Source organism: Passer montanus, unplaced genomic scaffold (genome assembly GCF_014805655.1).
Source record: "Passer montanus isolate IOZ18808 unplaced genomic scaffold, ASM1480565v1 scaffold2, whole genome shotgun sequence".
Classification (NCBI taxonomy): Eukaryota; Metazoa; Chordata; class Aves; order Passeriformes; family Passeridae; genus Passer; species Passer montanus.
Window position 1 is genome coordinate 9,847,276 of NW_024366591.1, and position 63,883 is coordinate 9,911,158.

The 63,883-nt window shown below is 39.1% G+C and overlaps 1 protein-coding gene across 1 annotated transcript; it reads right to left on the bottom strand.

Moving 5' to 3' along the window:
• Positions 1–4,869: 4,869 nt before the first annotated feature.
• NID1 (nidogen 1) lies at positions 4,870–58,266 on the bottom strand. Its single transcript, XM_039706830.1, has 21 exons — positions 58,155–58,266; positions 46,534–46,868; positions 39,663–39,962; positions 38,339–38,568; positions 37,269–37,696; positions 36,267–36,416; positions 34,772–35,023; positions 33,456–33,656; positions 31,389–31,634; positions 30,319–30,462; positions 29,097–29,225; positions 26,156–26,299; positions 25,271–25,393; positions 18,514–18,738; positions 17,726–17,898; positions 15,617–15,743; positions 11,595–11,766; positions 10,675–10,832; positions 9,547–9,670; positions 8,216–8,328; positions 4,870–6,738 (listed from the first exon to the last, which is right to left on the bottom strand). The coding sequence occupies exons 1-21, from the start codon at positions 58,264–58,266 to the stop codon at positions 6,617–6,619; spliced, it is 4,008 nt and encodes a 1,335-aa protein (XP_039562764.1). The 3' UTR covers positions 4,870–6,616.
• Positions 58,267–63,883: the final 5,617 nt, after the last annotated feature.

Below are 63,883 nucleotides of genomic sequence, written 5' to 3' on the forward strand. Positions count from 1 at the left end.
TATCACAGGCAGCTAGGGTAAAGGACATGAAGAACACAGACATCTGTCATTACTGAAAGTTTTCCTGCTGTGACAGAGCACAGACACATCTGTCTGGAAGAGATACATCATGACCCAAATGTTTTTGGCCCAGGACCAAATACACTTTATTTAATAGATAAAAGAGGCCATATCAGACGTCATCCTCTGACTTGTTAGTTGGGTGTAACAGTACAGAATCTAGCAGACATCCTAGCAATCCTAGTCAGGATTAGGCTGAAACACATATAAAGCAAACCAAATGGGTTCTTCAGATTAAGGTCAGATAAAAATGCCAGTGTGGCCAGCCAGTACAGAAATCTATCTACAGAAATTATATAAGCACAGAAATTTATTGCAGTATATCAGCCTTTTACTGTTTTTAAGAAATCAGTGCCATGGTTGCAATGTCACTTGGGAAGCAGAAGTCTAAAATCATCCTCTGCCTAGAAGAGGATGAAATGTGTGGTTTGCCATCTCCCATATGCGTATGTTTGAAATTACAACAGACTACTGAAAATAAATTATTAATTACAGTGAAATGCCTTAAAAATACTGAGATACATTTTCTCAAATTTAAATCACTAATAAGACAGCCTGTAATACAATGCAAGGGCATAAATCTCATGCTTACAAATGCATCAACGGGGACCTCTGGATTCAAGTTGCTGAATAGGTTTACCAGCTTCTTAGCACACTAGTACTTTGCTGCTGTTTGGTCTTAAATGAGATCCCTGTAACACACTTGCTGTACAGTTAATGTGCACAGATAGTCATAGCTAGAGTACCTAGTCCTGAAAAAGGTGATGCAGGTGAGTATTAGTTGGAAGTACCAACTTGAGAGAGCAGCTGCACCATGAAATGCCAGCAGTGGCTCACCAGGGCTGTGTCATATCCGGGGCTGTGTCAGAAATGAAGGAAGTTATGCTCAGCAGCCTGCTCTCCCTCTGGTTTGGAGGGAGCTGGACTATTATTGTCTTCTGGCTTATCTGGTTAGGTGTCTTATCCGCATAAAGCAGGGAACAGAGATGTGAAAAACACCTCCTGCTCTTGGGTTTTGTCCTCAAACAGAACAGGGTCCGCAATAAACAGTGTCTGAAGTGCCTGGGATAGTATGGTTCTAGCGGGAAAGGAAGAGACTGGAAAGGTTTCTGAAATCCAGTGTAACACAGTTACTCTGTATCTCAGTCTCCCACCCAGCAGTTCCATGCTGAACTGACTGAAGACCTCAAATACACAGTACAACCACCACCTTGCTAATTGCTCACCCCACTTCCCAGATTTCACACACTTCTGCATCCACTGCCATAAAACCTTCACTTGCCTTCCACAATATTTTCCCTTTCACAATAACCCTGGGTAGTTCCTGGGAAGATTTCCCCAATGTTGCTGTGCAAGTTACTGGGTGAGATCCAGAGGCACCACGTGCCATGGCCCACTGACATCTGTACAGCCAACCATTGCCTCATGCCAAAGGCCCTGCACTACACAGCTCCTCTGTGTGCTTCCTGTGTGTTCCAGACACCCCACGGAGTAGGAAACACTGCCTGCTTGGAGTGAGCAATGCCACCACAAACCAAATGGATTCTGGTGAATACTGAAGACTCAGAAGCCAAAGGCTGAAACACAGCATATCCTGGTTATTTGTGGGAATGGCAGTTTGTCCCCATTCATCAGCTCCCGAATCCTTCTGGTCAAAAACTCCATTAAGTTACTGCAGTCCCAATCTGCTTTGCCACAAAACAGCAGGGAAGCTCACTCACTGCACTCCACTGCCAGCTGAGCCTTTTTTGTGTCAAGCAAAACTCCAGACTCATCAATATGTACATTTGTAGGATGCAATATACTGACCTTCCACCAATTTGACTGTTGTGCTGCCTTAAACTCATAAATAAAATAAAGGACAGACTTCAATTACACTAGCATTTAAACAAAGAAAGTGATTCAGTCAGTACATGAACATTCTCCTGCCACATCCACAGCTGGGGACTCAGGTTCTGGAGGTAATATTTGATTCTTACAGACAGGCCAAGCAGAGGTCTTCTCACAACTGTATTCCCTATAGCCATAGGTGTTTCACATCCTGCTGGCTTTTTGTTGTTGTTGGTTTGGTTTTCTTGTGTGGATTTTTTTTGTTGTTGTTGTTGTTGTTCTTTTCTTTCTTCCACAGCAAATTCTTCAAGGAATATGTTGTGAAATACTACACAAAAGCCCCCAGTTTGCATTTAGCCATAGGTTAAACTGATGCGTTGTGACACTGCCATGGAGGGGCCATTATCCCCTAGTAATCATCTGTCGTTCTTAATCATATACTGACAAGTTAAAAATCTAATATGTTGTGACAAAACTGTGCAAGTGGATAACTGCAGAGTAAGCTGTTTGTCAGCCTGGAACAACACACTGGTCAGGATGCTGAGCTTCAGAAAGCCACACTGAATTTTCACCGTGAGGAAAGTTATTTGCAAGTTAAAAAGTGAGTAAAGTTGGGGTTTTCCAACTCCCTTCAGATGGAAAGGTAGCCAAACTATCTAATTAAGCCATAAGGAACCCACCTCCACTTTCAGTAGTTTCACTATTTTGCTACTATTACAAGATTGGCAAACATCATTAATAATCTTACCAGTAAGTATTTTCATGTGTGCTGGAAGATCTGAACAGATGCATTTAAGAAAACATTTAACTTACCTCTGGAATAGCTCTAGGAAGTATTTTTTCTTTTTTTTTTTTTAAACATTGAAGCAATTGTTCTTCATTCCTGGAAAACCTGGGACTCTACAGATTTTTGTAGCAAAAAAACCATGAACTGCAGTTACAGTCTTCAATTGGAGACTGATATGACTACCAGTCCCAACCTATTATAATAATAATAAAAATATAACATCATTTATTATAATAATAATAAAATATAACATCATAGTTTCCAGTATCTCTTTTAACCTCAAACATAATGTAAAAATATATCTGAAACTTGCTCCTGAGGCGAGTCTAGAACAGTTGAACAAGTAACAGTTAGAAAAAGGACAGTAGGTGAATTAGACCCTGGTCAGCAGGAGAAAACCCTGTCTTATAGGAAGATAGCATTACCTCTCTAAGGTTAGAAGAAGGAAACATTCACAAAAATTCACATTTTCAGCATCCAAAATACTTGTGAACTTTAAATGGAAAAACACGATAGACACAGAAAGAATATCCTCAAGCGGATAATGCTAAATATGTCATCAAAAGTTGACATTCTTGGCCAGACTGTGATTAAAAAAAGGAACTCAACACCACTGATCATTTTTAGAGGCCAAAGATTCAGCAAGATTCAATGAGAAAGCAGACAGATACAGGAACAGAGAAGGCTGGAGTGCCAGCACACAGAGACCACCCAAGCACCAACAGTGTAGCTGGCTATTCAAGGCCAGCCAGTTAACAAAAGGTGTGAAGAACACTTGAGGGAACTTCAGCAGAGGCTCATCCTCAAACAGCTCTATTGGGGGTTCTCTGCAAAGGCACCCTTTTTCTCTGCTTTAAAGCTGGGGCTCTCACCCTGGTCCTTGCCTGAGCTGTGCCACAGCCAGGCACCCCATTGATTCAGGTCCTGGCCAACTTCCCAGTGTGGCTGTGGGCTGGCCTCAGCACTGTGCACTTGGCTGGCAATCACTGATCCTGGTCACTATGCCCAAACCTGATTATGATCTGTGATCCTGACTCAGTTTCCCAGCTTGACATCAGACCTACTCTTTCCACAGCAGATTTCCTTCGTGTTCTGGCCCCTGGCTGAACTCAGCTACCCTCACGGGCACTGTTTGCCTCACTTGGGGTCCATGGCTGGAAAAGCCACAGCTTCTACTGGCCTCCCTTCTCTGAGGGAACAGCTTTGCCCTTGCTGCACACTGGCATTGAGCTACAACAGTTGAAGTTAGCAACAAGCATTAGCTGAGAAACAAAACAGCATGCTAGAGCTTTTTAAAAGTTCATCATTTCTAGGGAATGGAATGCTGAAGTTGTGCAAACTTAGAAGTTTTGCAAACTGCCACATCTATACCACCGACATGGATCTGCTGAAGCTTCTCTTCATTTAGTGCTACCTACTCCCAGACATGATACCTGATTTCCTTAGGCTAAAATCTCAGTCCACAGTAATACTGTTTCCCTCTTTCTGCTACAGACTACTCAGAAGCTCACACATCAATACTGCAAGTTCTGCTGAGGTATATTTTCCTTGACATCTTTGTCATTGCTGATTGATTTGCACAGAATTAGCTGACTAGTGTTTAGTCAGTTAATAACCATCATAACGCATGAAGAGAACATTGTGTTGATTCAAATTAAAAAAAAAAAACAACCATAAATCAGTTCATACAATCCAATTCCATGTGCAGTCCCCAGAACAGATCACCAACAATCTCCTGCTATAACTCCAAATGCCACCCTTTTTATCTTAGTAGTATTCTCCTCACAAAACACCCTGTCACCTAGAAACCCAGTACCATTTGAGCATAGGGATAAATTCCACCCCTTTTTATTCTTGTCCTTGTTCTATATTTTCACTGTTAAAAGTCTGAAGTATGGGATAACTGAATTATGCTTACTTGACAAAGGTAAACAAGAATTTATAACCAGCAAAAAGATTCAGCCAAAACAATCTGAACTGAAGGCCATACGTTCTTTAAGCACTCTCCTGTATTTGTTTTGAAGTATCCTACTGCTTCCAGAATGCAAAGCCCCAACAGCAGTTTTTTCCCCCTGTGATGCTGCATCTCAGAAGAGAAGTACCATCACCAGATATGAGTTAGCTAAAACCCAGAACACAAAAAGAAAATATATTTGAGACACCACATATCACTTTCTTCTGTAGGCACGACATTATTTTTTACAGAAAATAAAAACCAACCATTTTTATTGACTGTACTGTAGATATCTGTACAGAGTGTAAACTTTAATATTTCACCAGATATGTGAATACTTCTGGAGAAAGAGTTATCAAGCACCTTCATTTCAACAAATTTTTGATATTTACAGTAAGCCATACCTGATTAGGTGTATGAATAGAATGAATTAAAAGTTATAAAAAGTTATACAAAAAATCTTTAAAATGTTTATATGTTTTGTTATTTTATGATAAATATACAATTAAAGAGGAAGATGTCACACAGTTAAGACTCAGAATTGGCTCTGTTTAAAACTGTCACTGTCGTGTTTGAAGAGGGAGTGAGGAAATGGGGACATTAGCTTACTGCTCTGATCATGACACACAGTGAAATGTGCTCTGGCAGGAGCCTCACAAGCCCTGTTTTGTTCTGCCACAGGTTGGTTTGCAGGCAAGCTTCCTTCCCACCACACAGAGGGGAAACCAAACTTCACTTCCAGATTTATTCTGCTAATTTGACATATAAATGCATATAAGTATGCATTTAGATTTCCCCTCTCCAAACTTACTGATGATGATGAAAACATCAACTTCACTTTGATTTTCAGAACACTATATTTGCTGTTACTGAACACTGGCACAAGGCATCACCATATTTTTTTTCTTTTAAGCACCAGACCAGAGATGAGCTTTCTGAAAATCAGATTTCAATTGCCATGGTTTCTTATGGTCTATAAAAAGGCATGGCATGGTTTGATAAAGAAGAAAGATTGCTAAGATAGAATTCAGAGACCACTTTGAGGCTTATAGGATCAAACATAGAAATACTATTTTAAAACCTCTCAGAAAACAAATGTGACTATCTCTTTAAAACCACTTGTCTCCCAATGAATCAACATCCATTCTTTGATGGCCTATCAGCAATTGTTCAAAATATCTAAATTTTGTTTAGTGGATTTTAGGGAACTACTCAGGAATCCACCTCAAACAGAAGAAAGATAAATCTCTTAAAACCTAACAAAAACTTCAAACATACCCACTAAACAGTGTTGATTATCTATAACAAATCGTGTGCTGTAGAAAAGAGTCACATGAGCCAGGGTGAGAATTATAATTCTTACAACACACGGATAAAGTACTTCTGTAGTACAGAAGCCAAAAGTTGAGATTCAAGTTTTTGAAGTGGAAGGACTGGTAGTGAGATGGAACGTGCTTGGGCAGTAAATATGTGCTGTTACTGGGTATTCCCTCTCATCTGTTCAACCTTGGGACCCCTGATTATTTCTCAGCTAGAGATAAGTCCTGCCACATGGGCTAACCATACCACTTCTGCAGAAAACTGCTGCTCACTCCAAGGTACAATTCAGTCTCAGGATCTGAGTAGTTCCATTCTTGTTACTCTGTTCCGTGTTTTGTTAGTTCAATTTTGCCAAGAGAAACATCCTCCTTGTCTGGGGCAGATGCAACTAAGGCCTCCACATTTACCTTTAAAAGCAAAGAGATAATTTTACAAGGAATAGGGTGAATTTGGATCCAACCTGGGCAGCTCTGTCTTACTTAACTGCTACAAAACCAGCCTCTGTGTGTGTGTGTGTGCGTGCGTGTGTGTCTGCATAGGTGCATTGTGGCTTGCTGTCAGCAGCATGCAGCACTTATCTTTAGGGCCTGATTGTGTTGATAGGAGTGAATTGTTTACAGCACATTTCCAAAAGGTGTCTGCTGCTCTAAAGCTTATTTTAATGCTCAGTTTCTTTCTATACAATCTACTCCAACTGTGTTGTCAGGGCAGCGGCAGGTACGGCCTCCTGGGGTAGCCAAGCAGAGATGAGTACAGCCACCATTATTCACTGTACAGTAGTTATGTCCTGCAAAAAAAACCAGAGATGCAAAACCTTAGATAAAAACAAATGCAAACCCACAATAAAATCTGAAACAGACATGTTCAAGAGGCATTAAGATGTATGACTACACTAGGGAAACAAGCCATAATGAGATTAGGAGGGGAAGAAAACTATGCTTTGGGGAGATAAGAGTCACCGTATCCCTTGTGTCAACTTGACATTCACATGAAAGAAAGAACAAGATATCAGAGTGAAAGAGGCAACATGAATCAAGCAGGCTGTTCCTAAAATACCCTCCATAAACTGGCCACATGGTCACAGATATTAGAATGAAGAGGAGTGAGTAAATAGAGAAGTGCAATGTGGGGACAAAGTCCAAAATCCTACAGAACATCATCCTCAAATACCAAAAGACAGAGGAATGATCCATGAAAACAAACACAAATGAACTGGATGAACTGGGTGGTTGGGAAAGTGTTAACATTAAAGAGTGAAATGAAAGAGAAGCCAGAGCCAGAAGCAATGGATCAGAGAGGAAAGTCATCCATCCAGAAAACCACTTGAAACAGACATAAGACATAGAAAGAAATTACACCAAGATTCTGAAAATTATAGGTATAAGCATATACTCAGAGCACACAATATTGTTAAATTTTACACTCTCTACCAAAATGGATCAGTGAATTAACTAGTAAAAACAATATAACTGATTTCTTAATTATGACATTTGTATGTATTTTTAAGTTCTGAGCCAAAACCTCCACTAAATTGTTTTTTATTGCATATATTGAGTAATTTGAAGAGAATCTATTCTAAGGGGTTTTTTTAGTCTCAAAGTAAAATATCACAACTCCTATAATTCCAGCCGTATTGCAATAAAAAACAGTAAATGCTTCTGTGATTTGCTAAGAACAATATAACTGCACAGTGATACTGCTTCACAAAAACCAAGTTATAGTTCAAGGGTATCAGCTTCCTCTCTTCCTCTTTTCAATAGCATATCTAGAAAACTTCACATTCAACAGAGCAGGAGGGCCAGCTCAGTCCAGCCACACTACCACCTGCTGTTTTCTGAGCATTCCATTTTGAAAAACACTGGATCTTATTAAAGTCATCTGGAAGACCATAATATTTCTGTAGTTTAAATTTAATAACTGAATAAAGCCCTAGTCATGAATAAAGCATTCAATTTAGAAGATGATACATTAGCATTTCTGCCAGGTCAGATGCCCATCTTAATCATACACATCCTTTCACAAAGGGTAGAACAGACCCCTTCTCCCCTTCTATTCCTGGTTTCATGTGGGAACTACACAACTGCTTTAATGGAAAATAAACTAGGGGGCTTTTAATTCCTTACTAAACAGAAATCTAAGCACTAACCCAAATCTTCACTACCCAAATGGGTAGGTTGGCAGCTTATAAATGTGAATTGCTACTAAGTTCATTTATACAGTAAAGTGTTATACAGCTGTAAAAACTCAAGAATCATCTGGATTACCTCCTGGGCACTGAGCAAAGGCTGTGGTGATTCCGTAGAGTCGTGAGCGCTTGTGAGGCTGGAAGTTATCATTTTCTAATGAAATCGTGCGATCCACTGCTACGACAGCATCCCTGCCACACGCAGAAGAAAATAGACAGAAGTGAGATGAAGGTGAAAGTATAGGGAAAAACAAAACAACACAACAAAAAGCCCCCCCTCCCCCCCAAACAACAAAAACCCAACCAACCAGTCAAAAAAACAAAACAACACCAAAAGTGGAGAAAATTTGAAGTTGCTTCTTTTTTATAATTAGGAAGATATACCAGAAGTAAAATCCCCCAAGACATCACCTTTCCTGGACAAACTAGTATGTGATGACCTTCACTCTAGGCAGCTAAGAAATTTATCAGGGAGACACCTTAATATTTTTGAAGGTACTTCCAGTACAGGACAGTGTCCTTCTACAGGAGTGATGCATGTGTTGGTAGTTTTGGCACATTTTTCACATTCTGCCCCTCTGACAAGTATTGTGGTATAGCTGACATTGCAGCAATTAAGCATAACAATTATGGAAAACGATGTGTTTTAGCTGGAGCCTGATCTCCAGAAGGAATACAGCTAGTCACAAGCAATCCTTCCTTCCTTCCTAAGTATAAAAGGGCAGTCAAGTGACAGACCTGTAGCACGCTGTTCCTCAAGCCTGTTCTAGAATAGCACCTCCCAGATGTTAGTTTCTTACTTGCAAATTCTCACACAGTAATAGCTACTACTGCTGCTGCAATTGATAGAGGCATTTGGGTAAGAGTTTGCTGATAGAGCCCATAAAACCATTTACATCAAGTAAAAATATTTATTTTAAAATGCAGGGACTGGATTTTTTTCCCAGAAGTTAAAGCAAACCTCTAAGTCTTATTCATATGGCAACATTTTAGAGCATTTACAATAAAGAAAGTGTCATCAAGACAGTGAACTTTTTTTCCTTATTTTTGATTAAACACTCAAAAATATAGGGCATAGAAAGCTAAGAGTGATGAAATGTCTGCCCTCTACAATGCAGCTGCTGTAAGAGAAACAAGTTACTGCCCACTCCTTTCCCAAGAATGTTCAGTGTTAAAAGCATTTTCTTCAAGGACAAATCACTATGCTAAAAAATGAAGACTCAGTTAACTGGCAGCATCAATAGGTCAACTCTACATAACCACTCCACCCTGCATCAGCTATTGCCAGAAAAGCAACAAAACACGAATGTGTGCGAGGTCAAGCATGAGAAATGTAGTATATACTTCAGCTTCTACCAGGGAGAAAAAAAAGATAAAAGTACTCCATAATTTCCTTAGCAAATAACATACCTTCTCCAGTCTGTATAGTATAAATTCTTCCCATAACTTGTAACACCAAAAGGATACTGAATCCCTTCAACAATCTTTCGTCTACCAAGCTGATTAGGGTTCATGCATTCCAGCCTCTTGGTACCTGGATGTAGTGAAACAATTAAGCCTTTGAATCAGAACAAGAGAGCTCTCATCAGGGATGAAAGACAAGCACAAATATGCAAGCATGAACAGGGTGGAAAGTCCTGGAAATCTTGGAGTGTGCTGCTTAGTCAAAGCCTTCCCCCATGTCACATGTGTGCATGTGCCAAAAACTGAACATGTACTGAATGTACATGAATGACTGTATGAACAAATACTCCAGAGCTAATTCTACTCAGCACACCACTGATGCTAAAGAAACACAGATGTCCCATGCAGCCATGACCAATGCTCACAAGCTGAGATTCCTGCTATGGATTCCAGAATCCTCAGGTTGGTGTGGAAGAGAGAAAGTAACTAGATAGCAGAAGGAGATATATTTCAAGGTTAGAGAAAAGAGAGCTTTATCATTTTAATTTATCCAAAATTTGAAAGGTGACTTGAAGTGTAAAAACACCTCCACAGGAAGACATCCCTGCCAGAATCTACAGGGTGAAAGACAGCAAGATCCCAAAAGATAAAAATTAAATGAGAATTAAAAGCACACTTTCCCCCCACCACCCACTGTCATAAAACTAACAATGAGTTTGTGGCAGAACTTTGATCCTTTGATCTTTTGTGTGCTTTGCTTTTTCAAGACTTGCTTCCACCAAATATAAGCCAGACTTGGCCTCAGGTTACAGGCCTTAAAACAATAGTGCCAGGATGACATTCTGTAAGGCAGATTAGATATATCTGTGGTTTTACCTGGTCTTAAACCAAGAGCTTCTAGAAAGCCCTAAGCACTACCTAAAAAGTTAGCCACATACAAGACACATAGACATAGATCTGTTCCATTTCTAGAAAGTTTTGTCATCAGAATTGAAATCCCTCAGCTTGCACACAGTCTCATGTGAATAGCAATGAATAAATCATTAAAGCCAGAAGCTATGGCTGTGCATAATTTCAGGATTGGACATACTTACACTACTACTATTACAAAGAAATATTTTAGCTCTCCTTTACCTGCATCTACCCAGCACAGCATTGAGGAATAAGGATCAAATGTCAGTCCATTTGGTAACCCAAGATCATCTTTAACAAGAATTCTTCTGTTTGTGCCATCCATATATGAAGTTTCAATTTTAGGAGCTTCTCTGTTCCAGTCAGTCCAGTACAAGTTTCTTAGGAAGAAGAAAAAGGCTAGAGTTATGACAGGGACTTATCTCAAAAATTGTTGTAATTAAGAAAGTGCTAAGAACACAAAAGTAACACACAGCCCCTAAATAATTTAAATAAGTAATAAGAGCCATATTGCACTTTGACATAGAAGTCAAAAAAGTGTAGTAAAAGTGTAGCAAATATGCTTCCATTAAAAACAAAAGGAGCAAGCACAGACATAGGAAGAAATGCTTTCCTTTGTTTAGCTTATGATCAAAATGTCAGCCAAAGACAGTACAACAGTTCTGAGGGACATTCAAAATGTACATCCACATTTCGAGTTCTTCATCTCACTTCCCATCATGTCTGCTCAGGCTAAAGCAAGAGTATTTGCATATATTTGGGACCCATTTGAAATTATTTATGTTTTCAGTGTACCAAGTGAGCAACACACAATAGAATCAGAGCAGTTTATCCTCAGCAGAGATCCCCAGAGAGGGCCATTAAGTCTCTGATGTTTTATTATTAATAGCCATTTTTTAGTGGTAGGATTTTTTTCCTTGGATGTACATTCTGTGCCTGAGAATATGCATGGCCCCTCAATGGCAACTTTGTTGTTTACTCCTTAACACACACAAAATTTACTATAAGATGGAAGTCCATGATGCTTGACCTGAACCCAGAGCCTTACTCCATCACTGGGGCTCTGCATGGAACATAGGTCATTAAATAACCAAATAAATAACAACAAGCTTTGCACATGTTTCTTGACAACACATCCATACCCTCTCACAGGATCCAAAACAATTGCTCTGGGGTTCACCAAACCAGTGTCAAAAAGGATGCGACGCTGCCGCCCATCCAGCCTGGCCACTTCTATTCTATCCAGCTGAGAGTCAGTCCAGAAGATGTTGCGACCTAGATGATCTACAGCTATCCCTTCAGGGCTTCCCAAGTCTGCAGGAGGACAGAGAAAAACATTCCTAGGCATTATATTTATTCCCAATACACTCTGCCAGCCTCAGTGCTGCATAAGGATAACCTTTAAGAGAGATAAGTTTTCTTCAGTGTTCTGACTGTGGTCCAACAAAAGCTACTTTATATCAATTGGAAGAGGAACATGCATTTTACATCAAAGTTTAAATACACGAAACTCTCATAAAGACCTAAAATGAAAATGGCGGAACAAACTCACCACACAAAGAAGTTGTACTTGGAGGAGCAAACATAGAAGAAGTTTATAACAGAGAAAGTAAAGCAGATTATTCTACCATACTTAGAAGGCCATAAAATGGATTTTATAACCCTTAATAATTCTCCTTCTTTAGTACCAGCATACACAGCACCCCTCTGACAACTGAATTTATGCTAAGTGATGCAACAATTAAACAAATCAAACTCTAAAGACTAGTGACAATGACATTAAGTAACTGATGCAATCTAGATCCAGTTCTTCGTTTCTGCAGAGCTATTCTTTTTGGAACACACTTTAGCACAGCATGAGCACAGTTTTTCTTGGACAGTTACTTGTTCCAAAAGCAACAGGAAATAGCAGATAATGACCTTAATGCTCTAGCATCAGTAATTTCTAACTTGGATGCAGGATGCAGAAAAAAAAAAAATAAAGCTTAATTCAGCCACTATGAGAAACTGCTCTGTTTTTTCCAAGGTTCCATTGAAAAAGAGCAGGCAGGCCATGAGGAATTTAAGGAAGCCAAAGACAAGTTAAAAAAAAAGTCTATTTTCATTCAATTTCAGTTCCAAAAGGAAAGAATTGTACACTTGTACACAGTCACTCCCCAAAAGAAGCAAAGTGACCCTTTATACCAGCCAGCTGTTGAAAAAAAGCACCTTTCAGATGCTGATCCACACACCGAATGGAATGTAGCCCATTAGCCTTCTTTTAATTCCTAGGTTTATTCACTGACAGCCATTAAACAAACATTATGTGACACAAGCAACCTTTCTGGAGAAGAAGCACTTGGCCCAGAACATCGGAACATAGGGCTCTCTAGACTTTACTACTGTGATGTTGCTGTAACAGTTGCACAATAGTTCAAGCATCCTCTGCTCTCCCACTCAAGTGGATTGCACTTTATCTGCACACATGACATTTTAAGTTTATATTAATTGCTGAAGAGGTGGAAAGGAACAAACAAGATGTATCTCATTGTTTCTGACTCACAGCTCATGGCTGGAGGGGAGGGGTGATGGGCAAGAAAGTAAATTTTAATCAGGCATTTGTTTACTCCCCCTGAGGGCTCTTGGGCACACTTTGACTCAGTGGCACTGACTTCACATGGATGGCCTTTATTTCTCTAAGTGCTTCTGTGGAGCTAAACCTGTCAGCTGCAAGAAACCAGCTCACATATACTTCAGACCCTCAAATGTTCCTTCTTCTTTCCTTGCTAATGGCAGAGTCTGCTGAGGGTGGCCTCATTTTGAGGTGACAGTGGCAACAGTCCCCAGTGTTTGGGATCAGAAGATTACTGACTAAATGGCAATGGAGGAACTCCCAGACTCTTTTAGGAAACAGAACACAGTAGCAGGCAAAAGATTTGCTGTCACTGATTCCCAGGAGCCCCTGCTCCTTGACTAGTTTCCTTGTTTCAATTTCCTTATGTCAGCTATATGTAGGAGATTTAGAGAAGTCTTAAAGTAAATGTGCCTTCTGTGTGGTTGATAATGAGCCAGAAAAAACTATCCCCCATGGAGGGAGGGGTAAGGGAATATTCAATTTCAAAGCTTCATTTATCACCAGCCTTTCCAGAGGCACAAATATGTTCCTGCTATATTGTCATCAAGCCTGATACAGTCACAGGCTCTGTCCCTGAGGGCAGGTTTGTACAGACTTTAAGCAATTACTGCAGAGGAAAGCTCTGCCTCCTAACCTGCTGCCACAGCTGCAGTGCTGAGAAAGCCTCCACAGCTGCAGGGATGAAGGAGAACTGGATGGGCTCCACAATTTAACAGTGTTTCTGCAAAGCAGCACAACTTGGATCACAAGAGCTTTATAAAAAACTAACGAAAAATGTAGTACATTCCACAAAAATATGCATGAACTGAAGAAAGCAGCTGGAGCTCACAGGAGGAAGAAGCCAAAGATCAAAACAAAACAAAAAAAAATCTCAAGTCTTCTGAGGGGGAGGCATTTTCACATTTAATGAAATCTGAAAGTTTCAGTTTTGGCCTGCATATAGAAGATAAGCATTCGAATGTTGAATATTTTTGATCTGAATCCTTATTGAAAGGTCCATTAACATACAAAAAACTAAAGTGCAACATCTCTCCCAGACTCTTCAGGAAAAGCAACCACATCCTATGCAACCAACAGAACAACAGAATGAGAAAGCTTCATACATACAATATTTTTCATAGCAGACAAAACTCATGAGGTTTCCATGTGGCATTGAAACATCTTTCATTACCTTAAATAATCAATCAAATTTAGCTGAAAGACTTCACAAATAATTTTCCAACATTTTACACATTGCAAGAATTTTAATGCCTACACACACTATCATTAGACAGACATTCATATCCATAGAGAGTTTTTAGCAATAGTAACTTTCCTCTTTTTTAAAAGCTCAGATTCTGAAAAAAATCATTAAAGCAAAAATCTTTTCCCTGCAGAGTTTTTAAGTTGCACAGGCAAGCACAGGATTGCACTGCAGGTTAGAATCCCTTTCATATTAAATACGTTGGGAAGGAAAAAGAAGTCTTACAAAATACCAGCAAGTCGTATAAAAATATGAAACTCCATAACTGCTGGAATGGTTAGGGATGGACTTAAGCTCTCGCTTTTTCCTTCCTAGGACAATGGCCGGACTGAAGTCACCCCCATTCATCTGTTGTCCCTAAGAGCCTGAATGGAGTCTCACAAACTGACTATTCCAAAGCACAAAGTCCAGGCAGTGATTCTCTACACATCCAAAGAAAATTAAACCAGATTTTTTGTAAGTTTTATAAATGGCTGATCATTTTTATAAAACATTTTCATAAGTTTTTGCAACAATGTCTGCCCAGGATTCACAGCAAAGGTGACCTCTTCCAATATCCTGACTTCACAGGTGTTCTAGGATCTTGAGGGCATTAGTATTTAAAATGTGCCTCCAGCTACTTCTGATGATTTGTTTTAATGACACCACCCCCAACCACTCACTTTGTTCTCTAAACCTGTCCTTCCCCTTAGCCCTTTCCACCCAATAACAGGGTTTAACATCCAAGATGCATGCGCTTGCACTTAACCCTTCTAATGAAAACTAACATGGACTGCAGTGAGCAGCGGTCTTGAAGGAAAAAATGTAAGAACAAGATAAAAATGTAAGAACTGGATAAGCACTAACTCCACAATACCCTCTAGTCTAATTCTCAAATCCTTGAACAACTACAAAGAGTAAAAACCAAACAAGGTGGCATTACTCACTTTCCATGTTACAACTAGAGTGGCAGGCATGGGAAAACCACAGCTGAAATGGTTTCTAACAACTTTTCAGCTGTTTGATCCCCAGGCCAAGGAAGAGAGAGCAGGAGTTCTCTTCAGCCTCCATACTCACCAATCCTTTCTCAGCAGAGCAGGCAGCTGACAGATATAGTTCAGAAGAGAAAAAAAATACTACATGTCACAAAATCTCAGCTATCCAGCACCTACCTTGCTTGGCAGAACAAAAATCAAAGACACCCTCCGCTGGTATTCTATGTTAATATCTAAACATAACTCTTAGTCAGCTCAGGCAACACCTAGGAAGTACATATTACTAAATTCAAGTCTAATACCATTCCTAGAGAAAGAGTTTTGTGCTGTTACCTGTTTTGATTATGGTTGTTGGCTCGCCACCATGCAGGCTGGCCCTGCTGATGGAAGGGCCACTGATGTCTGTCCAATAAACGATCTTGTCCACGCAGTCATAGGCAACTCCAATAACAACTTTGTCCTATTGGACAACAGGCAAGTTAGATCAGATTAGGATAAACTACAGTTACTCATCAGCAGCATTAACTTATGTTTTTAAGTCTCAAGCCTGAAGAAACAAAATTCTTGAGGAAAGGTGGGAAATGGGGAGGAGAGGCCAAGAAAATCATTGGGTAACAGCCATTGTCAAATATCTTAAAAAAATGCTTCCAGTTTAAAGTCCCTTTTAACTATCAGACATCATTCACCATTATTTCAAAGATGATACACTGAAAAGTTTGCCTGACTTCTATAGCTTCACCTGTATACCCCCTAAGAAAGTTCATATTGACATTTTACTGTGTCACCCCTTCATGTACCTTTTTCCTCTCATTCTTTCCCTTTAAGGGGGAATAATGACTTTCAGCAAATCTGGCTTGCACTGACATCCAAGTCAAGCAGTATGGCTACACTTCCTATGTAGCACCATTTGACTCTAAAAAGTTCTAGCAAAGTAAGGTTTTAAAACAAAAGTTAGCTTAAACAAGTACTACATAAATCATTGTGGTGGAAAGAATATTCTCAGTAACAAGGAACATTTACATGCAATTTTTCAGGCAGAAAGAAGATAGGACTAGAATGTGAGTTTAAAGTTCAAACTCCCTCTCCCAGGCAAATCAAAAGGACTATCAGGGTAATGCAACAATTGCATATGGATGCCCAAGTTTGTCACTGTTGTTGCTTTTGCAACACAGCTGCTTAGAAAGATGTTCCAAACCATGAATTAAAACAGATGCACTTATTCAACACTGAGCATTAATTCTGTGGGTTGCAAAACAGTATAAACACCTCTGGTACCACTTTGCAAATACACAGCACAGACAATACAAAGTCAACAATGCTAGCAGAGACCAAAAGTTTCCTTTCAATTGAAAGTTTCAGGAAAGAATTGTATCTTCTCTTGGAAGCTCTTTCCTCAAGATACTTATAATTAATTAATTAAAGTTAGATCAAGTAAATAATGAGACTAGGTGACAAGTATTCAGAATCATGTCACCTTCAGCCTTATTATACAATTTTTTTATACTGCATTTTAATTTTTTTAATGTTATTGCAGCAGAACTTTACATAAGGGACAAAACCTTGATTTTGACCTTACATCACAGCAATTTATGGTACTATTTAATGAAGTGAATCTGTGTAATTTAGCCAGTATTTGATTTACTAATTACTCAGCATAATATATAAGAAAAAAAAAAAAGAGGATCAGCATGCTACTTGATATTGCCATCTATTATAAATAAATCAACACTGGAATGAAACCAGAAATCCTAGGCCTTGGGCAAAACAAATGAATGTGATGATACTGCCTGTGAAAAGGGCTCGCATGTGACGCAGGTGGTGGAAAAGAGAGGTTCTCAGCATCAGGAATTCATTTTCTAGGAAAAAAGATTCTCAAGATGGTAGTAAGAAGCATGGGAAAAAGATCTACCACCCACTGGGCTTACACATGAGATAGGAAGCAAAAAAAAAGAAGAAAGAAAAATATATGTGTAGCCAAAAGTGGAGGCAACTGACTGAAGAAAAACAGGCTTAGGAAAAAAAACAAGACTTAGGAAAAAGCTTTGAGGGAGTAGGAACGGAAAAAAGTGCCTCTCCACCTACTGATATTGTAGGTCTCCTAAACTTTTATACCAGAGTCAGAAAGTCAATAGAAGTGTGAATAGACAGTAGTTTATATGAAGGGCTGCTGGAGGCATGTGAGATTAGATTTTTGTCTTATGATCTATTGTGAGGTATTCTTTAAAAGGAAATAATTTTTTTTTTCTATACCTTAGGATTAAGATTTTTTGACAAGTCAGATCAGGAATTTCCAGTATCAAATTGGTGGGATAATGAAATTTTAATGAAGTGTAACAATTGTGTTTTCAACTTCTATTATCGAGGTATGCAAACAAACAGTAGCTTTCATCTTTGTCAGGAAATCTTCTAAAAAACATGGACTTAGTATAATAAATTACTTACTGGAATATGCAAGAGTGCTTTTGCACCATTTTTCTTCATATTGTTTCCCTCTAGTGGAACATGTTCAATTTTACCACTTTGGGCAAAAAGCAAGTGCGTTCCTGGTGGCAGAGGTACTGTGTCTGGTCGAACAGAGGGCCCAATAACAACAGGGGGAGCAGCTGTGCTCAGACCTTGTTAACAGAGAAGGAAACAGATGGGCAAAAAATTAACTTGTACAGCACAACAAGGTTCCTTGTTATTTGCAGAGACACAATTACAGTCAGACTTCTTAGAAGGAAACAGCCCTATAAGCAGACATTAATAACTATAATCAGATGCAGAAAGCTTCTGAAATTTTCCCCTTGGCTGACAGAGAAGGAGCAATTGACATAATAGGTCTTTTCATGTTTGCTCTTTGCTTCAAATGTTTAAAAAAATCTATCTTATTTTGCAGCTGAAGTGAGGAAGACGTAGGAAGGAACATCCTTAATTTCCTGAGGCAAGGCAGCTGTTACAGCTCCCAGAGGGCAGAGACTCTCTGAGCCTCTCACCATTTCAAGGCAAAGAAGAAGCTAGAAAACCTTCTTATTCAGAAGCTTACCACAGCTGTCCAGATGCCCTGGCTGAAGGAAAAGTGTGTGTTGGGGGTCACTGAAGACCACCAGACATACCACCACTGGGACAGCAGAAATCTGCATTGCTCCAAGACAGTGCTGTATCTCAGGGAAGGACTAAGCCCCATATTTGGGAGACACTGCACTCAAATGGAGAGATACCCACAAGAAACAATTGCTTCAGCCACTTACATGGTGGTCGAACTCCTGGACCACTTCTGGTGCCATCAATCTCATTTCCATCCCTATCCACACACCAGCAATACCCACTGCCAGCATGGCACTGAGTGGGTAGGTAATTCCCATGCTCATCACACTGGGGAATGAAGTGACCAACTCTTACATCCCTCGGGAAGAAAGCACCTCCACTGCCAAGAGCTACTTCACGTTCATGCTGGCATTTGGTCTTTTCTGCTTCTGGGGAAAAAAACAACAGAACAAAACAAACCCCAGTGAATATTTCTGTTTTAGCTAATAACTACAGTCCATTAACAGTTAACATATGCTGACCACCTATAGACAAGAATTTTTACCTCTAGTGGAACATGGCACCATTCCAAACCTTGAAGGCATGTGACTTCAGAACAACTTCAATGAGCCTCCCTATGTAAGTGTGACACATTTGCCTGAAACTTATCTTTCACTGCCTAGTTTAAAAGAGAACAAGTCCCCTGCATTTTCCTTCATAAAGGGTCATAAACAGAAGCTTGAAAACATGGTTGTTCTCCTTGAAGCAGATGAGCAAGAACATTCTGTCTGACTTTTGACCCTGATGTCTACTCACTGGCAATTATCCATGGGCCATAAAATGAGACTAATTAAACAGACCCTACAGTGGCTGAAGGTTTTTTAGTACTGCTCAAAGTTGTGCAAAGAGATTCCCTTCAAAGCCACAAGAGAAAACCACAAAATGAGGCAGATGCCAAATTCTCTACAGATCTTAAGAGGTGAAGGAATTCATTTTAAAGTTCAGTTCTGAAGTTTGAGCACTCATTTGATTCTTCTAGATCTAAGAAAGAAATTGCAGGGACAGGTTGTCCACTCACTGCTGAAGCACAGAGAAACACACCATGCACATTGGCTACATCACATGCACTTATATTACTGCAGAGACTACAAAGGAAAGAAACTTTTTGGATGTCAGATCAGGACATTCAGGGATCTGGCTCTTTATGTTTCAATTTCACAAAATAGTCTGAACTAAAATTTACACCTTCTTATTATATTATCTATCATGCAGTAGGGAAAGTCATCTGGATCAATATATCTATGAAATTAAAATAATACAATAAAAATAATATATTTCCTTCTCCAGATAAAGAAATATGGTTTGGTTTTATCACAAACTTGAGATCCCTGGGAGAGAAAGATGTAATTATGGGAGAATACCCTTTCCCTGTCAATGATTTCTACAGACATTTAGAAATACTTAGCACAAACTGTCTGCTGAGGAGTCTTTAATAATCCAGTCTCCATTTTTTGTTTCTTATCTCTGAATCAAGATCAGGATTACTATGCTTACAGCTAAGAGGCACCTAAAGAAACCTGAATTGAAACAGTCCAGTGTTGTAGCTTGTGCAACAATGAAGGCACAATAATATTGGATACAGATGACAGTGGGTTGGGATAAATAGTCTGCTTACTCTGCTTATACTGCCATACCTTTTACTTAGTGAGGTTAGGAGAAGATGCTCTGATTTCACAAGATTTAAATTGCATTAATTAACTCTCTGAAATTAGTTTAGCTATGACAGAGTTTGAAAGATCAGATTGACAGGACAAATAAAGCACTTTTTCTGCCCTGATGAGCTAACAGCACAAGCTAGACAAAATGAGTAACAAGAAAGGGCACATACTTAGGTAGCACAAGAGCTACTTCTTAAGCCAGCATCCAAACACAAACCTCAGAGCCAGTAAGTTTCCTCTATACAGCAGCCTGAACGTGGTGTGTTAGTGAGCCTGCCTTAACATAAATACTGTAGTATTTCATCCAGTCAAGGCTCTTCAAAAATACAGAATAATTAGGATTAGGAGAGTTCTCTGAACTCCTAATTGGCATGAAGAAACAGTCCATTAAACTCAACTGGTAGTGCCAGGAGCAAATAACACCCACCTGGTGTAACGGTGCTGTTACACCTACTACTGCACCTGATTGTGGCAAATGAAAAACAAGCCATGCCTGTTTCAAGGCTCCATATACAGGGTAATTAGCCCTGACTTTTGGGGGTTCTTACCAGTCTTGAAAACCATATTTGAAAGGCAAAGCAAATTATATGTCAATGATGATAAAAATGATTACACCAGTTCATTCTGCCGGAGATGAAACAACCAGTAAAAGCAGGACCTAGGTAATCGTTGGTGATGAAAAACAGCAAGGGGAACATCAGCTTTTCATTAACAGTAGGTTCAAGTTACAATATTTTTCAGTGTATGCATTTAAATATTACCAATCAGCATTGGGTGTAAAATCAAGTAAAACCCCATCCTCATTGCGTTTTGGTTCAATTAATGCTTGACTCCAGAAGGTAATACACTGACCTAATAGCTTCGTGTTTTCCTGTGGCACTCTATTTATGCCTACAGGACTGTATAATTTTTGAAACTAAGCACTTAAGTTGAAAAATAATTAAAAACTGAAAGAAATAATCTGAGTCAGAAGTCAAATGTCACGAAGTAGTGGTATCTTTGGTAAATTCCCATATTGCCTTAGTATTGCTTGTAAATCTCCCTATGAAGAAATTTAATTCCATCATTTGCATTCCAGAGGAAGATATACAACCATAGGTTGCATCTTTTGTGGAAGTGAAACAGGCCACATGAGAAGGATAGGATGTAAATGTAGAGTCATGCTTCTTGGAATAAACTGTGTAGACAAGCCTCTAAAGTTAGATTAATCTTTGAAATTACAACCTGAAAAAGCTATCAGCAGATCACAGCTCAGCTCTGTAGGGACATTTAGAAATACTTAGCACAAACTGTCTGCTGAAGAGTCTTTAACACTACACTTCCATTTACTCCTTTCCTTGTTTTGACACTGCCAAGATTAGGACAGGATTAGTTTTGTGAGAGGGTATAAAACAGAATTCAGCATATATACAGGCATAGAGAAGAGTATGAGACTGGGGAGATGATTCAATAAATACTGCATCCAGCTCTGGCAACCACAGCTCAAAAGAACAGTGAGAAATTGAATGAGTGTGCAGAAAAACGCTCCTAAGACAGAAGCTGTAGAGCAGAACACAGAACTAAGGTGCAATGAAGAATTTGTGTCCTGTGGAACACAGTATAAGTCAGACTAGATACACAGAATGGTGCATCCTGAACTCCAGCTAAATTATCCTTCTTCAGAAGACTCAATTTGTATTTGATGAGTATTAAACTTTTTTTTTTCACTTGATTCATGAATTACTAGAAGAAATCTGGAATTTAAAAGTCACTGAAATAGATTATGGAATTTGTAAAAATGAAAATGGAAGTAGCATAAATATGGAAAGATGAGATGAAAAACATACACGTACACATTTCTTACATACGTGGAGAAAGAAACAGAATGGATAAAAAAACAAATTAAAGCCATATACAAATATTCAAGGAAGTTTTCAGCCATAGCATATTGCTCTTGTAGCAGCAATGTAGAAAATTATTTATGCATTGCTCTTAAAAAAGATGGAAGGTGAAAAAAAGGATGAGAAACTGAGATGTTCGGACTTCTCTTATTCAAAGACTTATATTAACATTTTTAATTGCTGTCCCCAGATGCTGGAGAAAAAAAAATTAAAAACCCGAATAAAAAAGCTTCCCTTTGTCCCTTCATTTTCCTTTGTAATTCCTCACTTACAGTCTTGTCCTGGTAAGTGTATTTCTCATGTGAAATCGGTTGCACACAGATGATCAGAGAATAGTTCTTAACAGTTCCTAGTTCCAAGAATCCAGACTCGTTTCTGTTTAGTAAACAGTGTCTGGGGTCTGCAGGGGTAGAAACACTCAGACATCTGTTTTTTTTGAAATGGAAAAATGAAGCGTGAGGAAATAATGAAGTACAGACTTTCTTAATAGCTGGGAGCAGCAGGACATTCCAGCATCATTAACTCTTTCATTAACCTGCTGGTTCACTCCTACAGACGTTCCCATGTCTGTGACTCAAATCCATTTTTCTCATTAGACTACTTGTTTCAAGAGTTGCCATTGAGATTTAACAGTAGGTTTCATATAATAAAGACACCAAACAAGCAAGTAATTGTACACATGGGCTGGAACAGAGAACAGCAAAGAGAACTGAGTATTTCAATGAATGAAACTTTCCATGCTATTAACAACCAGGAAAAACTTCAGTTACTATGCTGAGGCTTATTAGATCAAAACCTTAGTGGGTAAAAAGTGAATACAATACAGCTTTAGTCTGCAATCTCCATTCTGAAGCAACTTACTTTACAAATCGAATGGGGGAAAGGGTCTCTAATTAGAGCTGAATACAATACAGCTGTAGTCTGCAATCTCCATTCTGAAGCAACTTACTTTACAAATCGAATGCTAGAGTAAACTAAACCACTTTTGTGAGGTTTCAGAAATTATAGTTTCTTTCTGTCCCTGGCAATGATTAACTGATGGATCTATCCATTCTAGAAGCACTTAAGCTTTAGCAGCAGATGACACCCCAAGGGCAGCTATTGTTCTATTAACTCTAAGAAGGGAGCAATCGCTAAGTTGTAAACATTGCCCCTGCTGCAGACTAGCTCAGCAACACAGATACTTTGTACTTCAGTCACAATTCAGCAAAAAAGTGAGACTTCTTATCTAATCAGATTTTTTTTTTTTTTTTTTTTTTTTTTTTTCTAAAAACAGCAAAAAGTGAGACTTCTTATCTAATCAGATATTTTTTTTTTTTTTTTTTTTTTTTTTTTTACTGCTCAAAACATTTAATGAGAGGAGATAATTGATATCGTGTTTCTAAAAGCCTGGCTTCTATTGGTAATACAAAACTGTATTAAAAAGAGTATCAGTGAGGCATATATGAAGACTGACAAAGCCTAGCAGATCTCCACCCACCAAAAGAGTATATACAAAACTCTTAGAAATATTTTGTTACTGCTATTAAAATTGTGACATGGAAAAATTCCTATTTCAGACAATTGTGTTGAGCACAGAAAGTGAAAAAGTGTTCAGGAAAAGTAGGAAATAAAGTAACTACAAAATAATACCATGTGCTTAGCAGTTGAGTAGACACACTAAACACCGCATAAGAAAAGGTGTTAAGAATAATAAAACAACCCTCCTACTTAAGTAAATCATTACATATACTCAGAAGAAATTAATTGCGTCCCTGTAATAAAGTTAATTGGTTGATTGCAAATATCAGTCTACCAAACCACCTGTTTCATCTACAAAGGGCATGTGGCAGACATGAAAGCAATATTTTTGCCTCTACATTTCTGCCTGAAGAGCTGGAAGCTTTAAGGTTTGATCTGCTTCAAGTTATTCACATCAAGTTTCTCCTCCAGGAGAAATAATTTTGTTTTTATCAGCTGGATAGTTAGCTAAATATTTTGACACAGGTCATAAACACCAGTTAGTTCCTCATTCATCTAGCACTAAAATGAAAATACACATGGGTGATTGTGCATGAAATGTTAGTTAAAAATAATATTAAAAGACTGACTAAGTGGTGAAAGCTATGCCTCAGAATTAAACACTTGAAAGCCTCCTGAAATTTACCTGTCATATAAAACCTCAAGCACTGGGTGATTTCACATAACATGTTACTGTGCAAATGGTGAAATGTCATGTAAATATGATCTAAAACTAGAATCAACTTTGTGATTTTTTTTTCTTTCCTCTGTGAAATCCTTTGCTTTTTGGTTTCAAAAGCTCAGCATCCAATTGGGGGAAAAAATGTCAGAAATTTAGAATTAGGGAATATAGAGACAAAATAAAAATGTTAAGTCTCAGGTAGTAATATCATGCCACACAGCCAAGCACTTTGAAGCAACCACATACACTATTAAATAATGATAAAACAATCCAACCAAAACACCCAAACCCATTCTTTCCTTCTTGCTCTGGGATATTCTTGTTACTCCTGACTGCACAGTTTGAGATTCAGTCTGTTGAGAAATGCCCACCAGCAAGAATCTTCGAGAAAGAAGAATTTGGTCTGAATATACTGAGAAGTTAGGGTTTATTTCCTGGCTGAAAGATTCACCATCTACAAAACCTGAGAGATGTCCCATAAGTTTGCCATGCTGTTGAATTAAAGTAAAATAATAACACTACTTTGTGCTCCAATGTTCCTTCCTCTTTCTTTTTTTTTTTTTTTTTTTTTGGCACACCTTTGAGATGAGTTTTATACTTCAAGCCTCAAAGTACAATGGAGAAATAGAAGTGTGAGGACAAAGAACTTCCTCCTAAATAGAGAATAAACTGGATAAATACAGAAACAAGTAAGTGCCAGCTGGAAACTGAAGTCTTTCTTGAACACAGGCTGTATGTGGCATGCAGGCATCTAGATCTTACTACAGACAAGAGCCTTGTGAGTTTGGTCTCATTTTTCACCTTTCTCCTGTAAATATTGTATTCATTTGCATTGCCAACAATTCCAGATATTTTATGGTAAGTGATTGCTGAGTATGCAAACCAAATCACCCCCACGGTCAAACCTTTACACAAGGCAACTTCAAAAGATAGTATCAGCCTGGGGCTGAAAACTGCTGGGAATAGAATAAACAAAACATAAAATGGGACATTGAACAGGATATAATGAAAAAGTGATAGCAGTCAAGATACAGTTTTGACACAAGCTTGGTAAAGTCCTAAACTTGAAAGACTTGAGAAGCATAAAGACACCACTGTGGAAGCAGGCACTGTGTTTCAAAAAGGAACCAAATTAAGATATATATCCTCCAAATCCCAAATTATATTTCTGGCCCAACTTTCAAGAACTATAGAATTTTACCTCCTAACACACATCGGAAACCATCCCCACGATAACCTGCCTTGCAGTGGCAGCTGAAGGACCCAGGAGTATTGTAGCAGAAAGCATCTGGATGACAGTGGCCCTGTTGACATTCATCTACATCTGTAAAAGAAAAGATCAATCTCAGGTGACTGCTCCTTCTGATGGACAAATCAGAGTGATGAAATAAAGTACAAACCTGTCACATTTTCAGGCTCCTATTTTAGGGTATCAGATTAGACATACAGACAGTTATTTGGATATACATCTAGTACAGAAATGCAAGGGAGATAAAAAAAAGGAGCCAAAGAAGGGGAAGGGGAAGCATGCCTGTATTTTAGGTTCTCTGTCTCAGCAAATCCCAGGATTCTCCTATTCTAACGGGTAATAAACATTATTAACTCACACATTATTTTAGACACATATTTCCTGAAGAAATGACTTAACATAGCAAGAGAAGTAGGATTTGACTAGTCATATTTCCAATATGTAATTAGGTAAAGCTCCCCCACTGCACTTAGACTGACACGAAACAGAATGCAATTTTTTTTTTACATAATTATAGCATTTTGTTTCACCACCTTAGTAATTTAAACCAATACAAACAAACAGTTTGCAAACAGTTGCAGCAGACAAAGGTCTGCAGCTGCAACTACTGCAATTCCTGCAGCTATCTCATCTTGAACCTTCTATGAATCAAACATTGAAGAGTAAATTCAAAAGCGAGAGGAGGAAAAGAGAAATGCTTAATGAAAATTCCTGCCTGGGGGACTCAGACTATGACATTTCCTACTTGAAAGAACATGTAGGTATAGAACATGACAAAGACCAGCCCAGAAGTGCAGTGCAGAGTATAAAAGCCCCACAATAAATGGCGCTACCCACCCTCACAGGCTCGCCCATCTCCAGAGAAGCCAGGGAGGCAGGTGCAGATGTAGGCTGACCCTCCAGTGTACACACACTGAGCACGCTGAGGAATGTCACAGTTGTGTGTGCCCCTCAGGCAATGGTTCACCTCGTGCTCCACAGCTGCAGGTTAAACGTGTAAGAGAGCAGATGAAACTCTGAACTTTCCTTCACAAAGTCTAAGCCTCATAGTAAGTTCATGCAAGAGAACAACATCTGTGAAAGATTACAGAAGAGAAAGGAAACAAGGAACTGAGGGTTTTTTGCTCTGGGGATTAGGATTTTTTTTTTTTCTTTCTGAAATCTCCCCTTTCAGTGGTGTAAAATCTTATTAGTGTTTTACAATGGATTGACTGTCCTCAGCATCTCACAGGTTGCTTGTTAATATAGAATGGGCAGAAAGGCTACCATAGTGACAGATCCTAATATCCCTATCAGCTTTAGTTGTGAAAAGGAGTACTGATTGAAGAAATGTAAGGCATCTCACAGAGCTACCTCACATGCTAGCTAAGCGGCTAGTTCACTGCATTGGGAATTCTTTGTATGACCTGCTACACTAACCTAGTACTGACCCAAGGCTGCTGTCACTTGGCAACAAATAGGAGCTGTGACTCACTCAGTGGGAGATAAACACATTTGTCAACTACTGGAGAGATCGGGGACCAGACCTGCAGCTTTTCATAACTCTCTCATGTTGACAGCTGTGGCTCTGAAGGCACTGCACTACTTTGCACATAAATTGTTTCACGAAGCTGCTGGAGCTCTACCTGTACTTACCTATTACATCAGAGAACAGGGAAGGAAACTACGGGACTTGAAATAGGAAGAGGTAAAATACTACAAAAAATTCTGGGCTTGAAAATAGGGTGTGCAGTGTGTACATCTAGGAACATAGTTCCAGCTGTTCTAACAGAGGCTGCTGTAACACTGAGGCTGTCTTTACACGAGCAATTATGACAATTGACAGGGGGCCAAGACAAGAATCTGCAATGTTCATTTCATCACAGCACACAGATGGAAACTACCACAGTGTCAGCAGGGAAATAACAAAAATCTTCTATCAGAGCCATATCTGAAAACACTATTTTTTTCTGTTTCTCTGAAGGAAATGACATCATTGTTAGAATCATTAATATCTTTATTTGATGAAGTAAGTTTTGGATCAAAAGGTAATGTATTAAAACCAGTATTATAAATACATATGGTAAGAGTTGGAGCTCAAAGGGAGTCTCCAAGTCTTTCTGTTTCTCATCCTACAAATAGGAGGACAAGATTTATTTACAACTCTCTTATAAAGCTACTCAGTGAATCACACAGCTGGTATGAAAAAAAGTGCTGGTTCCAAAGGAGCTGAGTCAGAACTGGTATCCCAGAGCAATTTGCAAAAGCACAGAGGGTTGCTGTTGCCCCTTCTGGGGTTCAAATTCTTGGTAGGTTATAAGACCCTCTACTGTGAAAAGATTACCATTACATTTATTTTCAATCTGTTGGGAAACTAGGGTTTATCTTCTATCTCTTCAGCCTTAAAAATGCAATTTGTTTTTGGTTGAAGGAAGGGATCAAACTGAAATCCTTCAAGCTGGACAAGGAATTACTTAGCACTTGCTAAAAGTGGAACATCAGCTTCATGGGAAAGTGGTAGAGTGAAGCTGGTGAGGTCATGGCTGGAGGGAAGAATGTTCCCTTTCAGGTCCAAGTCACAAAAGTTCAGTGTTGGACATAATGGAAGGAACATAAAGCTGCTCTTCCACATCTCACTCTATCCCTTCCAGTGGCCTTGGTAGAAGGAGCTACTTTTTCTGACTGTTCTGCAACAAAGAGACTTAGGGTGCACTGTGACTTAGGGAACAGACATGAATTGTAATTCTTACTGGAACACAGAAATTTGGCTCGTGACAGAGTGTAATACACAGCATGCAAAGTCACAAACTCAAGGAAAGTAATGCAACTCTCTGCTGTAAGATGAAGGCTCCTCAGTCTTTGCTGAAGAACAGTCTTGGTGATGATGAGCAGTGACCTGGATGCATTAGCTGATCAAAGGGTAGCTAAACTTCCACCACAAAGCTGTCACAGCAGAAGCAAAAAAATCCTAGCTGTTATCACTTCTTTCCAAAAGAAAGAGGAACTTCCTGCCATACTGGAAATATAAGGCTTCCAGGCACACTGGAAGAATGTGTATAGGTTTTGTTGGTACAGAAATACTGTCAGGTTGCAAAGATAAAAATTCTAACAAGAAAAAAAAATCTTATCTCCAACCTATCCTGACAGTTGCAGCTCTAGAGGTAGAGTCATTATTCCTTTTTTGTTATTTGTCATTATCCCTCCTCTATCTACCATTTGTGGATTCCTTTTTCCAAAAGGAATTTCTACAACTTTAGTGAAAAATGGCACAAAGAGGAGCAAGAAAAGATATCCCTTGTTAGGACAACCTTTGTCTAGCAAGTAGAGATTAACTCGGGCTTCCTCCAGAAAAAAGTTTTTAAATTACAGAAAAATAAACTAGTTCAACCGAATTTGATATTTAATGGTCCATTAAAACGAGCTACAAGCCAAATTACAAAGATTTGAACAGTGAAGTGATCTGCAGCTACAACTCCTTTTCATCATGATAAATTACCACTTAAGAATAAGACTGCAATAGCCAACACACACTGGTTTAGAGCTGTGCACTATCTTGTCCAAGGGATGAATTTGTAACTGAAATTTAATCTGTTAAATTGAACTGTGGATTAAGAAGCAAAATGCAAACCCCCAAAAAGTCAAAAACACAGCACTTAGAAAATGTGGAAAAACTCAGTAGTCATGAGCTGCAGCACAAATTCCTGAGCTCTACTCACACTAGAAATCAGCACAGATTATGAAGCACTGTTTTTTCTCCCAAAGGCTGGTGGGAAACACTTTTCAGAAACATGAAACTCACCAACACAAGTCTGCCCATCTGCTGCAAACTGGTATCCCCCAACACACTCGCAGCGGTAGGTTCCCGGCTGGTTGTTGCAGTCTGCATTGCTGCCACACAGCCCTGGCTGCTCTGAACACTCATCAATATCTAGGGTATTAAAAGGATCTTGGTTATTATAAAAATGCATTTGATATGGATGCCAGAAATCAGAAACTTGGGAACTTAGATTAATAGCAGCCTTCTGTACTCAGGCCACAGATAGGATAGACCATACCTCTTCAGAGATATTAATAACCTGAAAATAATTTTTGAGGTAACTGTGTCCTCAGCTAATCTGCACCAAAAAGAAGAAAACAAACCAGAAGTTCTATCATAGGGTAATAAGGGGATGCCATGGAAAATTGCAGAAGAAAGAGAAGCCAAAGAAAATGCAGCCTTAGGTGATCAGAAGCAATAACTACTGGGGGAGCATGAACTCTAGGAAAGGCTTCCTTCCCCTTTCATTATCCATAGACATCTCTAATCCACTGCTGCCCAACTCACAGCATCAGAGGACTGTAAGGGATAGTGTGATGCTGTTGTTTTCATTTGCAATTTGATTTAAGGGTTGGAGTGGGAGGAGAGTTGTGCTTTGGGTTTTAAAAGCCCCCAAACTTTTAATAGGGATGTAGTTAATAGGGATGACACAATTCATTAACACACATTTTCAGCTCTTGAAAATGAGTATTAGTGCTGTGATTTGATTGCAAGGCAAAACCCAAATACACTAGCAATACAGAGCTAGACAGAACTGGGAAATATGAGTCTTTTGGAATAGAAATGGATTTTCAAAGTAGATAATGAAAAAGATTATTCCAATGAATTGCACATATCTGTGCTCTGTCTGCATGTGCATTTCCTATTTCTCATTTCCCTTGAGATCTTTTAAGCTAGTTGATTCATTTTAACCAGAACTAGCATTATAGTAAATTTCTCACAACTACATTCCCACGTGTTTTATAAAAAGATGAACTGGGTGGGAAAGATTCTTTGCAAGATAAGAAAACACACTTTTCAAGACAGTCAAACTTACTTACTTTGATTATTGAGATAATCAAACCCAGCACCCCTCTAACCTTAAAATCAGCCGCTCAGGGCAGCTCATTTTGCTGAAACGGCTAGTCCTGAGGGTCAATATACACCAAGAAAAATAAATTCTACATAAGTTTTCATTTTGCAATGTATTGAAGTCTTCTGATACCATAACAAACAGTTCCATCTCCACGGAAGCCGATCGAACATTCACAGAAGAAACGATTCCCAGTTCCCGGACGGCACACGGCGTTGGTGTCACAGTTGTGAGTGCCAGTGTAGCAAGGATTCCGGTTAATATCAGCAGAACCATCTGGCAAGAGAGACCATATTTAGCCTTGATGACTCTGTCCAAGTAATAGCACCCAGTTAAGGCCAGGAAGGAGGTTGCTCATAACACACATTAAACAAGGAAACACTTTTTTTGCATCAGGAAGAAAGGGCCTTGCAAGTGATATTTTAGATATGTGTTTAATAGCACTTGTATTCCTTGTTACTTGTACAAAGGACTACTGAGTTAAAAAAGAGCCACAAAAACAAAAAACTCTCTAAAGAACAAAACAAAGAAAATTAATTTTCCAGTCACTGACAAAAGACTCAAAACATGATTCCTAACAGCATGGTTTCTTAATTTAATTAGCAGAACTTTATTTTGTAACAAACAAAAGTGAGCACAGCCTTGTTTTATACGCATTTGGTGTACGTTTTCAAATTGTCCCTTTGCTTTCTTTCTGATATCAGTGAAAGCTTGGATAGTTCATCCAAGAAAATACCTTTCATAAGCAGCCTACAATTCAAAGATAAAATGTCATGTTTCATGACAAATTATAGAAACTCATCCATGGTAAATCTCATTCCCCTCTTTTGCTCTTTTCTCTGACAATGCCCTTCCCAAAAAATTAATAGAGGAATTATAAATTAGGTAAAGATAAACAACATACTCCATGCATCCAAGTGGGAATAGATTCAAGGTGGTGTATTGAGAGTATTTCAAAGAATTAGACATAAACCCCAGTGAATTTCAAGAACAGAGCATCACTTAAATACTCTTTCTCAAGTCAAAATACAAATTTTCAACAGTTCCATTTCTCTCCTTCACTGGTGAATCTGGACTGCTACCAAATAATCAAATTAATTCATTTAACTGATTAACACCCAGCTAAGGCAAGGTAAAAAAAATGGATGACTGCCCTTAATTGCTTACAAAAGAGAAAAGCAAAATGTGCAATTGATACATACCACTGATGGGGCCGATGGAATTGCTCATGGCATATCGCAGGATCTGCTCGTCTCTGTTGTACAGGACAAACACACTGTCCACCGAGAGCTGCTGAGTGGCAGGAGCAGAATGGGGGGACTCATCGTGGATGCATTCATCAAAGGAGATGGTCTGGCGCCACTGATAGGCACCCGTGTACGTGGAAGCCACTCCATCCCTTTCTGGCTCTGTCACCGTGTACTCCCTCGAGGACGATGAAGTGATCACTGCGACACGACAGCAAACACACTGATCAGAGCAGGGACCAAAAACATCCTGTCAAATGTTATCTGGAAACATGGGATGCAGTCTGTGTAGTGCAAATGGGAATTTTAAAGGCTGGAGGCTGTGAAAGTGGATGTATTTCCATGCAAAGGAACAAGCACTTAAGCACACTTTCTATTTTCTCAGGTATCACAGAATTTATTTCAAAAATTAGCAATTTTATTTATTTTGACACATTAAAAAAATTTAACTTTACTTTCTGGATTTCCAAATAATGAAAGGAAAATTCAACTCGGCAAACTCAGATGTTCCTTTAGTTTCCTTTTTAGATCTCCAAGCTAAGCACAACAGTCATCTCACCTGCCTAAGCTACACCCACTTTTAGTTCTTTGTAGGCTATTAGTCTTGGATTTTAACAGAGCCCTGAAGAAGCTGCATTTATGAGAGCTGCTGCTTCACAACAGTTTTCTGTATTGTGAAAAATTGTGAATAAAACTCTTCAAAAAGATCTGGGCTTGTGGATCCTCCCACTAACAGAAAGGTCCTCAGTACACCACAATTCTTTGTTTGGACACCAGAACATACCTATACCCATCCACTTGCAGCAGCAGGCTAAAGCTGGATTTCTGCCAAGTCCATTAGATATGCCATAGGACAGCAGAATTGCAGCTGTTTGAGTCCTGGTAAATCAAATCCAGCCTGAAGGACACCTCCCTCTAGCCTCTGACTTTACAGGAGCAGTATTTCTGCCAAGTAGGCAACTATTCTGTAGAGCAGACACTGCCCAAATTCTCAGCTTGTTCAGGACAAAGCAGAAGCTTCCTGCTGCTTCCACTTTCTCCTCCTCCCAGTCCAAAACAACAGGCAAAGCACAAGCGGGTTCATCACTGGCTACCAAACTCAGACATTAGTGAACATAAGGCAGTGATGATGTAACCACACAATTTTCTAGCTCTAGCAACCAAAAGTGCACTCTTGGAGAAAAGTGCAGTGTCTCCAGAATTCATGTGCACATGGGTGCAGCACAGGCTGCTTCATCTGTACTATTCATGCCTTTGACAGCTGGGCTGGCTGGCCAGCAGCAGCACTCCAACCTCACTTCTCTACCTTTTGTATTGAAACACACATAATTTTATCTAGGAAGAGGAAAGAAAAATAATTAAGCAAAACAAGATTGCCCTGCAAATAGTGAATGAAGAATGGTTCCATTAGGAAACCTACGATCTGTGATAAAGGAATTGAAAGAGAGGAGTACTGAAGAGACAATGTAGGAAGCTGATGAGGGAATTAAGAGGTAATTCTCCAGCTAGTTGTTAAAATTCAGCTCAAATAATACTGATAAATGCTTTCAGAGTCATTGTGATGAAGTTTACATGAGACAAGGTGGTAAACAATGGGTTTAGTCTCATCAAAGATCACAGTTCACTTAATGACATTACCACAAAAAGTTATACACCAGTATAGGGCTAAAAGAGCTGTGGAGTTACAGAGAAAACCTTTACCACTTGCATACTGCCATCAACAGCATAAAAAAAAGGTCAACAAAAAGGGAAATCAAGAGTGTTTTGCAAACAACGGTTCAGAGAAAGTTAAACCTGTATTTTTTTCAATGAAAAGATTAGAAATATTTGCATTCTCCCACTCAAAATCCACCTTCTTTTGAAACCTTTTCCTAAGGGGTAAAATGCAACTTTCTAAAAGTCAAAGGGTCCTAAATACACTTGTATTTAGGGAAATAAAAAGGGAATAAAAGAATGTTTTTCAGATTGCCTTAGGCTCTGCTTTTTGCACTTTCTTATCATTTCATTCTTATGGAACCTTACCAGAACTAGAAGTGTGGTAGAGTTCAGTGTAGGGCTCTATATGGACTGATGCCCCAGATGGGATCTCAGGTATTCTGCCCTCCATTTCTGTGCTGATGGTGAGGTGACCATGCTCATCAATGCCACTGAACTTCTGCTTTACAACCAGCTTCTCATTGTTGCCAAGAAAAGTTACTTCTGTTTGCCGTGTAAACTCACCACCTAAAGAAAGAGGATTAGTTTAACACTAAACTTAATAGAGGTTTCCAACTCCTTCTATTCCAAATATTGCTTCTGGTACATAAAATATAAATTACTATTGTCTACAAGTTTTGATGCAGCACAATTGCTAATGTCTTATGTTTCTAATGAAATAACTTTCAGAAGTATACTGATAATAGATATTGAAAGTAAATTTTTTTAAGCACTGCACATGATAAATCACAAATCCTTGCCCTGGGGCAATGGTGTTTTAATAAAATTAAAAAGAAGTTCTGACTAAGCTAATAGCAGTAGGCCTTATCCTACCATTTAAAAGGATATTTTAGAGAAAATTCCCATTAGGAGTACAGAGAGTTAAAAAGAAAAAATCAAAATCCAGGACATCTGTTTCCAAATCAAAACCAAACGGAATATATGTTGTAAATTCCAGAACAAGCTCCAAACATACTAAATCCAAGAAAATCCCAACCCAAAAAGTTGTGTTCAACTAAATTCACATTACAAGTCTGTAAAGGATCAAATTTTCAAAAGAAACACATGTTCTCCTAGAACAGATTGAATCTACAGCTTGAATTCACAGCAGCACAACCAACCAGATTTGGCATTAATCTCTTATGAAAAGCTCGAATTGTGAGCAGGGGTTTCCCTCAAACTAGCTAAGAGAGTCATTTGCGTGTCATGCAGCAGCTGTTTCTGTAAAGTGCTTCAGACCCTCAAGAGGTCAGGTTGCCATTTCTTTTTTGCTCTGTTGGTACAATCAGAGATTTAACAAGTAAAATCTCTTGAAGATGTAGGAGAACCTTTTTTTAGTAACTATGTACACTCTAGTAACAACTCTTCCAACAGATCTTTTTAATAATCTCTTTCTTGAGGAGAAACTGGTCAAGCCAATCTTCTCTCTAACACACTTAGTTGTTGTACACTGACAGTAAATTAAAAGGTCTATTGTCTATATATTGTAAACAAGAAAAATGGTGAGAAACTTGATTACAAAAAACCATTTTGCAGCTCAGAATAGATGTGTGTTTTCACCCTATATTGCTTCTAAATACAGATTTCTTTTCTATCAAGACAGAGAAAAGTATAGCAATTTTAAACACTAATTTAGAAGTTACCAGTAATGCTGAATCCATTTTTATATCCTTGCTGTTCCACAGCAAACATCCATCCTATGATACCTCCAATAGAGGCAAGAGGCAGCAAAGAATACCCCAAAGTTTCTGGGATTGTGCTGATAGCAGTGTAGGCACGCCCTTGGTTCATCACAACATAGGAGTGGAGATCAGTGTTCTCAAATATAACTGGAACGGGATTGTTTCCTACAAAGATTCTTCCTCTGACCTTGCCGTTGACTCTCTGAGGAGAACCTGGCAAATCAATACAATGCATCAGAATAAATATCAGTACTCTCACACTTTCCAAGGAACATGGTCCAGAGTGTTCACAATGTTCAGTGTTTAGTGTTAAAATAACTGGCAAACAAATATTCAGAGTTCAGACAAGAAATTGCCATGTGCTTACTTGCTTATGTAGGTACATGCAAGTGTGTTGTCTTATGTGGATGATTAAATGGCCAAATTTGCCTGAAGAGATGCTGTTTATCCTCATTGAAAGTTCTGTCTGCAGGGATAACTTCATAACACTGTTACAGTGTGTCTCACAGTAAGTGGCAGACGGAAACTTAAGATCACACTTCATATCAATACACACAGAATGCAAATTTGTTCATTCCCTATTAGAAGACTAACGCATTAGGCATTAGAATAATTGACTTATTATTCTAACCCATTACATTTCTTGGCTCTGAACTACTGGCCATTTTGAAAACAGTCAGTGTTATACAGAAGTAATTATTTTGGATTGCTAATTTTCTCCTGTATATAATTTCCTACATTGAAGATTAAATTTCATTATCATCAGATCCTTCTTTTCTTGCTATGCAAAATCAATTTTATGAACTGAAAGCTAAGTAGGAGGTTTTGCTTTCCTGGTTTATAAAACACAGTCTTGCAGTAAACTATTTGAGTTGTTGAAATGCATCTGTACTCTGAGCCGAATTACTACAAGGATTACAAGTGTATACATAAGAAATTCCTTCATGGATTTTACACGGGAACAAAGTTTAAATGGGTATTTAACAGAAATCTGTCAAATCACCCTTTAGCAAAGCAGCTTAAGAGTCACAGAGGAGCCTTTGCTCTTTGGTTCACTGATCAAAGTTAATTTGTTCATCACTTTCAACTGTCCATTTCTAGAGTGAGGACTATATCAGATTATAACACGTTGGAACTTCATGGCTAATTCTAGGAAATACCACTGGATGTTATGTTTACTTTTAAATGATGTCACTTACAGAAGAAGTTTATTTTTTCTAGAAAGTCACATTAAAATGCATAAAGCATATAACTGACCACTCAAAATAATTTGTTTCACTCAAAAAAAACATTTCAAAAAGTAGAGCTTACTGATTCAAATGTCTTTCACTATATCTCAATGCTAAGTCTTTCAAAAAATTTTTATCAGGTCTTTTTTGGAATTAAATACAGGTCACCTCATTCAAGAACTCCATATGTAATTGTTGCTTATGTATCTAAATTTCAAACCAGTTACCTTCTGCTACACACTGTCTGCCATTTCCTTTGTAACCAGCAATACAGCTGCAACAAAACCCGTTGGGATAATCCTTGCAAATAGCGTGAACAGAGCACTGGTGACGGTTGTTAGCACACGTCTCTTGGACATCTGTGTGGTAGCGAAACACTGTGGAAAACAAGACCAGACATTCATATTCAATGTAATTACTGTGGTATTCACATATCCCTGGAATAGTTTAAAAATATCTCTGGACTCACTTGATCAGCTTTTCATTATTTCCTTAAGGAAAACAAACTATTGCAATTAATATTGGTTAACCTTGCAAATAACTTTCTACTATTTTGCAGAAAATGTCAGGGCTTCAGCTGTTTAATTATTTAGTTAGAAAACTGTTTAATTCTATTGACTTCAGCAGATCTATATTAACACAGATCAAGTAAAATTCCTGTTGAAACTAAACATACAATAGTTTTAATTTGTCCTTGTTTCCGAATCAAAACAAAAGGGGGACTTAACTTTAGAACAAAACCTTTCAGTATAGTACCCAGGACCATGCAGCAACTGATGCGCCCTGTAATCCTGTTTTACGCTGTTATTTAATGGAGATTGCAATTCTCATACCTGCTTCAAGAAACAAGTAACATCTGGGCAGTCAGTCACACTACTGACTAGAAATGCTTTATTAGAATTTAGAATTGCTAATTTCACCCTTCTAAGAATTGAGGTCATGAAACCCTAGCCAAAAAATTTTATGACAGCTTCCATTCCCAACTTTCTGAGAAAGGTCTGGTAGCTTGACTAGGGAACTGGTTTACTAGACTGGCAAGAACTGCATCTGAGGTGACATCCAAATTAACTACCTCAGTAAATAACACAAACTTATGACAGGTGCCCAGATTTTCAGATATTAAGCTAATGTGAAGGAAACATTGTTTCTTTGATAATTCAATTCCTTTCACATGTCTTTTTTGCAGCCTGTCCATGTTAGAAGAAGCTAAACTGTACAAAAGACCTTACCTATCCCAGTTTCATCAAATTCTTCCACATCTATGACTTGAGGTGGCTGTGGGGGGAATTGCTGAATCCGAAACTGGCGAGGTGGAGCTTTTGCTGTTGGGAAATGTTGAGGACTGTAAAAAGACTCAGTTGAAGGTGTTCCTGTTACATCTTGGTATGAAGTCAGAAAGTCTTCTGCAGCTAACTGAGGAACACTGTATGTGACAAGGTGCTGATCCTCTTCAGTGCTGTCTGTGCTACTTGTGATATACTGCTGTGTTATTTCAGTGGAACCATAGTCAGACATGAAGGGCTTAGAAGTCATCTCCTGGTCTTCTTCGTTGGGCTCTACAGTCTCCAAAATGTTGCTGATTTTGGCAGGCACGATACTGTCAGATGAGCTACCAATGTCAAACACCCAGACACCCTGCTTCCCAGCATTGCTGCTTCTGTCAAAGACAAGCACATGCCAAATAAAGCAAGCTGTGTGGTATTTCTAGCCTACACACAATGTTATCCTTCACTGTGAAGTGTCAGGAAAACCTGTCTCATTATCTTACCTACATTACATACTTACCTATAGGTACAGTTTATTCAGCTGCGGAACACCCCTGACAGTTTGAGTAACATTTTTTCTTCTCCTGACCCAGAGCTCTGTTGAGAATTTCTAGCTCTCTTGTCTCCAAAGCAGTGGGAGCAGAAGGAGATTTTAGGGCCACAAAGATCTTGCTACCACTTACTAAAACTTTCTAACTCATTCCTTTTCCTACTAGTTCACTCTCTCTTTCAAAAACACGAACACACAAAAACAACCTGCCCAGGATACTTTACAAAGAGTTGAAGTCTAAGTGGTACTACTTATAGAAGAACTAAGTATACTGGAATTCCTGCCAGTGATAATGGGAATATGGACTTTTAACAAATTACACCAAAGTCCTCAAGGGGGTGGATATTTATCAGTGGCAAATCTTGTAACTTCTCATGCAGTGGCTAAAGGGATCTTATTAGTTCTCATTGATTCATGCTACAATTAAGAAAACCATGGAACTCTGATGTTTTCTTGAGGAGTTTAAACAAAGAAAAAAACATACTTGTACAGGTTTCTAATGCTGTCTTCATCATTAGCAATGACATTGTAGGATCCTGACTTTTCCCAAAAGTAGTAGTTTGTAGAGGCTTCACTAAAGCCAACTATAGCAGGAATATTTTCATCGTCATTCTTGGAGTATGTGCTATAGAACTGCAAGCCATCTTCTGGATAAAGGAAAATAGCATAGGAACTGGAATCAGAAGAGGCTAAGACAGCCTGGAACGTGTTTCTCTGTGGAAAAAAAAATACACATTTACTCATGTCAAAATAGTTAAGAAAGAGTATTTTTTTATTTTTAAATGCAAAATGAAAGTCAGAATTTTCATTAAAAAGAAAAAAATTACCAAAAGTAAATTACATCTGTAAGAAATAGTCAGATAGGCTGCCCAAAGCATAACAATTTTGAGGTCTGTAATGCTGTAGGATGCTATTTCATCTCTTTCAAATAACAGAAGTGATGTGCTAGACTAAATAAAAAATTCTGTAAACAGAATGTTTAAAGTAAAGTTCAAGCTTCATGTTGCTCAAGTCTTTTCCCACAGGAACACTCCTGCCTACTGTAGGAACCACTAGGACAGCACCTCAGATATCAGCTGTTCATTGCTACCAGGGTGCAGTATTGTTACTATAAACACAATGCTTGAGCCAAGTTCAGCAAAAGAAATTAGTTGTTGCCATAAAAAGCAGTGCTAAGTAATGGTAATGTTCTCATCAACTTTCACAATTATGGTATACAAAGCTACATATCCTTGCAGGATAGTACCTGAATGGTTTAAAAAGGGGAAAATTATTTGTGAATAATAATAAAAATAACCTTTAGCTATTTCTTAACCCAATACTAGCTGCAAAACATGAGCTTTTTCTGATTTATGCAGTATCATCTGTTCAAAATGGGCTTAAGATCCTACTAATCCATATAGTTATCTGATTTTACATAGTTTGATGTCAAAGTGACTTAAGAGTCTTCTGAAAAATGCAAGCCAGCAGGATTACATTTCCCAGAGGGAGGTCAGGATATTCTGGTTCAGTTATTATCCCAACACATTTAACATTCAAAGTAAGAGTCATTAGGAAACACAACTAAATCAGCTATGTAGTTTCAAGCATTATCTTTTGAATTAGTAAAACATTATTAAAATAAATCTCAAGTAAAAGTTCTGGAAACTCCTATTTTGCTGCAGCCTTTTCGACGACGATATATACTCTTAGGTCTGCAGAATTCAAATTAACACAAAGAACTTCAAGCCTTCAAAGCAAAAGGTTACAGCATTACACTTTAGCTGAGCATGTGTCCAACACGACTTAAAGCTCTGATTAACATTCACCTTTTCTTCCAAAGCATGATCTTCTCCTGGTGCCTGGAAAGGAGCCACAAGCTTCCAGGTAACAATAACAACACTGCTGGGTTCAAAAGCAGTCTCAGGAAAACCTCTTTTGATGTAGTCCGATGCAAGTTGCAAGACATCTGAGGATGAATCTTCTCTGTAATACACATTTCCATGTCCATCTGTTGTGTCCAGGTCAGCCATAAAAGGAGCAATAGCCCCAAAACTCACTGGGAATTGACCAAGGTATTTTTCTTCACTTGAGGGTTCATTCACTGCAATAATCCCATTAGTGGTAACCTAATAAAAAGATGAAAATTATAACACAACTGTCTCCCACACAGGTACTCCATATCACAATATTTTAATTTTAATTCAAAAAGAAATTGTATCAAAAATAAAGTTTTGTGTTTAAAAAGTAACTGTGGTTTTTTTTAAGCTTTTAGGTTTTTTTATCCCATGTCAGGAGTCCTGAGATTTCGGTTACCCAAAATCAGAGGTCAACTTTACAGATAGAACAGCCTTTTTTTCCTAGATAAAGATTTTATCTATTTAGATTTCAGACACCTATTGTCTCTTCTAACAAGGATGTACATAAGATTCCCACCAATGCTTCAGAAGGTGATAGAATTTCTGAGCGAAGAATTAATTCACACATAGATGCCAACCCAAAATAACTGCTCCATGCTTATATATGGTAATAGCCTGGATGAAGTCTTTTGGGAAGACACAGATTTCTCTTTGCCTGGCCAGGACTGCTTTAGTATTCACTTCACTACAGCCACCCTCCTAGGAACTTCTTTGCTACTGTGCAAGGCTAACAACAAGCTGCTGCTCACTCTGAAGACATGCTGTGAGAACAGCTCTTATACCAGAGGCTGTAGAGCCTAAGAGACAGAATTTCCACAGCAGATACAGGCCACCCTACGAATTCCTTTACAGCTGAGTGCCCTGACACAGCCCGATAGGAAAATGGGTCTAATACCTGAAGGGGGTTGGGGGAAGGAATTTACATACTTGGTCTGCAAATGCATAGATACTGGCTCAGGGAGATTCAACCCATCAGTGAGATGATGATTCACAGTCAGCCACCTCTGACTAAAAGTGAGATAAATACAAACATCCAGGTGCTAGGTCACATCCAGGTGTGACAGCCAAACTCCACTACAAACCAGAGCTGGCTCTCACACACAGTGAGCAAGACTACAGGTGTCAGGCCTTGAGGCTGTGCACAAAGAGCACACACAGAGTTTTTTGTGCCCAGCCCTTCCACCAGCTGTGTTTGGCACTGACTCAGCCACATACAAATCCACCTCCAAGTACTGGACTGCCTGCTAACAGGACACATCTGATACCTGCAGGGCAGCCAGGCGCTCACTCTAGAGCTGCTGCCACATACACAGGGGACTCAAAATGGGAGAGAGGTCCCAGAACTGTCACCATAAGCTATGAAATTAAAATTGCCATCTCCCGCAGATTTATCTCACTCACAGGGATTCTTGTGAATCCAAGAAGAACAAACTGTTGATGGATCTTTTACACATTCAAGATACTGTCAACATGACAAAATCTTTACAAATGTCTAGAAGTGGGTCAGAATGGCTGCTGACTTAGACTGCAAGGCCACCTAGCCCAGTAGCCTGCCAGCTTAGAGATTCAGCAAAAGAAGAGGACATGCACATACTTCTCCAGTGAGCCTCCAACTGCATCCACCTCAAGGGATTCCCTGTGGTTTGACTGTTTTATCTCAGCGGATGTCTTTCTCATATTTGTTGAGTCTTGTCTTAACACATACAAACTCTATGCATCCACAAAATCCCTTAAAAAGGAACTCCACTAATGTATGAGTCAGGTCTCTCCTACTTTTGTTTGCTTTCAGTCTGGCTTCCCCCTCCATTTGATGGCCCTAATTTTTTGCATTGGGACATAGAAAAATCCTACCCAGTGTCTCCCACTATGTAATTTCTCCTCCAGAATTAAGACCCCCAGCCTATTCATGTACTCCCTGTCAAGAGCTGTTCTCTGTCTTTGATCACTCTTATTTTCTCCACATATTTCTTCACTGTTTTCCACTTGGTAAACAAGGAGGCCAGCAGGAGGCCACACATATTCTTCACAGAGAAATTGTGGTCTGTGCAAGCCCATCAAGGATGCTGGCTACTTGTGCCTTGGCAACATCTTTAAAATCTGGACCACCACTGCTGCTAGACACAGTAAATCAGAAAGAGTAGTATGATACAGATCACTCCTCCATACACAAGAAACACCTATACCTTGAACTCTCCTTTGGCTACCCAGAGGGTCAGAGCATGTCCCCTGACACAGGCCAGTAGTCAGTCAGCTTGGGGTATAACTGGATAATTCTTATCACAAACCATTAGCTAAAACTTGGCAAACACTTCCCACAGTATATCAGATTTTATCTTAAAAGTGGCTTGACGTATGCTGACTGTATTTTCTGCAGAAAATTGTATAATTGCAGATGCACAATTTCATTAACAGCTAGAGTGTAAAATACTAAAAAAGTTAAGACCCTGTAAAAATAGGTGAGTTGGCTTTATATATGAACAGTATATCTAAGCTATATAAGCCGTAAATAATCTCTGCAAACATGTTGGGAAAGCAGGTCATGTTAGAAAGGGGGAGAAGAAGCTGAATAGTGTGAAAATTTTTACACTAGTCGTTCATGTCTTGACAATGGCCACAGACCCTAAGGTGAGCTATGAATCTGAGGAATAAAGAACTAAAAAGACAGCATGGGTTACCTAATTACAAACCCTACAACTGGAGTCAGACATGTAAGAGAAATCTAGTCCAAAAAAGTTCCCAGAATTCCTGCAACATCTGTACACCATAAAATGCTTCATATTCTTGTAAAACAAAGCTAAAATATGAGCTGAAAATAAAAACCCACCAATCATGCCATACCACTGGAACACAGGATGGAGAGTGGTGGCCATTACAGTCTGTTTGCTATGACCTTTTAGCCAAGAGATGCACTCCCTCTTTAAAGTCATAAATTTAGTACAAGTTAAAAGTTTTCCTTCTGCTTTCTTACATTTTTACACAAACAGCCCTACTCTTGCAGAAATCCTCTTGTGAGGTATGATTGGTGTTTGAGGTATTTTAAACAAATTCCATGCTCTTCATCAGATCTGGTGTGTGTAGATTTTGCAGCTTCATGATCCCCCATTTATGGCAGGGATTAAAATAGCATTAAGAGAAAATACAATCAGGACTGGTTAATACTGCAGAATAAAGCAGAAGCCAGAAGAAATGGCCCTCCTCTTTTCACCTCTTAGTGACATGTCTCTAGATACTCCTTTCCTATTTGCTAAAAGCTTTAATGTAAGAAGTAATTTTATTAAGGAGATGCAAACCCCATCTTAAAACTTTTTTTAAAGAAAGTTTTTAAATGAGACAGTTCAGTTTTAAATGTCTAGGGAATGTTTCAACAACCCAGAAAACATTTGCAAGTCATCACATGAAAATAAATAAACCAGCTGATCAATTTGTGCAGAGATTTTTAATGCAAAAAAAACCCCCTCACTAATAATGAAAGTAAATGTTTTTGGCTTTCAGATTCAACAATACATTTATATTGACAAAGACAGTGAATACTCATTTAACTTCACCCTGCTTCTTTCAAGGTCACAAACATAGGTTTAAGTGTGAATCCCACAATAAAGAGCAGTAATTTGGCGTAAGTACTGGGTTTCATCAAAGCATCATTCCTGTCAAAAGGGAAAGGGGGGAAAAGAGGCCTCAGGTGGGCGTTGTCTAAAGACAAGCTTTAGAGTGTGTCTTTCCTTTTAGGGTATAACACTATTTAAATTGACAGGAACTAACATAGATGTATTTTTAGCATGTTAAACTTCTGGATTACATGCATAGTTAACATACATTTGTGGTTTGTAGCAGAACCAATAATGCACATACACAGTTATAGGTCCACCTTGAAAATCAAATGAGAAGAGGAATTCAAAATAAGGAGTACTTCTATTAACAGAAAAATTGTATCTTTGTGTGTACAACAAAAAATTAAAGTTTCTAACAAATGAGGCACTTTCTCCCCGTTCAATGACTAGATATTTTATGGGCTTGAATATTTCTGCATAAAAAAAACATTTAGAAAATTTGAATTTACTTTTATAATGAAGTGACAGTTGACCTATAGCAGCAAAGCTTTCTAATACAAACATGACCAACTATTTACTTAAGAAGCTAATAGAAGTAAGGATTAAAAAAATGGAACCAAGCTTGCATTTCCTAAATGGAGGTAACTCCTAATCATTCCATTTTTCCACCAGTGAGTTTCAGTGTAAACTGAAAAAGCCTTAATAAAAGTGTGTTATTAAAACAAATAGAATAGTATGGGTTAGTGATAGAGTTCAATGCTATAAATCTTACATACAAAAGCACCATATTGAAGATTACAATATGTGAAAGTCTGTTTCCACTCATATGAAATAAAAGTGCTCTCTTCTGTCTGTGAGAGAAAATTTCATTACCAGGGATTTTATGACAACTTGGTACTAAACAATCACTTCACAGAATGCCTTGCCTTTCTATTTATGTGTGCAGCTAACTTAAACAACTCAGCTTCTCAACTGCAAAAAAAGATAGAAAGAGAATCCACACAAAATTTCTACGTAAAATGATGTGCACTAAATGTAAATTGTATCAGCTTCATAATATTTATTACCAACTAGCAATACATTGGGAACTCCAGCCAAGCAAGATCGTAGAGCCTCATAAATACACATTGCAAATACACAATAAAAATGTGTATTGTGAAAATTCATTAAAAACTGCTCAGTACATTTCCTTAACAGATATACTTCTCCTCTCCCTATGCCCATGAAGTTTCTACTGTGCTTCTGCTCTGCAATACTTGTGCCAGATTCAGTGCAAGAAAAAGCCTCTGCATAGTGTATAGACTGATGCTGAAATGCCATTCTTTAAAACTGCCCGTTCTTAGTACTGAGAGATTCTGGCAGAGCCCTGGAAGTGATTTGGAAATAGACTCTATATGGCTATTCTTTCAGGCAAAAACTAACTAGAACTGTTCCTGTTTGAGGGTGGGGCAAGTAGCAGGACCATTAAACTCAAGAAACCTAGACTGTTTAATCAATTTACTGCCCTTTGAAAACTCCGTCCTGCCTCTGTCGCTTACCTGACACGCTGCTTGCTATCTTAGTTTCTCAGTGGCTGAATATACAGTCCACTACCTCTCAAGAACATGTTTGTCCTTTTAAAAGCATATTTTTACTTGGTTTGACTAATCAGTGACAAAATTGAAGTACAGAAGGCAAAACAATGAACTAAGGGTCAAACTGAAGTCTGAACTCCACCTAGTACTTCATCTCAGTCAGCTTCAGTGAACAACATCCATTTTCCACACAAGCATAAACCAAATCCCTCAAAATTTTAGATTTCAGATATGATTTCAGGATTTATCTAAGTAGTGGCAGTATGGACAATGAAAAGGAGTGTAAATTATGTGTCAGCACTAATATGCCTCAGAGTAGCACAAACAAGTTATATCTTCAGTAAATACCCATGAAACACTCAAGTGCATGGGAGTACATTAAATTTTGAATGACTGCAATCACATGGAGCTCTAGTTTCCCAAGTGTCTTCATGTTGGTTAATGCACTGAGTTGCCTCTTAGATCCATGATACTAAACCACACTGCTTTATCGGGACAGGGAGGTGGGATTACATTTACCAAATATATACCCTAAACACATTGTGCCTTCCCTATCAAAACCTTTCCAAACATGCTACTCAGCATGTTCAAGTGCTAGCCTAGACGGGGCTTCAGGGGAAAAGAGGCAATCATAAAGTGTGCAGTGCCCTTGCAGTGTTCTGAAGACATGCTGCCATTTTAAACCATTTTCCTTAAACATGCTACTCAGCATGTTCAAGTGTAGCCTTGATGGGGCTTCAGGGGAAAAGAGGCAATGATAAAGTGTGCAGTACCCTTGCAGTGTTCTGAAGACATGCTGCCATTTTAAACCATTTTCCTTATGGCTGCTTTTGAGCAGCTCTGCTCCAGACAATCTGCTTTCAATCCCACCTTCAAACACTGAACATCAGCTATAAACGTGCACACACCATTCTGGGATGCAGATTCAGCTGTGAGACATGCTCACAAGGCTGAGACGTGCTTGCAGCCCAAAGCCTGCAATTACTATGCATATGGACTTCCTCCTCTTTGATCACTCTTACTGTCTCCACATATTTCTTCACCCGTTTCCATTCTGTAAATTTGTAAATAAGGAGACCACACATATTCTTCACAGAGAAATTATGGTCTGTGCAAGCCCATCAAGGATGCTTTAAGAGACTCAAAGCAAAGAACACGTCAGGGTGCCCAAGACATTAAGGAACAGAAAGCTCTTCCAGTGCTTAGAGATGCAATCTTCGACAGGTTAGGCTGCTGGTTAGACACCCCGCTTCAGTTTTGTGACTCTGGCATGCCAAAACACACAAAAGAGACCACAACGCGGATATTTCTGAGCCGAACACACTCTGTATGAGTGCAGAAAACGCCTGGAATGGCATTCACTCTGGCTAGTCGATTGCATTTTCTTTACGCTCCTGCTATCTGTTGCATTGTCTCCCAGCGGAGGCTGTGTACCTCGAAGAATCTGCCCGGCCATAGTGTGAGAAGGGAATTAACACGGCCCCGATACCCGACTGAACACTACTGGAACAATTAAGCTCTTTGGACGGACCTCTGGCCTCGGCGCTCTCGGAACCCACACGGAACCCACACGCACCACCGCGCACCCACCCAAAGCTCCCCGAGGCGTCCCCAGGCGCGGGTCCGACCCGCCGCCACCAAAGGGGGCCCCACACTCACATAGAGGGAGTGCACGGCCGCGCCGTAGAAGCGCAGCGCCGTGCTCAGCTCCAGCGCCGCCGAGTGCACATCGTCCCCGGGCTCCAGCGCGGCATCGCCGCGGTCCCGGCCGTGGGGCAGCAGCGCCAGCCGCTCTGCGGGCAGCGCCAGCGCGGGCAGCGCCAGGGCCAGCAGCGCCCAGCGCGGGCAGCTCGGCGGGGCGGCCCCGGGACCCCCGCGACCGCTCCGCCTGCCCGACGGGCTGGGCTGCGGGGGTCCGCCGCGGGGGTCGCTCCTGGCCCGGGGCTTCGCCCGCGGGAGCAAAGCGGCGTACGCGCATCCCGCGGGGACCCACCCTGGGGGCGCGGGGATGGGGATAGGGATAGGGATGCTCAGCCGATTTCGGGATCAGTGTCCCTCGTGAGGCGCGAAACTCGGGAAGTTAAGTCTGTGCCGGGTCGTAGGCATCCGGCAGAGGCTTTCAAAGAACCACGGCTCTCCGCAAGGGCCAGTGGGGTTTCTGCGTTAGTTTGGAAATCCAGCAGCTGCAGTACCTCTCAACAGCCAGAGAACCGAGACCAAATACCAAAATCAACGTGAAACAAAAATATGAATCCCCATGCTGCCTTCTGAAATAATTTTGATACCAGGTGCTCATTGTCGGGGGAAATGAATAAATACATTGGAATGTGTTTCGTAAATTAACACCATCCATGTCAGAATTGCATTTGGTTGTAAAATAAAACTAAAAAATGAATAAAACAAATCTGCAAACAAAAAATTGCTGATGATATGAATACAGATAAAAAATATGGTATATGTAAATATATTACTTCTGACTATGTCTTCTTGTTTTATAGTGCAGTCCTGCTCCCTTGGAACACTCAGAAGCAACTGAAAAATGGTTATATTTCATATATTTTTCCTAAAGCTTCCAAGTGAGGACAGCAGTATTTAAGGATTAAATCTTGGTCAGCAAAGTATATGCTGTGATATGTCCACAGAATGTTTACAGCAGATAATCATCTGAGGAAAGGCAGCCAAAATGCTACCTACATGCTTTTTGCATGGCTTTTTACTTTTCTTTAAATGCCTGCACCTTTTAATTTTTTTTTTTCCCCTTGTAAGAAAGTGTGATTTTACATTTGGCAAATTGCAAGAGCAAAAGACATTCCTGGGTAGAGCTATAACCATGCCAGCATAAAGGAGATAAGGATAAACATATCTAATCACTATTATCACTAGCATCTCTTTACTCTTGGGTTCCGTATGTCAATGAAAACAGTCACTGAGACAAAGTAGTGTGGAGGTCCAGAAGGAAGATGAGTCTGCTCTCCTTGAGTTCTCGCTGTCCTTTCACCTGTGACTTCTCTCCATATTTACAGAGCCTCTAAGACAATAACTGGTGGATTCACGGAGTCCACCATTTATACTTATCCAGGAACCACTGCCAAAAGAGCAGCCTTTTGGCTGGATCACCTCCATATCTGAGCATAGACATACACACAAAGATGACTCAAAATCCAACTAAGGTACCTTTCTCTACATTTGACAATCAATACTTAACCACAAGCCAACTGTAACTTCTTATACACATTGTATGTGTGCACTGGCATACCACCAGCTGCCTTCACCACAAAATCATCTTCCTATTACAAACCTGTCCCCCCAGCATAAAATCATCTTCCAAATTTGCAGAACCTAAAGGTTCTCGTGCTTGTGCAACACAGCTCCACAGCAAAGAAAAAGCCTAAATTAACCCCCATGGTAACACATACACATTCACAAGAGCATCATTTTTGTTAGGCTTAATGTTTTCCACAGGCACATTTACTACAACAGTAAGACTGAAAAAAGGAAGACATAAGCAAAACAAGAAGAAGATCCTGAGGTGGTAACATTTTCCTGTCAGATTTACATGGTTTCCTAGTATTATGTCCAGAATTTGAAGGATAGGGACTACTGAGAAGCTAGAAACTTAATGTAGTAAATTTGAAATAGATTTGAAGGCCCAAGAGTTAAGTATCTTCATCTGCATGTTTAAAACATGGGGTAATAGCCATGCTAGGGTAAACCCTTTGTCCATTAGTCAGCATATTGGGATTGTTTAGTCTATACTTACCTTAAGAGGATTGCAATATTTCTGCTGTAGCTGTAAATTTGCCTTCTATACAGCTACCACTGTGAGGAGTTTTAAGCATTGTTAGTTCTAATACAAGTAAATAAGTTTCCCATTGTCCTTTCTAGCATCTTCAATAAGGACCTAAAAGGGGGGTGGAAAAGCATGTTTGCTTATATTGTAATTAATTGGAAGATATTAATTGCTAACTCCATCCAGAAAGGAGAATGCAAAAGATTTCAACAAGATTTAAGAATGGAAGGAAAGTATTTAAATGCAAACTGGAATGTCCCAATTGAAAAAGACCTTCTGGAAGGTCTTTCATAGCTGATAAATACCAAGAACTCCACATTTCCATTGGATATTAAATGAGATATGGCAGCAGTTTACAAAGCAACAGTATTCCCTGAACAGCCACTGAGATCCTGAACAACAAATGAGCTGGGTTCATTTTGTTACAAGGAGGTGACATTTTCTAAAGGTGTATAATGACACTGCTTTTCCAGAGATTGCTTGTGAGATCAGAGGTGTCACAGAAAATTCACCACTGGAAGGAATTCAGACTGAAACCAAAAATAAAGATCAGGGGACAAAAGGAAATTGCTAAAGAACTGAACATACATACTTGACTAAATTATACTGAAGATATTTGATTAAGATCATGCTTCAAAAACATGGAGCATCTTCACTCAAATATCTGAAGAGTGGCACCAAACAGATGGAGGAATTAAGGTGAGTTTGAGGATTACAGGTGACTAGGACATTGAAATAACTAAAAGAAATAACTAAAGAAACCATGTATCAGCAAATGCTTCCTTCCCATGGGGGCTATTTTCAGATAAATCATAGATTAGGCATAGTGGAAGTAGAATGATATAAATCTTTAAGAAGTCATCACTAGATTGGTCAGATCACTAAACAATAGACCTTAAAGACTAATTCTGTATTTAACAATTAATTGAGACAGTCCAGCTGATCTGACTTGACTTTCTATGTTCATACAGTATTAAAATAGCTCACAGATACACACATATTTGTATTTGAGCATTTCACTGCCTAAATGTGAGGAGATTTGGAAAAGGGGATACAGATATGGAGAAGCCTGACCTTCTCAAGCCCCTCCCCAGGTTTCATTAACAGAGAAAATGGAGCTAGTGTTCCCTTTGCTGGCATGACTGTAAGGAGTAAGGGAAGTAATGCCCTGGGCCTCCCATGATGATGTTCTGCTGTCCAGTGACAACAAAGCATTTTAGCAGATGGATCAAAGGACAGAGTAACCACGTAGTCATAAACTGGAGAGAACTGAGTATTTGGGATATTGGCAGGAAAGAATAGTACTGAGGTCTGTTGAGAAGGAGCATTTTTTAGAGAGACAAGGTCATGGGAATCAGAGAGTCACAAGCAAAGGCAAGGCTCACAGGAAGATCATGGAGAGCACATCATAAATTCAAATCACTCTGTCTTAGAACTTAATGTTCATTGTTCACTAGAGCGGAACACGGTGAGATTCCTTCTGTAACTCTACATGAGCCAGTGTCACCAGGCAGGGCCCATAACTCTGGAGCATCTTCAAAAAAAAAATTGTATTTTGCAGCACAACTCTCTACAGAAAGAAACTAATTCTGAGGCACTCTTAGATGCTTTTGAGAAGAGATTCACATGAATGGCAACATTCGTTCTTGGCCTCTGCATTAGGGCAGAGTGTAGAAGATTGTAGAATCCCTCCTTTTTCTCTCATGCAGAGCTACTGCAGGGCAACAAAAGGGGAGCAACACTGCAGGACAATCTTCTTGGAAACTCATATCCTGTTCTGGAGAACACCTGGGCAAGAATGGGGATGTGCTAACACTTGGCCAAGGCCAATAGCGTGGTCAGTACAGGAGAGCTACACTGCTGTAATATAAGGCTACAGGGCTGCAGCAGATTCCTGCCCCAGAGCAGGGCAAGGAACATGGGAGATACAGAAGTTCTTAGAGCCTTCCTAGGTCTGGTGCAAGGAGACACTTTGTATTTCTGGGGTTGTCTTAATTTGTTTCTATCTCTCGTTATTAGAGCTGGTAACTATATTAATAGCGGACAGAAAAAAACCTCAAAGAGGAAGTAATACTTGTATAGAGTCATGAACACTTTTTTTCATGCCAATTTAACATTTAGGAAAAATTCGATGGAAAATGGAACAGAAAAATATTAGCACTGTAAAATGGCTAGACAAAAAAAGTAGCCTTACAATCCTCCCACCTGACATGTAGTCATATGAAAAACATGACTTCTTTTTAATATGTTTATTTTAAAAATATCTTTCTTACATCCTAATGTTTGATCTCTTTCAAGAACAGATTCTCTAATCCAGTAAGAATTCTTGAACTTCTCTGTAGTAAGAGAGAATTGTAACAGGGCCAGACAATATATAATTAGTCTTATATTTAAATATTCAGCTCAGCAGTAACTACTACATCTACTCCAAGTCTTACTGTTTTGTTATTATCTAAAAGTTTTTGCTTTATGCCATAAAAGTCTGCAAACAGACAATAAAAATTACTTCAGAGTTTTAAAAAATGCAGTGAAGACAGGAAGACAAAATGTATGATCATTTTCTCATACACATAAAAACCAGTTACAATATGAAGAAACATTGTTTTTCAAACAATGGGAATGGGATGAGGAAAGCCAATTTGAATGGGACAGGAAGACAGCTATGGAAAAGGTATCATTTACCACCTATCTTCCCCAAGACTAAAGAAATAATTACTCCAACCCACTGATAATTGTGTCAGATTTCAGAAAAGAGATATTACACACAGGGAAAATATATATCCTTGTAGTCTGATAAAGTATTTAGTATTGTATTAGTATTTAGTACATCTCAAGTTAAACCACTACTTCAGATTGAATGTGCACCCAAACCAAAGGCAATGATAAATGTTGTATTCTCTTTCATGTGGCATCCAGATTTTCACTGTGAATTGCAGGTGCAGATGTAACAAATAAAAAATAGATGCCACATTGAGTCTCAGCAGCAAAGCTTCTAGATGACAATCAGAAAGTAAAGAGAGGCCAAGCACAGATCTGATGCTTGTGCTGGCTGGAAATTCTCTAACAAATTTTTACATCCTCAACTTTTTTACAAACATTCAGAAAGGCTACTAAAGTCTGAAACACTGAAACACAGTCTTTACTGTGACAGACAAGTTACTCTCTCACATCAGCTTCTTGTGTTTGCAGAGCACCCAGCCAGCCTCACAGAGCCTGGCTCTGCCTGGATTCTCTGCCTGCTAGAATAATATATCTTGCAGCAATTGTCATTTAGAAAGAGCATATGATTTCTCAGATGGGTCTAAATGTTCACAACAATTCAGAGAAGACAGTTAACCTGTTTTCTCCCAAGATTATTGAATGTTTTTTTACAAGGAAAATGTCCTATACGTGAAACTGATTTTTCTGGAGTGGAAACCATTGCCTAAGTTAGTGAAATTCACTCAGGAGAATCTACCTTAAGTGACTGTGAGTAAAACAGAGAAATTGACTTTCACTCAGGATAGGTGATGCAGTGGTGCAGCAAAGGCCAACAGTTTTAATTACTGCTTTTTACAAAAGGACTAAATAAGGGAAGAAATATTTAATTAATATAACATCTATTCTTATAAACTGCATGGTTTCAAAATTACATTGTGGTTTGTCTTTACATGTAGATATATTTGTGAAAGCCTCACAGAGAGGAAGAACAAAGTTCCCCATAATTCCATGCTTGGCTACTTGGCTAGACTGAACAATAGGTATTAATATTTCCTTTAATGAGGTTGCTTGTAAATGTTTTCATTTTTGGTCAAGGTCTACTGGGAAAGAATATTCCTCCATTGAAAAAATATGATGTAAACATTTCCTGATGTCTCCTGGTCAGCTGTTCAAGGGTGGCTACACCAAAGGCTTTTTGCCTTCAGGAATCCAGTCAGAACACTCCAAAGCTTCCTATAAGTTACTGAAATTTATCTGTGAGCTTAAGATAATTTTCGGGGTGGGGGGCGCGGGTGTATGTATGTGCTTGAAGGCAAAACTTTTCTGAGAATGGCTGAATCATAACCTTAGACTCCAAGAACATTGTCAACAGGCAAAATTTTGGAGTGACAATTCTGCCAATCACTCCACACAAAATGGTAGTAAAAACTGGTGGATATAAATTCGGTACTTTCATAGTTTCTTTTTTAAATTTACTTTTTTGTTCTTTTTTCTTCTTCATAGTTTCCCAGTGTCTTGAATGGAAATTTTAGCTATGAGGTGCTATAATAACTTAGTCTTAGATTAGACATGCGTGAATTCAAGAACTGACTGTACATTTTCAACCTGAAGACTTAATTTGTGTGTTTGGGGGCAAGTTATGTTTAAAATGTTGGACATAGCACATGCAGATGGCTGTAACACACCAAACATTTCAATGCTGAAAGATTTTTTTTGCTCCTTTTTAAAACTCTGTAAAGACTGTGAACTTTACCCTGACTTGAAACAGTCCAGATTCAAAAAGACCCAGGAGTAATTCCATGAATTACAGCTATTTATTCTTTCTGACCCAAGGACTTATACTGCTGTTCACTTCACTTGGAATCTGCAGACTAGCACAAGCAATGGCCCACTCACTTCTTCCCAAACAGAATTTAGTGTTTTAGACTCGGATGTGACACTATATTTTTGCCACAGAGCAACAATAAAACACAGAGATCTGCACTAAAGTCACTCAGCACAGAAACAATTACATTGCCCCTGGGGAAAAAAATAGGCATGATTTGCAAACCCTGGAATTGGTGCAATAACTTATTTGGAGAAGTGACAGGATGAGAGCACGAAAAGTCTTTTCTACAAGAGGTTGCTGGAAACAAACTTCTTGTGTAGTCTACGCTCCCAGCTGAGAGAGGGACAGAGGGTGCTCCCTGAGGCCAATTAGCAAGGGCTGGATTGTGTCCAAACTACTAACCCCAAACCTCACTGGAGTGTCCACCCTGCAAAGCATTTAGCCCTCAATCTCTGCTGGGCTCCTGTCGCCCTATGACATGTCTTTTTTCATTCTTCTCCCTCTTTCCTACTCCTGTTCAGTGTGTCTGAAATAAAATGAACCATTACAGAGACCAGCAGTGTTAAAGCACAAAACTAAGGGCGTGTCAGATACCAAAGTCTGCAACACGAGGGAATGTGCAGGTATTTGAAGTTGCAAACCCTTTGAGCTAGCTCTGGAGGATGAGAAAGGGCAAGAACCAAGTCTGGTCGTGACTTGTGTTTGCCTTTTGAGTGTGGTCCTTGGAGCAAACTGTTGCCAGACCACCCTGTGTTTTGTCATGGAAAGAGCCTTTTGGAACGGGCAGATCAGCTAGCACTTGGGCAGCTTGGATATTCAGGAGTTCAGTGCAGGAGGGAGATCCTTGGCCATCTGTCATTTAGGAATACAGAGGTACCTGGGTACCTGCAACCAGAAGCAGGTTTCTAAGCTTGCCAAGGGGGAGAGATAGCAAGACTGTTACAACTTAAAAGCTGCACAAGCAAATGAAAAGTTACCAAAGCCTTTTCAGGTAATTACTGGTTTTTGCTCTGCAGTCGCTACTGGACCTCCAACCAGATGACCTCACCTGTCCTGTCTTCTCTCCCTTGAGCTCTCTGAACCCACTGTTAACATCCTCCTCCTATACCTTTTCCCCACAAGTGTCTTTAACACTGTACTGGTTATCTGTATCTTTCCTTATTTATCTTTTTTCAGAAGAGTGTTTTTATTAACCTTATGGAATCTTAGGGCTGACCCTCTTTATGGCTCATTGACCAGTTCTCATTCCTTGAGTTCTTTCTCAGAGAAACTCATGTCTGTTTCCCTTTAATTGTAAATCTTTTATGATTCCCTCAAACTTCCTGCATGAAAAACATTTGAATGTTTTCCAGCAGCACAGATCTTTCAAAATTACTCAGTTGCACAGTTCTGCCAGCATGAGTTATATTTATTTACAAGTAGGGCCACTAAACTTGAGGAAATAAGTTAGGAAAGAAAAGGTATTATCCAAAACAAAACGATGTCTGGTCCTTAATTCTCTATTTTATCTTGGAATATATAATACTTGTTATTTATTGATTTTATGTATTTAATGCATTTGTCCCTTAAAATACCCATCCTATCCAGCAACACATCCATCTTTAGAGCCATTAAATACAACACAAAATTGTCATTTAGACACCCCTATTCAATCTGTCACAGCTTGTATAATCTGAAAAAACTGGAGATTAAATTGTTGAAAACAAATAATTGGGGGAAAAAATGTACTACACTGGACAGAAGTTTTAAGAAAATTATTGATTTTTTTGGTGGATATTAACCTTTCTTTCATCTGAGGAGGAAGAATAACTTCTGAAGAATGAGCCACAACATTTGAACAAACAAGAGCATTGTGCTCTTTCTGTGGGAAATCTGCTGTTCTTTGCTTCTTCCATTTAGTAAATAAAATTCAGTTATTTAAGTACTCAGAACATTACTTTGTCTTATCCAAAATATTTTTTTTTCCCTCTGGCTTATTCCCTGCAACAGTGCTAAAACATAAAGCAATTTTCACCAAGCAATCACGGTGAAATCACAATCACAATATTCTCAAAAATCACTTTCCATTTGTCAGATTTCCAATCTTCCAAATTTCAAAACCTTTTCTGATGATTTAAGAAACATTTTTTGTTATTTCACTTTCCAAAGAGAAAAATTCAGATATCAAAGAAATACAGTTTGTCCACCTGGCAAATTAGAAGACACATAGGAAACTCAGTGGAGATTTCCTAGCAATCAGAAGCAGCTTTCTAAAGTGGGGCAGATCAGGTTTCTACTCAAGAAAATCCAATTTCAGCTAATTATCCTCTCCATGGATATGCAGAGTGTGAAGTTGTGTAGTTATTCCTAAAGCTCACAAGCCTCAGAAAAAGCTCACCAACTTGAGATCCTCTGTAGGCTACCACATGGCAAAAATTAATGAAAAAAACATCCCAAAGAAAAATTAGGAGTAAAGTTTTTTACAGTGAATATGTAACAAAGGATTCTGTTGCTGGCTGCCAAATTCAGCCCCATTGGGGAGGATATGACTGACGAATTACGGCTTAGTAACAGGGAATGATACAAACACTTATGCAACAATTTTCATTCTGTGTGGTGGAGGAATTATCTGCAAGCTGTTTCTGTTCTCTGTAAATTGTGCCATTACTTTGAAAACAGGATGTATGCTTCAGAGTAAAGTAAAACAAAAAAAAAATAATGCGACAGCATAAAGCCACCCCTGACATTATTGTTCAAACAACCCTCTTATTCAAGGACAGCAATATACAAAGGTAGGTCAGTTAGAGAGGAAATTCTGTTTAGTATGATCCTTGTCTGAAGAAAACCTTACATTTGAAGTTTCCAGAGCATCATGTCCATTTTGCTTGGCAAACTATGACCAAAGCTAAATTAATTTTCTTGCTTGCTGATGCTTCTTTCCAGATATTCATCAGCATGCCCTGCATGTTTCATGCATCTAAGTGTTCTCCAAAACTTGGGAACATTTCTGCCTGAGTATTTGCAACCTTGGGGCTTATATTCAACTGCATATAAGTTACATGTACAGAAGAACTTACAAGTACATTATCCTTATTATTTCACTAATGGTAATAATTTTTCTAGTTTCTAAGATTTCTGAACATTCCCTACAGTGTATTACAGTTTTCAGACTGACTAAAACAGAAATCCCCCCCAGACTGCTCAGCCTTGCCTGAGGTCAGGACATTGGACATTTCCAAAGAGTCTATCTTCTCTGAACATGCTTTTCCCCTCTTGGTACCAGACATAAATATTTGTTGCATGTGCTGCTTCAGCAGAGTAACAGCTCAGTTACTGTCCCAGTATCTGAACCAGCTGCTCTCAGCTGCTTCTGCTGTGGCAGAGCCAGACCCAGGACTAAGAGGAAGCCTGTTGGACACAGTAATCTCACTCCATACTTTCAGGGTGTCTTTTTTCAATCAAGAAGGAACAACCAGGGAGAAGAAAATGTGGATTTCAGAATGGAGTCAAATGAGAGAAGGATGGTGGGAAAGCAAAAGAGAATGGGAGTCTTTTAAGTCAGAGGATACAAGTATTAGGCCTGTCACAACCAGCATTTGTTTGTGCAAATTGTCCCAATGACTTCAAGAAGGGGGCTGGTAATGAAGAAGAGCACAACTTGGGCTATCCAGTCCTGCAGGCAAAGAAGCAAGAGGTGGACTGCTGCCTAGCCATGTGTGCACTCCCAGCCATACCAAATGAAAGCCAGGGTTTGCTGATCCTGCTGATCTTGGCTCTCTGCAGGAAAAAAGGATCTCCTCTTTGATCAAAGATCTCTCTTACCTCCAGCAGTGCTCAGCTAAGACAAGTGAATTCTCTAAATGAGCATCTGCTGGTTTTAAATAAAAGAGAAATGCTGCCACTCAGTAATAAGGAAGGATGCTTGAAGAGATGAAAGGAATAGGCAGGCCTGTCTTGCTCAGCACAAGAAGGGCACTGGTACTGGTGCAAGGAGCAAAATCTGGTGAAGTTAGTTGCAACCAAAAAGAGAACAGCACACCACAGATGCTAAGAGGATTGAACACTGTGTTTAGAAGTTATCCCTTGTTGAGCTTGACTCCTGCTTTCTATGTCTAGCAGTTTATTTCTGTCTTCAGATTCTAGTCATTGAGGGTTAAAGACTTGGTGTTGCAGGCTTTCACTTTAGGACAGCTGGTAAACTGCAGCTACAGCAAAGCAGAAGCTGAGGGCTCCAGCAGCTTTTTCCCTGGCAGAGGTCTCTTACCTGGAAAGCCAACCAGTAAAGATTCAAGCATATGCTATTCAACACGAGTGGGATACAGCACTAGACACTTTTATTACTGCATACTTTGCAGCCTCTAAAAGGTGACTTTTCAAAACTGGCATCAAGATTGCTTGTGAATAGCCAAGAATCTACAGTATCACAGAGGAAGTGAAAATTCACTGCAAAGGATGCACTGTGCAGCCAACGCCTGGACGAGACTGAGTGGAAATCTCATGATGGTCTTCAACATTCTCATGAGGGAAAGCAGAGGGGCAGGGACCAATCTCTTCACTCTGGTGATCAGCGACAGTACCCAAGGAAACAGGATGAAGCTGAGTCAGGGAAGGTTTAGGTTACATATCAGGAAAAACTTTTTCAGCCAAAGGGTGTTTGGGCACTGGAAAAGGATCCCCAAGGAAGTGGTCAGAGCACCAGTCTGACACAGTCCATAAAGCATTTGAGCAACACTCTCGGGAATATGATGTGATTATTGGGATTTCCTGTACAGGGCCAGGAGTTGAACTTGATGATCCTGATGGGTCCCTTTCAACTCAGCATGTTCTATGACTCTATGCTAAAGGATGTAAACCTCTGTTGTGCAGTTCCACAAAGATATTTCAAAATAGAAACAGGCAAACTGAACCTCCTGCCATGAAGACTGAGCCCAGTGACTGTGTCTGCCAGCATGTCAAGCCTTACACTTTGAAAGTGAGACAAACCACAGCCTACCACCCAGCCTTTTGGAGCACTCTGCTGCAGGCTCCTTCTCGAAGCTGTTCCACTCACACTCCCAACCTCCTGAGGTCGGAGACGGTGCTCACTGTCACTCATTATTAACCATTTCACAGACTGCTGCCCTCGGGTTTGGTGGGGTTTTTTGGTTGGTTTTTTTGTGTGTGTTTTTTTTTGTTTGGTTTTTTTTTTTTTTTTTTTTTTTTTTTTTTTTTTCCTCCATCGTGCTCGTGTGCAGAACAGCAACACCAGCACCCTCCGCTGGCCCCTGCCATGAAGGCACCCGCAGGGAAGGGGCTGATCGGAGCTGCTGCGAGACCTGCTACGTTAAATCTAGAGAAACACATGTTTTTACTGGACTTATTAATGGGTCATGCCCTCTGTAAGCGGCCCCCAGCTGCCTCCAGTCACTACACACACACACGATGTACAAGCAAGGTCAGGGACTGTAAACCTTATGCAAAGACAGAGCACTTAATTTTAGTGTTAATTACAATCTATATGAAAATATGTATTCCCCAAACAGACTAATCTTAATTAGAACTTTAGTTATAAAGTATCAATCTTATTTTTGGAGCTTGTAATTAAAAATTAAATTATTTAAATTTTGTTTTATTTAATTCTTTAAATGATTATAAATTATTGCCATATATTTTCCCTCCAAGATTTCTGGACATTAGATATGTGCAAAATTCAATCAAACAAAATAAAGGCACAACCTATGCCAGTGCACCTGAGGAAGACCTGGTGTCTGTGTGCATGGCAGCTTGCAAAAATGTCCTTTAGAAGTAGTGACTGATTAAGCTCATACAACATATTTTAACTTGTTTCTTTTTCTTTGAAGATCACCTGTGCAATCACATTAATTATTTAAAAACTTTTATTCTGTGTAGTTACAGAAACTCTTTACTTATATCAAGGTGTCCAATAATAAACCCATAAAGGTTCATGTTGAAAATAATGGTCTACCTAAATCAGGTCATAATCTGGTGACATAATTATTTGAGGGGGTGGGAGGGATATTTTCTTTCTGTTTAGCATATGTGCCTTCATGCAGAGTAGCAGTGGTTCCAAGAGCTGGCTGATATGGATATTTGATTTTGATTACTCTTACCAATTGTATAACCAAAATCACCTAGACTGAAACTGGGAAAGGTCATTAATATTTCCTTACTGCAACTACCTGGATGTGGATATTTATATGGAATTTAAATGGATAGACAGCATTTGAAATACCCTCTCCAAGTTCATGGGAGTAACTAGATACTGAATACATCTGCAGTGACTACAGTAATTCTTAGCACAAGTTTCTGGACACCCTAACCATGTGTAAGAATTCTCATTGGATTACATCTTCATCCAGTATATCATAGAAACATGAGTGAGATGAGTATATAAAGTGACTTCAACAAAGAAAGGAGTCGTATTTTCCAAGACAGAAATACGTCCCTGAGTGGGGAGATAAAATCAGCATTAAGTGTCTCTGCCCAAAAAGACAAGTGGTGGCACTGTTAGTAAAGTTACTTACTCCAATTCTGGTAATGCTTAAGCTTCTTTTTAACAATTTTTCAGTGTGTGGGTTCCTAGGAGTTTAAAAATACACTGATCTAGTATTAGCAAGGCAAGTTTTAAAAAAAAACCTCATAAAATTGCTTAAACGTAAAAAATGTTAAAAATTAGGTTGGTGGTAACCAAGCACTGATCTAGTATTAGCAAGGCAAGTTTAAAAAAAAAAAACTCATAAAATTGCTTAAACGTAAAAAATGTTAAAAATTAGGTTGGTGGTAACCAACCTAATAATAAAACCTGGTAATAAAAGCAAAGAATATATAATGAAAGCTAACATACTTGGACTGCTAAGTTAATATCAGTGAAATCTCCCTGAAGGTGTAGAATTTGTTACTACTGAGCATTCAGGATTTTCAATTACTTTGCATATATGGCTATCTATCTCAAAATTTCATAGAAACATTTATAGGTCCTCAATAATCTCAGGTTTTATGATTAATTTAAAATGGCTGACCTTTTTCCATGTTCTCTGTCTTGAAGGAGAAAGCACTTTTTTGGTTTTTTTTCCAAAATATATATCATGCCTTCTACCATTAAAATAATTTTTGATATACTGCTATAAGGCTTTTATAAAGAGGATGCAGTGTACAAACTAGCTTCATGTTTTCATTTTGCTTTAAATAGATATCACTTTCTTTTTACAAAGTTCTGTAAGCTTAATAAATAAAAACAATTTAGATTTATTCTGTCTTCTGAAAATACTTGGAAGACTGAATTTTTCTTGTGTTTCACTTATAGAGCTCTATGGAGGAAACCAACCATGCATCCTCCATTCCTTCTGACCAATTCACATGCTTTTTTAATGCAAACATTCTCTGACATTACTATTTTGCTACCCCTACTTAAAAATTATTGATAAACATAATAAAATAGATAGGTCGTTAGAACAGATTTGATAGGATTGTAACCAGATTATTACCAAAGCTGCCTGCTGACAGACAGAGGCTTGCATAGCCTGCCTTTGAATATGTAGGCCTGGAAATGAATCAACCTACATTTCTTTCTCTCCTTTCTTTCTTTACCTTTCTCTCCTTCATGTCTTAAAAATTTTTTTAGCACAGGACAACAGGATACACAGTGATGTAAAATAAATGGCCAAGTGCCATATACCTTGAAGGACTACAATTTTATACCTGTGGTTCTCAAAACTCCCAATACTTTGGAGGATATGTGCTAGGACAAGCAGTCCCAAGAAGAACTGCCAATTTCTTAAAGCACTTTTGATTTTAGCTGATTTCATCAATGTTTTTGAGGCCTCATTAGTACATGTCTTGCATTTAAACCCATAAATTAGGTTATGCAAATCTGAAAACATTTCATACCAGTTAATAAAACTCAAATTCAGCTGCTCAGTTTCTTTCATTAAGGTAGATTGAAATTCTGTATATTTTTTCTATTCATTAATCACATGGCTGTTACCACCTTTCCTTAGCTGAGATTGAGATAGTCATTACTTCTTAAAAAAATATGGGCAACAAAATGTGAAAAATAGCCCAAAATCCAGCAGTTCCTGATGAAACATTCTCTGCAATGACACAGTTAAGATGAAGCAAATACAGCTGCACACAGGAACACACCTCTTAAAACATTTTAATAGCAAACACGATTGAAGTCAATTTACTGTAAAGTTGTCCATTCTATAAAAGGATTGGAAATTTCCCATTGGGCTATGCTGTATTTTACTCAAAAATAAACTACAGTCAGCACAGCTGGAGGTGACAGAAGTATGTCCAGGCTAAATACTTACTCCCTGCTCTCCATCCCAGCTGTTAAATCTTTCTATTCCTTTTCCTTTCACAGCATGTACCACTGGATAGTTTCTAACCTCTCCTCTCTGCAGAATTCCTCAGCTCTCCCTGTACTTAAAAAGAGCTGATATGATTTAATGCAAACCCTCATTTTACCAAACCTCAGCTCACATATATGTTAAACTTCACAACCAACCACCTCATATTTTAACAACTCTGGCTCCTCTTAAAACATTTGTTGCATTACCATTTTGTCCTCCTAAGTAAGGACCATGCAGGACAAACTTTCACTAAGGTAAAACTACAAAGCACTTGCAATGGTGTCCAAAAACTGACAGCAACAACCTTAATTCCACCATGTCCTAATATTTAAATAGTTAACATCTTGTTACTTAGTGCTAAGACATTACAAATTATTACCAATTATAATTTAAATTGTATTTAGCAATATATCAAGGATAATATTAATATAGTTAATATTTTTAGTTAATGTGTTTTTCTTTTATAATTATGATTTATTAGAAATTTATTCTCACACCAATTATAATTTAAATTATATTTACCAATATATCAAGTATAATATTAATATAGTTATGCAATGTGTTTTTCTTTTATAATTATGATTTATTAGAAATTTATTCTCAAATATTATTACTAAGAAATTATAATTGTAGTTGTGCTGGTTTTGGCTGGGACGGAGTAAATTTTCTTCTCAGCTGATAGAGTGCTGTGTTTTGGAATTAGTACAATAATGCTGATGAGTTGCTTGCTGGGATTAAGCCATAATAGTGGCTAAGATGCTTATTTAACATAGTAAACTTACATAGACACAGTTTTATTAAAAGAAATTAAAAATACAGAGTTTTTGCTATCCACATGATGGTATCATCAAACAACTTGCTTGTGAGAATTTTACAAAAACCCCCAAAGGTTACAAAATGTCACTTACTGTCTCCAAGCAGATTTTCTCTTTAATGTCATTCCTGTAAAAACATCTGCAACTCTGTTTCTTCAAACGTTCTTCTTTCTCTCTCTTTTTTTTTCTTTTTTTTTTCTTTTTTTTTTTTCACTTTTCATTATTTTCTCTTTTTATACTTTTACTGCTCTGGTCCACCCACTAATGCAAATTTTTCAGCTGGGCCATTTGAAGTCTAACACACTTAATATTCTGCATGATAAAACAAACATAAATAGCTGGCATGATTATTTCACTCATGGAAAGATCATGTTTTATTTTACTGTGTTTGAAACAAAAGCAATTCCGTTTATGGACATACGATATAACCTTGGCACTTTTCCCCCAATAAAACCAACATTTTTTTTAAGCCAGCTACTATTATTTTTTCACGCAAATGTATTTTAATGATGTTCAGGAGGAGGAGATAAAGCTCAATCGATATCTGCCGCTGAGGCACAGTTCACAAGCAAGTAAAACCCTGCAGAATAAATCAGGACAGTGCTGGTTCCTGCCTTGCAACAGGAGTAAATACGGGAAAGCTGCCGGTCGGGACAGGAAACCGCCTGGCTAAATGCAGCTGGCTGGGGGACATGGACCTGTGACAACCTCTGCTCCTCTTCCAGGAGAGCTTTATGGAGAAAACAGGCTGGCACTGCGGAAAAGCAGATGCCCTCAGCACAAGAAAAGCTGGAGGGGAAAGCCAGCAGCTGCAATCTCTGCGTCCATCTCAGGTGAACAGAAGAAAAATAAGCAGAAGGAAAAAGATAAATAAAACAAACAAACAAACAAAAAACCGAACTAAACAAAAACCCAAACCAAAAAGCCCCGCCCTACCAAAAGCCGGAATTCAAGCCCAGCAAGCGGATCAGGCCGCTCCCGTCCCTCCTTTCCACGAGGGGTCGCGGTGGCGCCGGCAGGGCCCGGGCGGCGGTGGCTGCGCCCGCCCCGCTGTGAGGGAAGGGGCGCGCCGGAGCCGCTCCCCGCGTTCCTTGTCCTGCCTCTGGGGCAGGGACTGCCCTCGAACCGCCACCTCTGCCCCTGTCCCCGCGGCCCCGGGCCACACGGCGCGCTCCCGGAGTGGGGGGCTCTGAGCCAGCCCTCCCTGTCCCTTCCTGTTGGCAGACGGGACAGAGGGACGGTGGCTTGAGGCGAGAGACGCCTCCGTAGTGTCCTCACCTCCTGTCCGCTGACAGAGAGGGCCCTCGGAGCGGGTGGGGACGCAGCATGACCGGGGTAGCAGATGGCAGCCTGCTGGCAGATCAGGTGCCAGCTCTGTCTCGTTCCTCTAATCGGAGCTGGAGGTGCTACCGGAGTGCTCTGCCCTCAGGTGTGCACGGACAGCTTGGACAGGTCCCCTGCCAGCGGGAAAGTCCCGGCACAAACACGAGAGTGAACATGGGACACGGCATCCGAATGATCCGTGTGTGGGGCAAGGAAAGGC

Excerpts from the sequence above, each read along its gene's own strand:
- NID1 (XM_039706830.1), bottom strand. The coding sequence starts at position 58,266 with ATGAGTGACAGTGAGCACCGTCTCCGACCTCAGGAGGTTGGGAGTGTG. Across the intron at positions 35,024-36,266 it reads CAGACAGTGTGTAGCAGAAG|GTTCTCCTCAGAGAGTCAAC; the intron begins GTAACTGGTTTG and ends TTGATTTGCCAG. Across the intron at positions 31,635-33,455 it reads CTACCACACTTCTAGTTCTG|TGATCACTTCATCGTCCTCG; the intron begins GTAAGGTTCCAT and ends GTCGTGTCGCAG.